Source organism: Henckelia pumila, chromosome 4 (genome assembly GCF_033568475.1).
Source record: "Henckelia pumila isolate YLH828 chromosome 4, ASM3356847v2, whole genome shotgun sequence".
In the NCBI taxonomy this organism is placed as follows: Eukaryota; Viridiplantae; Streptophyta; class Magnoliopsida; order Lamiales; family Gesneriaceae; genus Henckelia; species Henckelia pumila.
In genome coordinates, this window is record NC_133123.1 from 195,145,473 (window position 1) to 195,217,561 (window position 72,089).

The window sequence follows — 72,089 nt, forward strand, 5'->3', positions numbered from 1 at the left end:
TTAAATTTTTAATAAGAATAATAGTAATAATTTCATAATACAAATTTAATTAAGGGCTAGGCGCCATGCAAGTGTCACGTGTGAATGTGAGTGGTTTGATTCAATTTTGAAGCACCTATCAGTCAACACATTCTATTGGGTTTAAGTAAGCAAGTAAGTTCAGGCTGGACCATATCTATATAATAATATTATAATGTACGAAAGTGTTAGAGTAATCGTTTTTGTCATTTTAATGGTTGTACCAAATTATCCCTATTATTATTGATATCATATCACTATCCCACTTTCTCACATTTTTCTTCATGTTCTTTTCTTAACTACCTTTTTTGTAATAGTGAGAAATAAACAACGTTAATATATATATATATATATGTGAATACATATGATTTATATATTATATCATACACGCAAAGTGTGTGCGTGGATGTTAGTACTAATAATATTTTACCAAATATTAACTAACATATAATCAAAAGCTTTGGCCAAAAAAAAACGTGACAAGTTGATAGGAAAATTTGCGCCATAATTTCCGTGCATTTATTGATTCAATTACTTGCAAATTAGTTAAAATAAAATTCTTTTTAAGCATAACAATTTTTCAATTTCACTTCGTTTAACTTTCATCGTTGACGTAGTGTTTGGAATTCCTTCCAAAAATTTATTATGAGATTTCCCATTTAAAAATTGTTTAGGGCATAAAATAAATTATTTTCTTAGCCCAAAATAGAATAATCAGTTCATCGGCCCTGCTCCTGAAGCCTTGCAGTCCAATCATTTCGGCCCATCAGAAACAAGCAAAATCATGGTTCGCTAGAAATGAGAAGCAAATGTAAGTTAAAAATTTGGACAAGTAAAAAATAATCATGGGAATCATAAGAAGCCGTGGACGTTGCCCAATGTGAAAGGTGGAAGAGTGGGTCGTTGCACAAAAATCTGAAGCAAAAAACCATCTGCACAGAGGAATCAAGACAATCAACATTCACAACAAAATCCCAAGCTCCAAAAGCTCTGAATTCTTCAGCATATTTTTTTGCAAATTTTCGAACTTCATAATATTTCTGCTTATGTCCAGAAATTCCAGTTCACGTTTCCAGCACTTTTTGTTGGTTTGTAGTACTATCCAGTAGTCTTTGGCTTACTTCTTAATTTGTACGACTTCGTCTTTGGCTCATTAACTTTATTTTGCTACTTGCGTCCAGTACCTCTTCATCTTCAACTTTCAATATTCTTGAATAGCTCTCATGGCGAGCCTCTTTACCTCTGGGGCACCACACTCGTTTCTAGATATATAAGTTCTTTCTTGGAAAAAAAAAATTAAACCAAAACCAAAAAACAAAAAACAAAACAAAAAACTTATAAATACATAGATTATTATATATATAACATCAAGACGATCAATATGATTTTTTTTATAATAAAAAAAAAACCCCAAATTGACACCCTCCCAAACCATAATACGAGGAGATATTGTATCTCAAATTATTTGAGCTATTAAGTTATTAAAACATTATTTACCAATTTCTCCAACACTACCCTTGTATACTCTTCAAACTCAATCTCCAATTTATATAAGAAAAAATAAATTTTTTGGTCCATCAATTTGTTTATTTTTTGATTTTGGTCCACTAACTTTTTAAATTTTGGTTTTGGTACAGTAACTTTTGGTTTTCTGTTCTTAATTGGTCCAATTGTTGATGTGAAGCACGGAAATATTTATGTGACATCGAAAAATGATGATGTGGCATCGAAAAATGTTGACATGTCAAGTTGTCACGTCGAAAATTAGGCCAAAATAACTGAAAATTAAAATTTAGTATACCAAAACTAAAGTTGGGATCAAAACCAACAAATAAACAAGTTAATGGACCAAAAAACTTATTTTTCCTTTATATAATATATAAGATTCGTATTATATCATGAATAATATTGTAAAAATAATAATATATAATTTTTTATATAACTAAATGTATATAACCAAAATTTAAAGTTATAAAATCATAAAATTTATGAAATAAAAAATTAACTTGAGTACAATGTAATAATAATGAAATAAAATTTTAAATTTTTTAAAACAAAAAATTTTACAAAAATAAATAATTTGGAAAAATGTAAAATTATCATTTTAAAATGTCGGAAGGAAAAACTAAATGGAAGAAATGAAGAGAAATTAAGCTCAATGAAATAATTTTATTTCATATAATTGTTTTTTTATATATAAAAATATTTTTTTATAAAAAAATTCAGCTACCCTTAATTGGCTGCATCACATAATGACATAAATTTTTCGTGGCGCATCTAATCAGTTACCTAAGAACTAAATGAATAATGATAAAAATACAACTAATATATAGTACAACGATATTTACAATAATTATGTCGTTATATTTTGATATTATCTCGTGAGATTTTGGATTTAATATATCGTGAGATTTGATAAAGTAAATTTTTGTATTGAATTTTTTATGATATAAAATTTTTTATACAAATTTCGTTGTACATGTAAAATTATTCTAAATAAATTGTGAAACAAATATTCTCCCCTGGTTAACTTTCCCCAACCTTTGTTGTGTCACCAAATGATCCAAAATAAAAGGAAAAAATTGTTTTTTGGTCCTGTATGTTTTTTTATTTTGCGATTTCGGTCCTTTATATTTTCAGATTTCAGTTTTAGTATGCTATCTTTATTTTTTTGACAATTTTAGTCATTTTTCGATGTGGCGCTAATGTGACACCAATACAATGCTGAGGAAAAGGGGACGTACTGTACAGCGCCACGTAAGTATATTCGAAGAAAAAAGATCGAAATTGTCAAAATCGAAACATGGAGGATTAAAACTGAAATATGATAATATAGAGAACCAAAATCGCAAAAATTCTAAAAAATACAAGACCAAAATTATAATTTTTCCAAATAAAAGGCTAGAAAACATCGCCCATTATTCGATATTTTTAGCAACGTCGAGCACATCGCATGTAGGGGTGGTTCGGTACGGTATATCGCATACCGTACCGAAAATTTCGATACCGAAATTTCCGATACCGATACCGTACCGAAAATTTCGTCGGTATACCAAAATTTCGATATGGCATAAATCCATATTCGGTACGGTATCGATATGATACCGTGTATACCGATTTTTTAAACTATTTTTTTTAAAAAAAATATCGGTATAAGCGGCATCATACCGATACCGTGTATACCGATTTTTTTTTCGGTATACCGAAATACCGAAAATTTGAAAATCTTATACTGATATCGAAATTTCGGTACGGTATGAAATTTTCGATATATACGGTTTTTTTCGGTACGGTAAAGACGGTATGACGACATTTCGGTATTTTTTCGTCAGCCTATTCACATGCACGCAGTTAAATTATTACATTTGTTTCGCGATGTGCGTTGCAAAAGATCATAATTCATGTAGGCTAGCTAGAAATTATATATACATTATATTTGTTTCAAGTTATGGAATAATATAATTAATTGTTAAAATCACAAGTTACATGACGCTCAATAACCGCGTAAAACGACGGCGTTTACAACATATGTTTACCTTAAAGTTAATTATTTGAATTTTAAAGTTTTTTTAATTTTAATGTTATGTCTTAGATGCTTGCAGAGAGAATGAAAAGCTTAATCTCATATATAATAACATCATTTCCTCAATGCTTTAAGAAAAATTTTAGTTAAACGATATAAAAATATTGTTGGAGGTTAAAGGAGAAGAAATTAATAAACTTGTTGGAAATAAAAAATTTAATTAATTTGCATAATTTAAAAATCAGTTCAAAAAGATTAGATCTTAACTCTTAAGTTAATTATTAAATTAACTATCAAATTTATAATATCTAATTTTATAGTTAACATCCATTTGTTGGTGTACAAGTTTGTGTCTCACATCGGTTGACTAAATAACCTAGGAGCCCTTTATATGAACAAGAGCAAACCTTTCCTCTTGAGCTAGCTTTTGAGGTGAGTTAGGTCCAAGTTAATTTCTAATATGGTATCAGAGACCAGGCCCTCCGCGTGTGTTGGAACGCCCATAATTGGGATGCCTATAGTTAGGCCACCCGTTAATATCTTCATGCTCCAAATGTTCATTTCTGGAGGTGTGTTAAAATATTGTCCAAATATTATCCCACATCGCTAGGATAGAGTTGTCCAAGTTAATTTCTAATACAATTATCATATTTACATATTTGTATTCAATCAAATGTAATTTATGTATCACTTGATAAGTAACCATGTAATTAATTAATGTTTATTCCCGAAGTCTTTTCCAGCGTAAGTCGCCCAAAAGATGACTTTCAGAAAGATGGGACCTTTCGCGTAATTTTTGCATGTGAATACAACAAATTAGTTCAACTTTAAATAATTAATTAACAAAAGAATTATAAAATATCACCTTAAAAAATATTAAATTTTTACCTGCCCGAAGACTATTTAAAAGTCTCCCAAGTACTAAAAGTATAAATATACAACTTGTTTTAGACTAAAACAAGTTGTATATTTATAATATAATATATTAAATAAATATAATATAATATAATATCATAAATAATAATATAAATAATATGTATGTATCTGTATATGTATATGTATATGTGTGTGTGAGAAAGAGATCTGATATATAACTATTTTAAACATTACTTTCGCAAATAATTCAACTGGTCTTGTAAAGTTGTATATATAGATAGCATATATGTGTGTGTGTGTGTGTGATATATGAGATGATGATACATAACTAATCTAAACATTACTTTCGCAAATAATTCAATCACTCGTGCCTGTAGGTTTCAGCAAATTTTCCCAGTCATATTGCAGTACACTTGACGGAACCAAAAATTAATTTCAAATCTATCAATATATATATCTACCTCTATTTATGTTGAATGAGAGACAAGTAAGATTAATATTTAAAGGAAATTATAAAATTGTTCCAAAAATAATAATTTATATAGATTAATACTGAAATTTTAATTGGGAAAAATTAGGTCATAGTAAAATAAATATTTTCTGTGTGTATATTTAATCTAATTTTCACTGGAGTATATATGTTGCAAATGTCAGCAAATGATGCATCAAGTCGGCAATAATAGCAAAAATATTTACGCTAAATGTGAAGGGAAAAAACATACACACACTTTGATGCTTATTGGATAAAAAATTTAGAATTTCCCTTATATTTTTGGTGTGTAATTAAAGAAATTGGATCGTGACTTAAATATTTATATAAAATTTTAGAATATTTATATACGTACGTAACTAATCATTAAAAAAAATTGCAAAGTTAAAAGTTGCGAAAGTGCTTTATCTTTTTAATTGATAATGACATGAGACGACAGCGGTACACTGCACTTCGTCTCAAAGACAAAACAATTAGAAACATTAAAAATTATCAAAGGTCTTAGAATTGAATTTTAAAATATAACCTTAAATTTACATGTTTTACTATTTGAATGGATAATTGGATGGTAGTATATTTTAATTTTAAAATAAGGTGGTGTTATTTGAATTTTATTTTTCACTACGTACTTACATTTAATTATTTTATGAAAAAATAAAAATAATTGTACTCATAAATTAAAATATATATGACAAAAATTGGAATTCAAATAATATCAAAAATTCTTTTATATATTTTCAACAAATAACAATTGAGAAGAAGAAGATGTACAATATGTTATCGATATCCAACTTCTTATTGACAATTCAACTTGCACACGTAAACAAATATGATCTATCCCTTTATTCTTTAAGTTTCCAAACAAATTGAAAATTACATCAAAGATTCCGTAACAGTGATATTGCTAGCTGCACATGCACAATGCAATAAATCAACACAATTATTCAACATTGTAGACTCTATGGTGAAATATATATATATATAATTAATTAATTAATTAATTGACGCCTCTAGCTCGTGATTTGTATTAATCCACCTTGTGAATTTCTTGATTAAGATTCATGATCAACGGTAGCCGTATGCGGAGGAGGGCTGCCCGTGCATAGGTCCGCCGCCTCCACTGATCTCTTCGGGCTCACATGGAACGGCGGCGGCGGCTGCTGGAGCCATTATAGGCTTTTTCTTTTTCTTGGCTAAGCAAAAGAGGCCAGCTGCGAGGAACGCGAGGAAGAATAAGCCACCCAAGGAGACACAGACAGCGATCACGGTGGTGTGGTCTTTGCCGCCGCCGCCTGGTGTGGGTGGGGTTATAAGACTAGTTGAGGGTGGTGAAAATGGAGTGAGGGGGTTGGGGGGTGTTGGAAAATTGAATGGCGACGGAGCAATGGGTGGATAGTTGTAGTAGGGTGGGTACGCCGGAGCACCTGGCTTTGATGGTGTGTATGGATAATATGGTGGATAGTACGGCGATGTTTTGGGCGGTGAGACGGGGCCTCCGGTGGGTGTTTCCGGCTTGGGTGGCTTTTCAGGGACACTGGGTTTGGGTGTTGGCGGATAATAAGGCGATTCTGGCGGCGAAGCAGGTGGATACGATGGTGTCTCCGGCTTTGGTGGCTTTTCAGGGACACTGGGTTTGGGGGATTCGGACGGCGGAGTTTTGGGTGGGTATGCCGGTGTCAAAGGCTTTACGGGAACACCTGGTGTGTCACATGGTGGTCCCGAAGGTGTTTTTGGTGGAAGTGCTGGTGGCGTGGAGGGTCCATGAGCAGGTGGATGATGATGGTATCCGCAATGTTCTTTGTCGACACAAGGCGGAGGCGGAGACGGAGGCGGAGGAGGAGGTGATACAGGTGGTGTGTCACATGGTGGAGGAGGTGGCGGGCTACATGGAACTGGTGGAGGTGGTGGGGGTGGTGAAGGTGGCGGGCTACACGGAACTTGTGGAGGAGGAGGAGGTGGTGGTGGTGGTGGCGGCGGGGGCGGAGGAGGAGGAGGTGGATTGCATGGAACACCTGGTGGAGGCGGCGAAGGTGGTGGTGGAGAATAGTAGGGATAAGCAAACTTGATGCTTTTGATAGAAGGCATTTTTATTTGATGTTTTAATGCCTTTGAAAACCAGCTTGTAGTAGCTGTAGGACTTGATGTTGGATAATGAATGATGCGAGGATATATATATATACACGCATCTAAATCCAAGGTGCATGGTCCGAAGTGACTAAAAATAAGCAATTTAAAATTCTTAAATACATATTTTAAACATTTTTAAATTGAGGACCCATGCACGTAAATAATCTTTTACACGTTTGTCATTGAACCTCATAATAAAAATTTAACTTACACAAGAATTTTTTTATCACATCTCACAATGTATTGAAAATAATATTCGCATCACATTATTTATGTTTGGTATTAACTAATAGTGCGAGACACGACAAATTCAAATTTTAATATTTGGAGAAGTTTTGACGCCAATATGCGGTGTCGGAGTTATCAATTTCTGACATGGATTATTAGTTTTGCTCCACATTTGTGATACATACATTATTTTTTCTAAACTTTTATATTTGAGTAAAACAATCCATCTTTCATTTTTTATTTTTTTTTTAAAATAATGTTTTCTTGTTTTATGTCACAATGTAATGATATATATATATATATATATATATATATATATATATATATATATATTCTACGAGAGTCCCTAGTTATTTTACTTACTTTCCCATTTTGGCCTGGAAAGATGAATTCACATTAACTCAAGTGGAGCTTATTCAATTAAATTCGAGATTCGGTGATTAAAACCTAGTAATTTGCCGACAGCGTTAATTCATTGACCAAAATTAATATATATATGTATATATATTCTGTTGGCATCTAATTAAGCTTCTTCTTTTTTTTTAAGTCCTCCACTCTTGAATCAAATCGTAATAATTAATCAATGGCGGCTAAATCACGTAAAATATAATAATAATTATTATTACATTATCAAATATGAGGATATTTAAATTTTTAACAAGAATAATAGTAATAATTTCATCATACAAATTCAAGGGCTAGGCGCCATGCCAGTGTCACGTGTGTGAATGTGAGTAGTTGGATTCAATTTTGAAGCACCTATCAGTCCACTCATTCTATGGGATTTAAGTAAGTCCAGGCTGGACCATATACTTATAATAATATTTTACCAAATAAACTTTGGCCAAAAAAAAAAAAGTGACAAGTTGATAGGAAAATTTTCACCATAATTTCCGTGCATTAATTGATTCAATTACTTGCAAATCAATTAAAATTAAATACTTAATTTTTAAGCAATGATCTTTCAATTTTCACTTCGTTTAACTTCATCACTAATGTAGTATTTGGAATTGTTTCCAAAGAGTGATTATGAGCTTTCTCCTCTCAAAATAAAACTTTGTAAAGAAAAACTGATAAATATTTTTTGGATGCAATCACAAATAGTACCTAATTCATACCAAATTTATTCTTGCAACATGTTAACGATTGAGTTCATCTGAACCCCAAAATATTGGTCACAAGGTATTTCGACAGGATTAGAGATTTCATCGCCGAAAATATATAGCAACCGATCGAGTTGAATACGTCCCATATTTCATTACCAGAAAAATAACGACGGAATTCATGAATATATCGCTAATTATTTTAGTATTTTGGTGGACGCGTTGCGTGTTCGTACAATCTATTTTTTACGAGGAAAAAAAAAATTAATGGTAAGATTTAAAAAAGAAATGCAAAAAAAAATGTTTTCCTAAACAAGTAAGTACATAATTTGACAAATGTAGATTATATTTTTGTATATAAACACATTACATGATACAAAGTGAGTGTCACCTTCATAAATATAAAAAAAACATTAAATGGTTAAAAAAAGAGGAGGCATATATAATGACTAATTTACCCAATAATTTTGGTTTGTTAGAAATTAAATACTTAGAATAATAATTTTAAATTTATCTCAAACTTCATCAATGAATTGAAAAATGTTAATTATAAAATAAATCATATTATTATTATATAATAACACAGTAACAGTCTGTGGTTTTTTTTTTTTATTATTCTAGAGTACTAATGAACAAGGGCCGGGATGAATGAACTCGATGTATTAAGGGCTAGTGTTCTTTCTAAGTGAATGAGATGAATTTTATATATATATATATATATATATATATATATATATTTATATAATGCCTACTTCGAGGAAGGGGAGGGGGGGGGGGGGGGTGTTTGTGTGGGAGGGGCTACGTACGTAGATTTTGAATTGATGGTGGCCAATTCGTCAAAATGGGTGGGTCTATTATTTTAGACTTTACTTAATCGCAGACAATGAATATAAACACTACTTTTTCATGCTCCACTTGCTGCTAGCCGAAACCTTGTTTTGTCCTAAATATTTTGTCCCACACGTAAAATACATAAATCTTGAACACAAGGAAAAATATGAGTGGTTCAAAAAAATAAAAAATCAAAATGTCCCTTGATATATATTTTATTTTAACATTATATTTTACGCGATCAAACAATTTTATTTTTTAATAAACTATTTTTTTTTTTAAAAAAATACTTTTAGTATATGTCTAACAACAAATGTTGAATATGACATGCCCGTACCATGGCAGCATTAATTGCATAGAAGCAAAATTGTGAAAAAAATGAACGTGTTGTCCTAATTATAAAATCAAAATAGATCAATTTATAAGTCGATATTTGAATTTTCCCTGTGAACCCGATCGCCTATATATCCCAGCTCCTCTATAATATTATCAAATTTGATCTTTGGATTCTCAACAAATGAAGTGGGTAAAAATAAATAAATCCACGAAAATCCAATAAGTTGGAATGAGGGACATTAATATGTAGGCTGTCTTAATTACAATTAACTTCATACGTAGACTAACCTAATTGTCAGGTGTGGTCCAAAGAAAAATGAGGCCCGGGGCGAAGATTAGAGAAAGAGTTTCTTACATTAATTTTTTTAAAAAAAATTGATATTTGCACTCCATTTTTTGTTATTTGTACTGCATTTGTAAATATTTGCACTTCATTCTACACATGAATTTGAGTGTAGGTAACACAAAATAGAGTGTAAATATCAAATTCCATTTAAAATAATCAAATATAATCGAGCTATACGAAATTATCATCATATTTTGTGAATATAATTATGATCCCGGAAAAAAAAATCACATTGAACTATTAAAACTCACAATTTTAGTGCTAATTTAATTTAAAATCAGTTAATTTAGTCATTAAAGATAAATTAAATAAAAGCCCCAATTTTCAAAATTAAGTTTCAAAATTTGTACCTTCAATCCATAATTATCAACCACGACATGAAATTAACTATAAATATTAAAATATAACATTAAATTAAAAATAAATTGAACGATTCATAAGTCAAATTTTAACGCACACAAAGATCAAAAAAAAATTGGTCGAACATCAAACTATAAAAATCAATGCCAAGAACGTGAAAAGTGATGATCGACGACAAACAACGTCAAATTAAGAGGTGATGAACGAAGCGACAATTGAACATATTAATTTGGGTGATAGTTTTGTTGTTGACGATATATAAATATTCTTCGATTTTTTAATAGCTACTATAATATAATAAAAATTAATTGAAATACATTAATACATAATATTTATAATATATATCTATAATAATTTTTTTAAAAATTTTGGGGCCCTGGGCATGCGGGCGGGCAGGGCCGCCCCTGCTAATTGTACTTCAATTAATCAAAGCTAGGTTTGATCTTACTATATTATTAAGTAGAGACCCTTTAATTAATTAATTTTTAATTAATTGGTGAAACTTGAGATGAAATTACGAATATATTCTTACTTAATTACCGCCAAAACCAAAATTATTAGACAAATTTGTCATTTTATACAATCTCTTTTTTTTTAGCCATTAGAAATAATCTTATTTACCAAAATAACACTCGCTATCTTTGTTTGTATTTTTTAATTTTTAGATTAGATAGTTTTTTTTTTGAAAGATTTAGATTAGATATTAATTATCAGTCTTAAAGTTTTGAATATCTAATTCATTACGTGAGTTCTAAAAACAACATGAAAATTAATCACATAAAAAGTTATATATGCACGTATCGCATGTAAGACACGCTTATACCATTTGAATTAACAATTAGGGGTGACATCGTGTATTAATATCTGTAAATATTATAAATGATATCACGTTCTCTCAGACACCGTTCTGTTCACCATATTAATAATATATGTATAACTCATCTCATCTCACGTTATTCTCATCAAATTATTTATCCATATATTAACTACTTATTTTACATCAATCAAATCATTAATATTTATTTATCTCACATCAATCAAATCATCGAATTTAAATTATTATATTACCTCTTATAAATAATATATAATTTTTATTTTATTTATTGTTAAAAAGAAAAAATAGTCATTTAACATTTTTATATAAAATTAATCAATCAAATCAAATATAATCTATCAATCAAATATAGGCATGTCAATTCGGGCCGGACCGCCCCAACCCGCCTTGGCCCGCCATCAGGCGGGGCGAGATGGGGCGGGCTGACCCGAATTGATGGCGGGTTGGGAATATCCCAGCCCAACCCAACCCATCATGGGTTGTGGCTTGGACGGGCCAATCCGCCAAAAAATTCAAAAAATATTTTAAAAAATAAAAATAAATTTAAAAAATCATACATAAACAATTATAAATGATATACATATTTAAAAACTCATTCAAAATAAATAAATCATTATAAATAATATAAATTTTAAAATTAATCAATTAAATATAAATTATATAAGTCATTTAGAACTTATAATCATATATAAAACATTTCAAACAATATAAATTTTTCGAAACTTATCAATCATATATAAAATATTTAAAATAGTAATTATAATATAAATTTAAAAAAATAAAAAAATTGGCGGGCCTGCCCTGGCCCATGGCCTAAACGTGCCAACCCGTTTTGGCCCGCCCTAAACGGGCTGTCAATTCTTCAATCCAACCCGTCATTAAAAAATGACGGGTTGGCCCGACGGGTTCAATTGACATTTCTAATCAAATTCAATATTATCTTAACTATTATTTCTTATTTATTTTTATTATATTATATTACTTATTTATATATTACTTATACCATACCTCAAACCAAACGATATCTAATTTGATATATGGAGAAAAATATTTCAGTAAATTTTTGCATCCTATTCAATTATTATCATGATGATCAAAAAAGTGGAGCATTAATACATTAAATAGACATGACTCCCCACCATTCACATCATTAAATTCTCTCATTAATACTGTGAGATATGGAATTTTTTTTTTCTTTTTGAAAGAATGAGATATGGAAATTTAGATAAATGACAAAAGGTATTATCCTTTTCTATATCGTAAAATAAAAATCAAATAATTTCATGCCCACAATCATCACCTTCAGAAAGCCGCCTTGTTTTTTCGATTTTCGACGCGTCAGCAGCACGAAATTGGCCACGAAGGATTTTGAAATATTAGTATTTCGCCACGAAGGATTTTGAGCATGAACTCGAGACATGTTTGGTTTAGTGGTCAAAACTGAGGCTCTAAGACCAAGAGGTCTCAGGTTCGATCCCCGCTGACTGCGGGTTAATTTTCTAATTTATTTAGATTGATTTAGTTAGTTTCTTTGCTCGAGACAAACACGTCTCGAGTCCATGCTCAAGTCCCGTCGGTTGTGTGCGGGCAATTTCATTCTTTAGTATTACAATTTGTTGTAATTCGATATTCGTTGTACTTGTACTCAAAAAAAATATTAGTATTTTGCTGCACGCATTGGGTGTTCGTACAGTTTGTTTTTTTTTTTTAAAAAAAAATAAAAAATAAAAATAAATCGTAACTGAAAAATTTTAAAAATACAAAAAAATATAGTGTTTTTCTAAATAAATATTCACAAAAACAAAATAAATATATCAATTTTATAAAATGGGTGATATTTTTAATTTGTAAATAAAAAAACATCAATAGACGCAAACGGATTGTCATTTTGATATATAAGAAAAAATCTAATGACTAAAAATATAAAACCATAAAAAATGAATAATTTGTCTAATAATTTTGATTTATTAAAAAATAATTTAAATATAATGATAATTTCAAATCAAGTTTCACAATATAATTGAAAAGGTTAATTAGATGATCTATATTATAATAATATAGTAAGATATAATATATTTTCAAAAATAAAGAAATACATATATATATATATATATAATATTATATATTCACACACATAATTGATTGAATAGTTTTCGAAATTTCCGAGCAAATTTACTTTTTTAAAATAATATTTTTATATTTTTTAAAAATAAAATCCAGAAAAATTCATTTTGTGGACTGAACTAGTACTTCTTTTAATTATTCAATTCAAAAATATAAATATAATAAATACCATGTATGTTAATATCTATCGATATATTTACACGTTAATTTTCAATAAGAAGGTGATTATATAAAATCATTTTAATTTAGAACAATAAAAAAAATTAATTATATAAAAATAGGATCATAGGATAACATGCCTGTGCTTTCAATATTTCATCCAAAGCCGAATATCTTCAATCTTTCAGCACTATATTCACTACTTCCAATCCTTCATTGTGCTGAGATTGATCGAGGATTAACAGGACTACAAGGGCAATGTGTCTCATGTTGGATGCCCCTTATATTTTTAATGATGTTTGTGATGCACTCTTTGGCATGTCATCATGGAAAACATCGTGTCCTGACGGTTTTCACGCGGGATTTGTAAGAAATATGTATTAGAAAAAACGTGAATATGGAAAAAGTGTTGAAGTATGCTTCTATCAGATTGAATAAGAATAGAGAAGAGATCAGATCAAAGAGTACAAATCAGATGAATTCAGTGATCAGATGAGTTCATGGTCAGATCGAATATTGGGATCAGATCGAAGTTGATGGTCAGATGAGTCTTCAGATGAGTTCGGGCAGATCGATTGCTCGAGTACTGGGACTTGGTTAGAAGTCAGATGAATTGTCCGTAAAGCTGAAAGCTTGAAGGCAGATCAAAGTACAAGAGCAGATCAGATGGAAGCGAGAAGACTTATCGGGTTGGACCATGTTGACTTTACAATTGGGCCGTAAGTTATTATTGACCTAAAGCCCAAAGATAAAAGTCGATGTAATTCTCTATGTAAGTAGATGAAAGCTGGCCGCAACGAACATAACATAAAATCAAAATCTTCAGAATATATTGAGAGAAGAAAAGAGAGATTTCGGAGGAGAAAACTTGGGTGCAGATTGTGACGGAAAGATTCAAGGATAAAAAGCTTGAATCGTGTCTGTATCTAGCATTAATAGTTTTCTGGTATATCTCTGTAATAAGCTCTGATTATTGAGCTTGGATTTGTTCTGTTGGTGATTATTGAGCTTGGTTGTGTTGCTCTCCCGTGGACGTAGGCAAATCTTTGCCAAACCACGTAAACACTTGTGTTGTTTATTTGTTTTCGCGTAAGTTGGTGTGTGATCTGAGTTGTATGTTCTTATCTGTTTGTTTGGGATTGTGTTCTTGTTTGTCTAGTAATTCTCGAAATATCAAAACTCTTTTGTTTTACATCTAACAAGTGGCATCATCCGTGGGAAACTAAGCAAAGATGGTGTGATCAATGAAGTTTGATATTGAGAAGTTTACGGGAAAGAACGATTTCTCGCTCTGGAGAATTAAGATGCGGGCAATCCTGATACAACAAGGATTGGTGGAAGCTCTTAAGAAGAACGAGGAGATGTCTGATGATATAAAGAACAAGGATGAATTACTCGAGAAAGCACACAGTGCAATTATTTTCTGTCTGGGTGATAGACCTCTTCGGGAGGTGACCAGAGAAGAATCTGCAGCGGTGGTGTGGCTTAAACTTGAGAATTTATACATGACGAAAACTCTGGCTAACCGTCTGTACATGAAACCGAGGTTGTATTCCTTTGTGATAAAAGATGAGAAGAACCTTGAAGACCAAATCGAAGAATTCACCAAGATATTGGATGACTTGGAGAATATTGAAGTAAAGTTTGAGGATGAAGATCGGGCTTTGATACTTCTGAATGCACTTCCTAAAGCATATGAAAATTTAAGGGATGCTTTGCTCTATGGAAGGGAACAAACAATAACATTGGAAGAAGTTATGTCTGCTATTCAATCCAAGGAACTTCAGAGAAAGTCAAACACAAACACTGAATCACATGGAGAAGGTCTTACGGCGAGGGGCAAAAGTGATAAGAGGGCATTCAATGGAAAATACATGCCAAAATCCAGATCGAAGAGTCAAGAAATATACCAGAATAGAAATTTGGGTAATATGAAGTGCTATGCATGTCAGAAGGTTGGACATCTAAGAAGAGATTGTCCAGAAAGGAAAGAGAAGCAACATGAAAAACCCAAGGAAGATGGTACTCTGGCCGTAGCTTCAGATGGATGACTCTGCAGAAGTATTGATGGTTTCTAAAGGTGATCAAAACCACGAATGGATACTGGATTCAAGATGCTCCTTTCACATGTGTCCTATAAGATCTTTGTTTGAAAAGTTGGAGGAATCAGATCAGGGCATGGTACTGTTGGGTAATAATCAATCATGCAGAATTAAGGGCTCTAGAAATATCAGAATAAGATGCATGATGAGATCGACAGAGTACTCACTAAGGTGAGATATGTGCCCGAGTTGAAGAAAAACTTGATATCATTGGGAACACTTGATGCTCAGGAATATTCATTCAAATTAGAAGCAGGGAGTATGTCAGTGTCAAAAGGATCTCTGGTTGTTATGAAGGCTGTCAAAAGGAACCTCCTGTATGTACTACAAGGTGAAACTATTATTGGGAGTACAACAAGTATTCAGGAACAGCAGGACAAAACCAAACTATGACATCTGAGGCTTGGACATGTAAGTGAGAAGGAATTACATGAGCTATCTAAACATGGTCTGTTAGGTGGAGATAAGATCGAATCACTAGAGTTGTGTGATAACTGTGCTCTTGAAAAATCAAAAAGAGTATCGTTTGGTCAAGAAAGTCACACAACTGAGCAACCATTGGCCTACATTCATTCAGATCTATGGGGTCCATCTCAGACAGAAACTCATGGTGAAGGCAGATACTTCATGTATTTGATAGATGATTACTCAAGGAGAGTATGGATATTCATCTTAAAGATTAAGGATGAAGCTTATGACAAGTTCAGAGAATGGCTGCTGGCAGTTGAGAACAAGAGTGATCGAAGAGTTAAACACCTAAGATCAGATAATGGGCTGAAATACTTATCAGATAAGTTTGTGAAGCTATGCAAGGAGAAAGACATTACCAGACACAGAACAGTGGCCGGAACACCACAGCAGAATGACCTAGAAGAAAGAATGAACAAAACTCTTCTGGAAAGGGTCAGATGTATGTTGATCAATGCTTCTCTTCCTAAGTCCTTATAGGGAGAAACATTATCTACTGTGTGCTATTTGGTCAATAGGTGTCCATCCAGTGCAATTGGTTTCAAGACACCAATGGAAAAGTGGAGTGGAACACCTGCAGACTATTCAAACTTGAGGGTATTCGGATGCCTTGCATATGCTCATCTGAAACAGTACAAGTTGGAAGCAAGAGCAGTCATATGTATATTCATTGGGAATCCGAATGGTGTGAAGGGTTATAAGGTCTGGAATCTGGAGTCAAGAGGTCCAAAGTGCTTCAACACCATGAAAGAGTGGGTGCCCGGTTAGCCAACTTGTGGCTAAGGGCTTTTATAACTCTATGTAAAACAATATTTTGTTTAATATAATTTAAACTTTTATAATGGTATTGACTTTATCTTTCTTCATATTGTTATATTATGATATAATATTGTTGTTTTTGATAAAGACCTTGAATATACTATAGTGTATGTACGATGTGGTAGCACATGGGGATGGCTATCATGAAACACATCTTATAGTCACTGTATATTCTAAACTGTTCCTAGTCAATTGAGCCGTCCGCAAAAAAGGGATAAGGATCGCTCGAGATTGAGACTAGCATTTGCGATGCCGAGTACCACGTTTCATTGGTATGGAACATAGAGATGTTCAAAGCATGCAAATGGATATTCATATGATGAATGATCGAACTACCCTATTCGGACTTTCCAAGTGGTTATCACTTATCGAGTGGATAAAGTCCGCGGTTTTGGTTGTACACCATTAGTCCTTATTACTTGAAACATCATTGAGACTCTATATGCTAGTACTGTACTTTGACTCGTTTACCGACTCTATTGGGGTCATCAGGTGTCGGGATTGAATACAGTTATGACACATATAGGAGTCGATGCTTTGTTGTCAAGGATTCACCACATACTTGTGAGTGTGGATATCCTATGCGATCTGAGGAGATATTAGTGTGATGAATATCTGGCCAGAGTACATGATGTGTTTTAGGTTAATGGGTTATCCTAGTAACACATGCGATGTCACTAATAGATCTTCAAGATGTTATGCATAGTTATCGAATCTCGAACGACTCTCGATATACCAATGGTTGTTGATTCGATCGGGATATATGGTTGAAGGGATCGTACTGTATGCTAACCAAAATCTACTGGTTCTTGCAGGCACTATCAGTAATACCTAGGGAATCATGGGGCGATGTTGCTAGGTGGTCTTACCATGATTCGATGGGTAAGTCGGAAATTGTTGTTCCGAGTCACAAGGAGTTGTGAGCCCACGGCTAGCTGTATTCCTGAACCATTGAGGGTTACACAAGTAATGGATTTCTAAAACCCCGTAGAGATAGTTAAATTTAAAGAGTTAAATTTAATGAAAGAAAAGTTGGACTTCTTAACTAAAGGGAGTGAGATTTCCTAAAATGACATAGGGATGGGCATTTTTGGAAATCACTGAATTCGGATTCAGAAAAATTATCTTGACTCTAAAAGATGCAGAAATGGTTTCTGTGCACATTGGTGAAATCAGTTTATCAATCGGAGTCACGATGAATTTTATATTAATTTCTATAACAACGGGCTTGGCTTGTTGGGCTTAAGTTATGGATTGTGGGTTTTAAGAAGTTAGAGTCCTGATACAATTATAACTAGAAATTATCTATAAATAGAGGTGTTGGGTTCGAAAATCAACTACATTGTGTCTTATAATTTTCGAAATTACACTCTAAATATTTGAAGGGGATTTTCGAAATCCTCTGTCCCTTTCGGAGAAAATTCGGCTTGTGATTTTTATGAAAAATTACAATCTGAATTAACAGATCATATCTGTTTATTCTCTACGCAAACTTCTGATTGATTTCTAGTGCAGTCAATCAGAGGGTTTTGTTTTCTATTCGTGGACCTGATTGAAGAAACGTTCGTTCATCAGTTCCGGGAATATACAACAAGAGCAGATTAAATTCTGTTAGTGTCCATAATCTCGCTTCGAGATTTTAAGGTAAAATATTTAATTGTGATTATTTATTTTACTTACACAATTTAATCGTAAAAGTTTTGATACCCAGATATGGAATCGTTCCATATTAATAAAAATAAATTTTTTAAACTTCCGCTGCACCGGGTATCAATTCTAATTGATCTGAACACCGTTTTCCAACAGTGGTATCAGAGCCAGGTTGCTCAGATCAAACGATTAAATTAATCGATTGTACAAAATTTTTAAGCCTCGTTTTTGAAACAAAACAAATTTTTTAAAAATCAAAATTTTGACGGGCAAAACACGGGCAGCGACGGGCTGCCCAGCCCGAGCCCCGGTCGGGGCACGGGCTGCCCGGGATTGTCCCGGGCAGCCCGAGAAAATTAAATTTTTATTTTTTAAAAAATTTTGAATTTTTGAAATTCTAGTGTTTGATCCGATCGAAAATTGTTTTCGATTGGATCACGAGGCATCGGATCGAATTGTTCGAGTCCGAAATTTTTTAAAAATTGATTTTTGGATAAATTTGAATTTTTGGAAAATTTATAAATTTTATCCGTTAAATTGAATTTTATAAAATTAATTATTTTGGTACAATTGATGATAAGATATGATCTTATGGATGGATAAGATAAAATATGATTTTATCTTTTAAATTATGATGCCATTGCATGTTTATCCAATTATTTTAATTATTGAATTAATTATTGGATAAAAGGATGATCGATTGCCATGACCAATATTTTAGGTGTATGTTAGGTGATTTACATTTGTCTTATTGTTGTTGGTGTTTATTAATGGGCTTGGTTTATAGCCCAATATGATTGTCATATGTAATAAAAGTGGGCCTGATTTATGGCCCGTTCCCACCCCTAAAATGTATCCCATTTTTGTCATCGAAATTTATTGTAAATTTATTAGACTTAGTGGGAGATAATGTTTTTAAGAAATGGTGGGCCCAGCAGACAATGAAGACGAAGAAATGTAAATTGGAAGCTCAATGTAATAGGATTGCATTGCATACTTGCATATCACCTAGGATTGGACTTAGACTCGTGATTGGCAACCACGGGTCGATTAGTAAATGAGATCGATCATCCTTAAATAATATATGATATAATTGATGTATGAATGTTTAGACATAAATTGTATGAATCCCGCAAGCATACATAAATTGCATGATGAGACAAATTTTCAAAATAAAATCCCTCATTTTAAATATGATTTAAAATTGATATCAAGATAAATAAAAGGGAATTTTAAATATTGTTTAAATATTTCTACCTTCCATCAACGATCAATGTATGTGATGCTACCCGCGGATATGGTCCGGCTCATATTATTGGGGGGGCCCGTTCGTCGGAAAGCTGTAGATTGGATCGACACATGTTGTAAGTTGGGTGGAACTCCCATGGGATTGGCTCATATTATTGGGGATCCACATGGCGACCGTCCATCACAACTTAATATTGATGGGTCATCTTGACATGTCACAATAAACGGCGTCATATTATTGGGCCCTTATTGGATATGAGGTAAAAACATGGAGGTTGCTTTGGAAGCAATTGGGCTCTACCTTTTGAAAATTATAGTTGGCTGATATTATTCGGGACTATAGTTTGTCAATTGGACTCCATGTTCCCACTAAAGAAAATGTTTCTCGTTTTCACTAGAGGGTAGTGAAATCGTCAAAATAGTGGGAGTGTAATTCATAAAATGAAATCTCGCCATATTTTATGTCTTAGTAAATTAATTAAACAATCATCGATAATTGTCTGTTTCATCTCAGTATATCATTATGATGAATCTTCGTAATCCACATGTTTCAATTCTCGAACAAAACAAACTTACTGGCGCAAACAATACGGAATGATTCCATAAGTTAAGATTTTCCTAAGTTCGGAAAAGATTTTCTAAGTGTTAGAAAAGGCTTCTCCGAAAACAGCCCCGGCTGATGTAACTGCCGAAAGGTTGGCCGAACTAGAGAAATGGTTGGACCATGATATCAAGGCCAAATGTTACATGCAAAATTGGACAAGTCTAAACAAGTTTGCCATCACTGCAAGAAACCCGGTTATTGGAAACGTAACTGCAAGGAATACCTCGAGCAGTTGCGAACTGCAAAGGATATGTTTTACATTGAAATAAATATTTTTCTTAATACTACTTCTTGGGTATTGGATACCAGATGTAGATCTCACATTTGCAATGAGTTGCAAATGATGACAAGAAGTAATAGGCTAAGGATGGGTGAGACCCAGTCAAGGCTCGGGAATGGTTCCAGAGTTAAATCCATAGCTATGGGAAATATTTGTTTAATTTTGCAAACCAATTTTAAGTTGTATTATGAGAAAGATATTTTTATTTGTGCCAAAGATTTCATTAAAACATTATTTCTATTTCTATGCTTGATAGAGATGAGTTTTCTTGTAATTTTGTGAATGTGATTTGCAATATTTACAAGAATGAATGTTTGATTTGAAGTGGACAATTTAAAAACAATCTATATAACTTAAAATTAAAAGACGTTCCAATTAATTATGTTGATAAACCGGTAACAACAAATAAAAGGAAAAAATGATAGTCAAAACCCGGCAAACCTTTGGCATGCTAAACTAGGTCATATTTCCTCAAGGAGGATGAACAAGCTAGTGGGAGAGGGCATGTTTGATATGTCTGATATTAACTCTCTACCTACTTGTGAGTCCTGTCTAAAGGGAAAAATGAATAAATCTCATTTCAAAGGAAAACCTGAGCGTAGTCAAAATCTGTTGGATTTGATCCATACAGATGTTTGCGGTCCATTTAGGATTGGTACTAAATGTGGCAACACCTACTTCATTACCTGATCATTCTAGGTATGGATATTTATATTTAATGAAATATAAGTCTGAAGCATTTGAAAGGTTCAAAGAATTCAAGGCTGAAGTAGAAAACAAACTAGGTAAAAGTATTAAGGCACTTCGATCGGATCGAGGTGGAGAATACTTAAGTACCGAGTTTTTGGACTATCTAAAAGAGAATGAGATTCTCTCTCAGTGGACTCCTCCTATGACACCTCAGCTTAATGGTGTTTCGGAGCGTCGCAATCGAACTTTGTTGGACATGGTTCGATCCATGATGAGCTTCACTGAGCTCCCACCTTCGTTTTGGGGCTACGCGCTTGAAACAACGCTATTGTTGTTAAACAACGTCCACACTAAAGCAGTAAATAAAACACCATACGAGTTATGGAATGGCAAAGCTCCTAAGTATTCGTACTTGAGGATTTGGGGATGTTCTGCTTACGTGAAGCAGACAGTGGGAGATAAGTTGGATAGTTGATCCTCCTTATGTTATTTTGTGGGGCATCCGAAGAATTCAATCGGATATTATTTCTATCATCCTAATGAAACAAAAGTGTTTGTTTCAAGGAATGCCACCTTCTTGGAGAAGGAGTTCTTATTGGATAAGAAAGGGAAGATGATGGAACTCGAAGAAATTCGAGAAGAACCCGAGATACAAAATAGCGATCCTACTCCTCAAGAATCATCACAAGACACGCCTACTACTAGAAGATCCGAGAGGACTTCTAGGCCTCCTATTAGATATGGTCTTCTTCTTGAAGGGGATCAAAGTGAACCCGACATTGGATATGATCCAAGAAACTTCAAGGAAGCAATTTCTGATGCGGATTCAAATTTATGGCTTGAAGCTATGCAATCGGAAATAGATTCGATGCATTCTAACCAAGTTTGGTCTTTAGTAGATCCTCCCGATGGAATTGTTCCAATTGGGTGCAAATGGATCTACAAGAAAAAGCTTGGGCCTGATGGAAAGGTATTGACTTACAAGGCACGATTGGTGGCAAAAGGTTATACTCAAAGACAAGGAGTTGACTATGATGAAACCTTTTCACCAGTCGCAATGTTCAAGTCCATAAGAATCCTTATTGCCATAGCAGCATGGTATGACTATGAGATATAACAAATGGATGTAAAGACTGCATTTCTTAATGGAAACATTAAGGAAGAGATCTATATGACGCAGCCTGAAGGATACATATCCATGGGAAGCAAGCATAAGGTATGCAAGCTTCAGAGATCAATCTATGGTCTCAAACAAGCATCAAGAAGTTGGAACCAGAAATTTGATGAAACAATAAAGGATTTTGGTTTCATCAAAAACCCGGAGGAACCATGTGTGTACAAGAAAGTAGTTAAGGATGCGGTAACATTCTTAATACTTTATGTTGATGACATTCTACTCATGGGGAATGACGTAGGGATGTTGCAGTCAACAAATATATGGTTATCAAGTAGATTCTCGATGAAGGATTTGGGTGAGGCCTCCTATATTCTTGGGATACAGATCTATAGAGATAGATCTAAGAGAATGATAGGACTTACTCAATCAACCTACATCGAAACCATATTGAAAAGGTTTTCAATGGATGGGTCCAAGAGAGGACATCTACCTATGTGTCATGGAGTTTCTTTATCCAAGTCTATGTGTCCCAAGACTGACAAAGAGATAGAGAAGATGACACACATACCATATGCGTCAGCCATTGGTAGTATCATGTATGGGATGATATCTACCAGACCGGATGTGGCCTATGCTCTGAGCGTCACGAGCAGATATCAAGCCAATCCCGGTCAAATGCTTTGGAAAGCCGTGAAGGATATTCTTAAGTACTTGCGAAGGACTAAGAATGTGTTCATGGTTTATGGAGGAAGAGAATTGAAGTTGGAAGGCTACACCGACTCTAGCTTCCAATGTGACGTGGATGACTCGAAATCAACCTCTGGATTTGTATTCGTGCTCAATGGCGGTGCTGTCTCTTGGAAGAGTTCCAAGCAAGACACCACAGCGGATTCCACCACTGAGTCAGAATACATTGCAGCATCAGCTGCTGCTAAAGAGGCGGTTTGGATAAGGAAATTCATCCAAGAGTTGGGTGTAATTCCTGAAGCTGTTGGTCCAGTCCCGGTGTACTGTGACAACACGGGTGCCGTTGCTCAGGCAAAGGAGCCAAGGTCTCATCAGAAGTCCAAACACGTACTGAGGAAATACCACATCATCCGGGAGATTGTGGAAAGAGGAGACATCAGTGTCGAGAGAGTGGCCTCTACAGACAATATCGCTGATCCGCTTACTAAGCCCTTGCCAGGACCATTGTTTGACAAACATCGCAAAGCAATGGGATTACGTAGTATGACTAGTTGGCTTTAGGGCAAGTGGGAGATTGAAAGAGTGGGTGCCCGATTAGCCAACTTGTGGCTAAGGGCTTTTATGACTCTATGTAAAACAATCTTTTGTTTAATATTTACACTTTTATAATGGTATTGACTTTATCTTTCTTCATATTGTTATATTATGATATAATATTGTTGTTTTTGATAAAGACCTTGAATATACTATAGTGTATGTACGATGTGGTAGCACATGGGGATGGCTATCATGCAACACATCTTATAGTCACTGTATATTCTAAACTGTTCCTAGTCAATTGAGCCGTCCGCAAAAAAGGGATAAGGATCGCTCGAGATTGAGACTAGCATTTGCGATGCCGAGTACCACGTTTCATTGGTATGGAACATAGAGATGTTCAAAGCATGCAAATGGATATTCATATGATGAATGATCGAACTACCCTATTCGGACTTTCCAAGTGGTTATCACTTATCGAGTGGATAAAGTCCGCGGTTTTGGTTGTACACCATTAGTCCTCATTACTTGAAACATCATTGAGACTCTATATGCTAGTACTGTACTTTGACTCGTTTACCGACTCTATTGGGGTCATCAGGTGTCGGGATTGGGTACAGTTACGACACATATAGGAGTCGATGCTTTGTTGTCAAGGATTCACCACATACTTGTGAGTGTGGATATCCTATGCGATCTGAGGAGATATTAGTATGACGAATCTCTGGCCAGAGTACATGATGTGTTTTAGGTTAATGGGTTATCCTAGTAACACATGCGATGTCACTAATAGATCTCCAAGATGTTATGCATAGTTATCGAATCTCGAACGACTCTTGATATACCAATGGTTGTTGATTCGATCGGGATATATGGTTGAAGGGATCGTACTGTATGCTAACCAAAATCTACTGGTTCTTGCAGGCACTATCAGTAATACCTAGGGAATCATGGGGCGATGTTGCTAGGCACTCTTACCATGATTCGATGGGTAAGTCGGAAATTGTTGTTCCGAGTCACAAGGAGTTGTGAGCCCACGGCTAGCTGTATTCCTGAACCATTGAGGGTTACACAAGTAATGGATTACTAAAACCCCGTAGAGATAGTTAAATTTAAAGAGTTAAATTTAATGAAAGAGAAGTTGGACTTCTTAACTAAAGAGAGTGAGATTTCCTAAAATGACATAGGGATGGACATTTTTGGAAATCACTGAATTCGGATTCAGAAAAATTAGCTTGACTCTAAAAGATGCAGAAATGGTTTCTGTGCACATTGGTGAAATCAGTTTATCAATAGGAGTCACGATGAATTTTATATTAATTTCTATAACAACGGGCTTGGCTTGTTGGGCTTAAGTTATGGATTGTGGGCTTTAAGGAGTTAGAGTCGTGATACAATTATAACTAGAAATTATCTATAAATAGAGGTGTTGGGTTCGAAAATCAACTACATTGTGTCTTATAATTTTCGAAATTACACTCTAAATATTTGAAGGGAATTTTCGAAATCCTCTGTCCCTTTCGGAGAAAATTCGGCTTGTGATTTTTATGAAAAATTACAATCTGAATTAACAGATCATATCTGTTTATTCTCTACGCAAACTTCTGATTGATTTCTAGTGCAGTCAATCAGAGGGTTTTGTTTTCTATTCGTGGACCTGATTGAAGAAACGTTCGTTCATCAGTTCCGGGGATATACAACAAGAGCAGATTAAATTCTGTTGGTGTCCATAATCTCGCTTCGAGATTTTAAGGTAAAATATTTAATTGTGATTATTTATTTTACTTACACAATTTAATCGTAAAAATTTTGATACCCAGATATGGAATCGTTCCATATTAATAAAAATAAATTTTTTAAACTTCCGCTGCACCGGGTATCAATTCTAATTGATATGAACACCGTTTTTCAACACACCAGGGATGTGAAGTTTGATGAATTAAAACTAGGATATAAAATGAATACAGATGGAAAGGAAAGTCAGATCAGTAAGAATGTTGAACTACCATTTGAGGTAGAGTCTTCTGTACCAGATACAGGGGCAGATGAGACGCATGATGAGAATGTGACAGCGAGTGATCCAAAAGAGGACCTAAGTACTTACAATCTTGCAAGAGATAGAACCAGAAGGGAGATCAGAGCTCCTAAGAGGTTTGGTGAAGCTGATCTGGCTTGGTATGCACTTACAGTAGCTGAGGAGGTGGAGTATTCAGAGCCAAATACATATGATGAAGCTATGACGAGTAAACATAAAAACAAGTGGATTGAATCTATGAATGAAAAGATGAACTCACTTGAGAAAAATCAAACCTGGACGTTAGTAGACAGACCGAAGCATCAGAAGACGTTTGGATGCAAGTGGATCTATAAACAGAAGGAAAGAACTCCTTGTACGTATCAGATCAAGTATAAAGCCAGATTGGTTGCAAAGGGTTTTGGCCAAGTAGAAGGAATATATTTTAATGAATTCTAATCTCCAGTGGTCAAACATTGTTCCATCCGGATTATGTTAGTATTGGTGAACCAGCTGGAGTTGAAGCTTGAGCAGATGGATGTGAAAAACTGTGTTTCTACACGATGACTTGGAAAAAACTATATATATGGAACAACCTAAGGGTTTCTGTAAAGGATTGGGCCTCTCCGGCCCAATTGCTCTTCTCATGGCCTTCTCCCCCCTGGTGGGGAGTTTCATGCCTAGCTCAATAGTACCAGGATTGAGAGAACTTTGTACTTGAGCCTGGAAGTCTAAGTTCGAGTCCTAAGGAGGGCATGAAACTCCCCATCAGGGGGAGAAGACCATGAGAATAGTGATTGGGCTTTGTAAAGGATTGGGCCTCTCTAGCCCAATCACTATTCTCATGGCCTTCTCCCCCTGGTGGGGAGTTTCATGCCCTCCCCAGGACTCAAACTTAGACTTCCAGGCTCAAGTACAAAGTTCTCTCAATCCTGGTACCATTGAGCTCAATGGTACCAGGATTGAGAGAACTTTGTACTTGAGCCTGGAAGTCTAAGTTCGAGTCCTGGAGAGGGCATGAAACTCTCCACCAGGGGAAAAAAGACTATGAGTAAAAAAATGGCTGGGCAGCAGAGAGGCCCAGTCCATTACAGTTTCATACATCAGAAAATACAAAACAAGGTCTGCTTACTGTATGGGCTGAAGCAAAGTCCGAGGCAGTGGAACATGATGTTTGATGAGTTCATGATTGATATTGGTTTTGTGAGAAGCCAATATGATAGATGTGTCTATCTGAAGAAGGATGAATGTCAGATTATCTTGTACCTACTGATTTACGTTGATGATATTTTGATTGCAAGTAAAAGTAGGGCAGAGATATCATCTTTGAAGCAACAGCTCAACTCAGAGTTTGAGATGAAAGATCTGGGAGAAACTAAGAGAATTTTGGGCATGGACATAGTGAGAAAGAGGAAAAGGCAGGAGATTCATCTAAGTCAGAAGAACTATTTGAAAAAGGTTGTTCTGAGGTATAACATGAATCAAACAAAATCTGTCTTGACCCCTCTGAAACAACATTTGAAGCTATCTGCTAGTCAGTCACCTGAAAGTGAGGAAGAAAAGATGAATATGACTGGTATTCCATATGCTAGTGGAGTGGGGAGTCTCATATATAGAATGATGTGTAGTAGACCTGATCTGGCATACGCAATCAGTGTTGTGTCAAGATTTATGACAAATCCAGGTACATATCATTTGGAAGCTCTGAAGTGGATTCTCCGATATCTCATAAACATAACTGGGTTGGGGTTGAAGTTTGAGAAACATCAAGATGGGATTGATCCGGTAGTTGGATATGTGGATTCAAATTTTGCTGAAAACTTAGACACGAGAAAGTCATTGACTGGATATGTGTTCACCTTTTATGACACAACGATCACCTGAAAGTATAATCTACAGTCAGTGGTTGCCCTTTCTACCACTGAGGCAGAATTCATAGCTGTTACCGAGACCATAAAAGAAGGATTGTGGCTAAAGGGAATGGTAGCGGAGCTTGGTGTGAAACAAGATCAAGCTGTAGTACAATGTGACAACAAAATTGAAATACACTTGACAAAACACCAAGTCTATCATGAGAGATCGAAACACATAGATGTGAAGATGCACTTCGTCAGAGATGTAGTCGGAAAAGGAGATGTGATTCTTGTGTAAATATCATAAGAAAAAAACCTGCAGATGCTATGACAAAGTCATTGTCGTATTCTAAGTTCAAGAAATGTTTGGACTTAGTTAATGCAGTGATTGGAAATTAGCTATGGAGGCTAGGATGGAGAGCAACATTCAACCTGAAAGAATCAAGGTGGAGACTGTTGAAGTATGCTTCTATCAAATTGAATAAGAATAGAAAAGAGATCAGATCAAAGAGTACAGATCAGATGAATTCAGTGATCAGATGAGATCAGACGAGTTCATGGTCAGATCGATTGCTCGAGTACTGAGACTTGGTTAGAAGTCAGATGAATTGTCCGTAAAGCTGGAAGCTTGAAGGCAGATCAAAGTACAAGAGCAGATCAGATGGAAGTGAGAAGACTTATCGGGTTGGACCATGTTGAATTTACAATTGGGCCGTAAGTTATTGTTGACCTAAAGCCCAAAGATGAAACTCGGTGTAATTCTCTATATAAATAGATGGAAGCTGGCCGCAACGAACATAACAGAAAATCAAAATCTTCAGAATATATTGAGAGAAGAAAAGAGAGATTTCGGAGGACAAAACTTGGGTGCAGATTGTGACGGAAAGATTCAAGGATAAAAAAGTTTTAATCGTGTCTGTATCTAGCATTAATAGTTTTTTGGTCTATTTATGTAATAAGCTCTGATTATTGAGATTGAATTTGTTATGTTGGTGATTAATAAAGTGATTGTGTTGCTCTCCCGTGGACGTAGACAAATCTTTTTCGAACCACGTAAACACTTGTGTTGTTTATTTACTTTCGCGTGAGTTGGTGTGTGATCTGAGTTGTGTGTTCTTATCTGTTGGGATTGTGTTCTTGTTTGTCTGGTAATTCTCGGAATATCAAAACTCTTCTGATTTACACCTAACAAAAAGAAATAAAAATAAATTCAACAGTTGAGTCTCATGTTGAACACAATTTCTTTAAGATTTTGACCTTCTCTTGATGCTTTCGGCGTTTGACAATCTTCTCCCAAGATATAACAACTTCTACTTGTGATTATAACACTGTAAATCACAAGTTCCTTAACAAGAAAATAAGTAAACTCTCTTTTGTAAAAAGAAGAATACGATGATGAAGCAAGACGTATGCAAAATGCTTTGAAAAATCTAAGAATCTATATTTAAAATGATGTCTGATTCTCATATTTAAGATGTTTGTTTGCAGGGACAAAATGTTTCATCATGTAGTGTGTCTTTTGGTTCAAAACTGACTAGGACCTCCAAGGGATACCATTTGGATGCAGAAAACTCGAAAATACATCACATCTTTTCGTGTAACAGAGCCCAAGGCGCCCTCGCGATGCATGCTTTGTATGGAAGAATTCTGGACAGTAGCATTAGCGCAGGGGTGCCCAAAAAGGGCGTCCCTGTGCTGCCTGCACTACCTGGGATTCTTAGGCAGCCATATACGGCGCATAGGCGCCCTTGCGCTATCCCTACTGCATGGAAATTTCAGGCAGATCTTTGCAACCAAGTTCTTCTTTCTTTTATTCTTCCGAGTTTTTCAAGTCCATTTGCTTAATTTCAATTCATTAAGCCTCTAAAAATTCCAACAATTTCTCACATGAATAAAATTAACACATAAATGCACATGATGTCGAAAGAGAGTTTACACAAAATGATATTGCATCAGCATAGATAGCTCATGACTTTGAACCTTTTTTAGTAAAATATTATCGGATTTACTAGGCCACGAAGTGAACATGATGTCTTGAACTTCTTGGCGATTTGTGTACCCACACAACAAATTCCCTTCATTTTTATTTGGTTTTCCGATTTTGTCCATTTTGTCCATGGAACGCCTTTTGGCTTCATAAGTATTTCTTTGAGGCAGTTTGTTACTCACACTTATATAGATGATCTTCTACTAAGAGTATCCTACCGACTCCGCCTTTTCCAAGCAAGGAACCATTAAAAGTTCAAACTTAACCTTACTACATTGGTAGACTATAACACTCTTCGTACTAGAAATGAGTTTGAAAAAATTCCTAATTTAGTTGTCCCACTGAATCAAGATTTTGGGATCTCCAATCATGAATCAACAAGGTTGGATTACCACTATGAGAGCTTTATTTTGAATACTTTTAGCTCATTCCTCTTGACAAGCTGTACATTTTATCTCTATTCAATGCTTTAGTAAGCGGATCCGCCAAGTTATCCTTTGATTTAATATAATCAATAGTGATAACTCCATTAGAGATCAATTACCTTACAATATTATTTCTTCGACGAATATGTCGAGACTTTCCATTATATATATACTATTTTGTGCCCTTGAAATTGTCGATTGACTGTCACAGTGTATCATAATTACAGACAATAGTTTTGACCAACAAGGAGTATCTTCCAAAAAATTTCTAAGTCATTCTTCTTCTTTTACGGTTTTGTCAAGTTCGATGAATTCAAATTCCATTGTGGATCAAGTGATACAAGTTTGTTTTGATGACTTCCAAGATACTGTGCCACCACCAATGCTAAAGACATAGCCATTGGTGGATTTAGAGTCTTTGGGTCAGAAATCCAATTTCCATAGTTGCATCTCTCAAGCACCGTAGGATATCTTGTGTGTTGAGGATCGATTTCAGACTGCTTTTTTAGAAAAACGTAAAGCAGTTTAAGATGAAAAACTTCGAATGTGAGCTCAGTTGTTGTTAGACTCCGAACTCTTATCTTTCTCATGTGTCGATGTTAATTGACCAACAAATATATGTGCGGAAACATTCCAACTATCAGATTGAAAAAGTATATAATAGATGAGCTGGTATATAAATAACACAAATATGTTTATGGATGTTCGGAGACTTCAACTACTCCTACGCCATCTCTTCTTCCACGAGAGAAGGATCCACTAGAAGATTTTGACTTATATAACGTCTTGTATACAATCCACTCCAATTGTAGGACTTATCCTTGCCTAGATCAAAACTCCTAGCATACACCCAAGTTAAGACACTGCGTCCTAACAGTAAAATACAATAGTGAATGAATCCTTATATTCAAACAATCAACTTCTCGTAAACAATTAGACAATTGAGAGTTGATTCTTGCTCCTTGATGACCCTTGGAGATATGATATGTCAATATGAGTGGGCGAGATGAGAAATAAAAAATATTTATCTCTTCTGTACTTGAAGAATGCTTTGACAAATTATGTATTTCTCTCATAGTGAATGAGAGTTATTCTTGCCCCTTTACTATTATTATTATTATTATTATTATTATTATTATTATGATATCATCATCATCATCGTGGTAAAAAGATTTCGGCTTTACATCCATTGAATCTTATCAAATTTCTTAAATGGATTTATTTGACATGTCATTATGATTGATCACACAACTCATTTTGTTTCAAATTTCTTGATAGATACTTAACTTTATTGAAAATTGCAAAAATTTTTGTGACACGGTCTCTCACATGTCAATTTTATGACACAAATATATTATTTGAGTTATCCATAAAAACACAAAAAACCTACACATTAAAAATTACATTATTCGTGATAGATGCCAAAACCTCGAGTGCTCAATCGACATAAATGTAATTCATTAGGAACGAAAAAAATATTTGTTCTAAAGTTTAAGGGTTTTGTTGCTATTTGTCCCAAAACGTCAAGATGTATGCATAACCAGATCGCATACCTGTTCAAAGGCAGTGCATCACCAAAGTGATTTACTCTGCGATTTGTTCCGAGCTTTCCCCTTCCTCTTTCTTCAACCCTGAAATCATTTTCAGATTGTCTGATTTTGGTACATTTTTTTGGAGCTTAGCCTCCCGGCATTGTTATCATCGTTTTTCGTGTCTTCCGAGGTCGGGTTCACTTTCCTTATTTTTTTGGAGTTTAATTCTTGGTTTAGCTTATATCTGTCATTTGAATGTCGAGTTCGGAATTTCCTGGTTTTTTCATGTATTTGCTGGATTAAATGATGTTTTACGATGTTCTTTGGCATTTAGTTATTTGAGGTGTTGATGGAATGATGGAGTGTTTTTTGGTTGGATGTGTGCGATCACCAGCTGAGGCTGGGATACGGTATTTCGCTATCCATTTCTGTAATTTGTTGGTGTTTGTAATTGTGTCTGCAAATTTTTTTTTGAGAATTTCCTCAAGGATAATTTAAGAAATAATAATTGTCGCAGGGTTTTGTAACTGATTTTCTACTGGAACGATAACAATGTTTCGTACTTTGGTACGAAGAAGAAAAGAATGATAAAATTGCGTGGAATATGTTTTTGTTTTTTTAGTGATAATCGAGCCAACACAATATTTTTCGTGTCACTATGCTTTCTTATGATTATGCAGAAATTTTTAAATAATTTCTACTTTTAGAATCATTTAAATATATGATCTCCTGCATAAATATATTTTTCCTTGTCTGAGGTATGTATATAAACAATTCTAATAATGAGGTCATTTTAAAAACTGTCCCCCTACTTGTGTTATGTGCTGGTTAGTAATATGCTGCAAGTCGATCTTTACTTGTTATCTCATGGTTATGTGCGTTTTCATTAAGCCAGGGGAGATTTCCATGATCAAGATCACTTGCTATTGGATATTGTTGATGTTAAACTAATATTTTAATAGATATTTGACATCTTGTTTTTTATTTATCAAGTTGCGGTATAATAAATAAGCTGTAAAAATATGTGTAAATTGATTGTAAGCATACGCAAAAGCAGGGTTGGTTGCAGTTCTTTCTGAATTAACATATCAAGATATTCATGGTTTAAGTAGGATTTTTTTTTGAAAGGGTTTAAGTAGGATTCCATTATTAAGTACACAGTAGATTTTGCTGAGAAAACATAAATGATTGATGTTCATAAATGGATGTTCTTATATGGGCGGAAAAAAATATTCTGAACCTTGTCTGCTATTTATGTGTGCTGTTCTCATTACCTCATTTGGATTTAATTATAACTTCAACATTTTGGACTAAAAAAATTTGGGCTTCTGGCGACGCATTTTAATGGGTTTTTCAGTTGTCGAAATTGTATAGATTTTGAAATTTGCTGTCTGAGTAATGGGTAGTCTTAGGCTGTGGCTGTGGCTGTGTAGCAGCTCAAACACCATATTTGGATTGCTCTTTCAGATGAGGTTATTGTTGCTTCTCGAGAATCTCCTCCCAATAACCACACCAACATTTAATTCCCGTGAATCGAACATGTAGTCTTGGTTTGATACCAATTGTAAGATGGTCTTTTGTTTCAAATGTTTTACATCAGACGACATGTCAAACGTCGCATTTGGACAGCCTCTGAACAGGGGCTGTTATTGTTCCCCATGTTCTGAATTGTACTCAAATTTCCTGATTCAACTCATACGTCCATACAAGTAGTTGTAGCTTCTCGACTCTTATTGAGCCATTGTCGTGAAGCTTCGAAACTTATTGCTTTGTTTTGGAGTTTCATATCATGGCAATGTTAGGTTCCCATGTTTGTTGTCCACCAGAATCATAGGATAGTGCCCACTGAATTTCAAAGTCGATTAAATTCATTCTGATTAGTGATCTCTTTGTCGGTTTTTATGCTGATGTATACTTTCCAACTTCTCATGTATTAATCCAACTTAGATGAAAGAGACTAAAGATGCGACAAGGACTCGTAGAATGTCAGAATCTCCATCAACCGACACTACTCCACTCATCCTAGACATTGATGACTTCAAGGTAACGCCTCAAACAATTGTTTGTGCGCAACTGCCTCTTATTGAGAAATGTGTCTGCTAGCTACTAATGGTTGATATGACCTTCCTGTATCATGTAGGGTGACTTTTCATTTGACTCTCTATTTGGGAACTTAGTCAATGAGCTGCTTCCTTCTTATTTTGAAGAAGAAACTGATACTTTGGATGGACACGGAAATGACACTATAGCAATTGGTCATTTGCGAACGCCATCTGATGCGGTAAAATTTGCTCCAGGTTTATCGAGCCCCCTGTTTCCAGAAGTTGATGCTCTCCTATCTCTGTTTGAGAATTCGTGTACCCAGTTGATTGATCTTAGAAAACAGGTAACTTATTAGGTTATGTCATATTATTTTTGCTCATATGTTACAAAAATTTCACTCTTCTAGTGTTCATGTACACTTTTAAGATTGATGGAAAACTCAACAATCTCAAAAAGGAAGTTTCTACCCAAGATTCTAAACATCGCAAGACACTTTCTGAGGTTAGTTAATCCTGGCTATGTAGATATGTTATTATTCCATCAGAATGATTCTGCATGTGATTTATGATTACAATTATAACTCGCTGATTGCATTGTTTCCCCCCTGTTAACATACAGCTGGAAAAAGGAGTTGATGGGTTATTTGACAGTTTTGCAAGGTTGGATTCCCGCATATCAAGTGTTGGACAAACTGCTGCTAAGATAGGAGACCATCTCCAGGTAAACTGCTGCTTCTGTTTTCCTTTTGATGTATTTCATTTCTGATCGCTCATTGATTAATTTTGCATATGACTTAATATTTAGTTTTCGGGTTTCTTGATTTCTAGAGTGCGGATGCTCAGCGAGAAACTGCCAGTCAGACTATTGATCTCATTAAGGTGCACATTTGAAGATATGTGTCAAAAAAATCTTGCTAGTTTCTACTGACTTCTAAGGATTAACTAAGTGTACCACTTGAGCAACTTTAAATAAAAGTCATCTTGCAGTATTTGATGGAGTTCAACAGCAGCCCAGGTGACTTAATGGAACTTTCACCTCTGTTTTCTGATGATAGCCGGGTAGCTGAGGCAGCATCTATTGCACAGAAATTGAGTAAGCATTTCAGAATTTTAACTTCTTTGTACATCTTACTTATGAATATATGTATTTATATCGTGTACAAAAATTTATCATCTAAAATCTCACTTTTTACCAGCTGAGAATGGAAATCAAGATCACAATTTTAAGCTTGGCGGCTGTAGAATTTTCTCAAGTTCTTGTGCAAAACAATATTAGGACATCCTGTGAAAAACAGGATGTCTAGATCATATAATGGACTTTTAACATCTTATTGATGAGATGTAACTTATTGTTATTGCCTTTCTCTTTTCGACCAAACTTATTGTTATTTCTTTGATAGCAATTGTATGGAAATCCACTAAGAATCTTGACATTAGGATCATTTGCTGAAGAAGATATTGGCAGACAAGGCATGTCTGTCTCAACAGTTGTGGGGAATGCAACAGCAAGCAGAGGATTGGAAGTTGCAGTGGCTAACCTTCAAGAATATTGCAATGGTACTATATAACAATTTGCCATAATTATTGCTTTTTCATTCAAATTTTCATCCACAGCTGTATTTTGGTGCTTTGATCTTATGTGAATAAGTGTGACACCATTTTGAGATTTTGATCTTTTTTCAATCTTGTTTTTGCTATTATGAGCTTTTTAAGGTACTGTGATTAATTATTGTATATTAAGCAATCTGGAAATATTCTCGTGAGAAGCACTAAACACATTTTTCTCTTGTTGTTTGAAGGAATTTCATTTGGAGATGAGTTTCTACTAGTGTTCCACTTTATTGTACATGTTCTTGATTCAATCTGATAATCTTGTTTGTTTGTTTAAATAACAATTTCTTTTGTTTCAATTGCATGAGCAGAACTGGAAAACAGATTGTTGGTTAGATTTGATGCAGCATCGCAAAGAAGGGAATTGTCTGCAATGGCAGAATGTGCAAAAATATTGTCACAGGTATTTGTTTTTATTAATAATTTCCCTGTCATCCCTTGATAGAGATTCTTATTCCTTTTTATTCGAGTTTGCCCCACCCCACCTATTATATTATTTTGTCATTATATCAAATAGGGTTTGTGCCTAATTGAGCAGTTTTTTGACAGATTACTTATTATTTAAAACATATTGGTTTATATGCAAATGAATGAAATCATTAGAAATGTTAGTTGTAGGCTTAAGATTTCTCCTTCTCTTCTTTCACACATTAGTTTTGTCATCCAGTTCAATAGAGGTACTAGTGCCATGCAACACTATGTGGGATTACGCCCAATGTTTGATGTAGAGGTAATGAATGAAGATGCCAAAATGGTTCTTGGTGACTCTGGTTCTCAACCTAGTCCTAGCAATGCCGCTCGTGGGCTCTCTTCATTGTACAAAGAAATTACAGGTTTGTTTGCTCCCGTCCCCCAGGTCTGATGAAAGATTCATCGTTTGAATTTTGAATTTGATTTAGTATGGCATGACATTCAGATACTGTGCGGAAAGAAGCAGCGACGATAACAGCAGTGTTTCCTTCCCCAAAAGATGTTATGTCAATTTTGGTTCAGGTATTCCACCTTAACTGTTTATTCTTGCATTTGATGGGCATCTGCTTTCCTGAGGTGCTTGAATAGGATGTGTAAAGAAGGCTGGGGATTGTTTCCTGTGGAACAATCTTTTTTATTGATGGAAATCTGATGTAGTAAGAGATTATAAGATATTTAAAAATTGTCCTGCCAAGATAACAAGCAGGCGAACCCCAGAAGATGTGACAGGAATAGGCAACCTGGCATTTCTGTACTGCAGAAGAGAAACCTGAGAATCCCCCTAAAACCTTCAAGGACTCTAGAAAATCTATTTTATAGAAGAAACCTGAGAATCTTTAAAGCTTTCAAGGGCTTTATGAACTCTCACCATTGTGTCCTTGAACTTTCGTAAATTTTTGTTTCAATCCTTCTGTGTGATGAGAGACTTCTGATATATGTGGACTCTTATTCTCTTCATGTCCACTTCTGCTTTTTTTTTTGTGGAAAAAAAAAAAGAGAAAAGACCTGGAAATTCAATGCCTATGAAACCTTCCATTGGACAAGGTTTGAACAAATTAAATAGATTTATGCTCCACCCCTAACAAAAATAGAACTCTGAAGCACTGGAAAGCATTATTCTTGACTGGAAACGGGGACATCAAAATGTTTGTTTTGAGAAGTTTTGACAAATTATTAAACATTCTTTGTAATATGCTACCATGCCTCTATTTTGGACTATGTACTGATGTCCCAGTAAATTATGCTTATGCCGATGATAAGTAAGACACATTGCTTAGGGACTATCAAATAAATCAGATATTTCCAAAAAGAAACATAATGCTGTTAGCTAACTGATTAACCACGTCATCAATACTAATTAAAAACATGCATACTTCATAGATATTTAAAACTCCAAATTACCCTAGCATTTGCATCACCATGTGCTTTGTTTAGGTCAAAGGATATAATGGTCTTTGACTTTGTACAACATAGTGATTGTGGAACTTTTATTTTTTCCTGTAGCGTGTGTTGGAAGACCGAGTTCCTAAACTTCTTGAGAAGTTGTTGGTGAAACCATCTCTTACTAACCCTCCTCCCATGGAAGAAGGGGGACTTATATTAGTGAGTTCCATCTGTGGCTTGTAGATAATATTAAGAATTTTCAACATCGAGTGCTATTGACTTTTGTTTCATGTATTACCCTCAGTATCTTAGAATGTTAGCAGTGGCATATGAGAAGACACAGGACCTTTCCAGAGATTTACGCAGCGTGGGTTGCGGTGACTTGGATGTTGAAGGTGCACTCTGCAGAACTTGTTGAGCTTCTTTAGGTCGCATATCACCACCCATTGATTCAGCCTTACATTTTGACTGTGATGGCACTTCCTATACTAAGTCTGCAAATCGAGATTATCTGCTTGGAATTTGAATTTAAGAGTCATATGGTTTTTCTATTCCCTTTATCTATACTGTATACAGTACTTGAGCCATAATATAGACAAAATAGTGTATTGGTGTAATTTTTAGAAGCTCCAAATTCCCATCTTTCCTTTTTAGCCCCCATCTTTCTTTTATTTTTTTGCATGAAAAATTCAAAATACAAAATATATATATATATATATATTTTTAAATTTTAATTTCATTTTTTTAAAACAAGAGTACTTGTATAAAAAGTCGCTGGACATCCACTCGTGCACGGTGGCTAGTTTTGATAAATGCTAGGTGAGTCCATACACATTACCGTGTGAAACCATAATTATTGTGTTGACCTCTACACAATACCCTTTCTGAGATTCCAGTTGAAATTTATTGGTAAAAAGAAATCCGGAAGCATACATTCAAAATATAAAACGTCCTCGTACCTTTTACAAGTAAAGAAAACAAGACAACATGCGCGTGTGGCTTCACAAGGCTTGTCAATTTTCTGAATACTATGATTTGTCGAATTTCAAGTATGTTCAATATATGAAATCTATATACAGACAGGGACAGCTATGAATATTGTTCTTCCCTGTTGTGAAGGCTTAATGGAGTCCCTATTTCTTCCGCACCAAGATGTATACATAGAGTATGAGCAGGCATCCCTTAGGCAACTGTATAAAGCAAAGGTATGCTCTAATTTGTCGAGCTCCGTTGCCCTTCATGTTTTCTTATTTTTTCCCCCCCTCCAAATCAAACATTATATGTGATTTAGATGGAGGAATTGCGGATTGAAAGCCAGCAGTCTTCTGAATCAACGGGGACCATTGGACGCTCTAAAGGAGCTTCCATAGCATCTTCGCAGCAGCAGATATCAGTTGCTGTTGTGACCGAGTTTGTACGTTGGAATGAAGAAGCTACATCCAGGTGTACTTTGTTTTCATCACAGGTATATATGTGGTTTCTATGCTTAGAAGCTAGAATTGATGCAGTTTAAACTTGGGTTTGACCAATCAATTCAGGTTGGATTGAAAGAGACTCAAGCGCATGCCATTCTTTCCAGATTTCTATGTCTGAATTGCTTGTCATAATGTGTTGGCCTTGGGTGGAATGCAGTTTTGGCTGTACTGGTACTCTAGGTGCTCAGGTCACCTTGTTTAGGCTTTAGTTAATTGAGTCTGTTTCTTCTTTATTATTTTGGTATTTTCGGATCTTGAGGAATATGGTCGACCTTTGTTTGGGACTACTTATTCTTCTGTTTATTTTTCCCTGCAAGTATGAAAGCAGGTATATGTTCTGTTTGGGATCCACCTTAGTGATTATTGCTTTTAGCTATACCAGTCACCGTAACACTTCTCTTGCTACCTCAAAATGATTGCTTTACACACCATAAATTCTATGGTCAAATTCAAAAGTTAGTTGAAATTTGGTATTTCTCCCTAGTTGGCATGTGTAATAACTTTTCACAAGTAAAAAGTTATTCATTATCTTCTTCATTGGCAGCCTGCTACACTCGCGGCTAACGTGCGGGCTGTTTTCACATGCCTTTTAGACCAGGTGAGTACATTAGTTTCTTTTCAATTCTCATAACTTTTTATGCTTCTCTGAAATAAGCATTTAATTTTCCAGATTTTCTTTACGCATTCAGGTCAGTATGTATATAACAGATGGACTTGAAAGAGCTCGAGATAGCCTGACCGAAGCTGCAGCACTGAGGGAACGGTTTGTTCTGGGAACTAGTGTTAGTCGAAGAGTTGCTGCTGCTGCTGCTTCTGCTGTAATAATTTGATCTTTTTTCTCCTTCAAATTACTTATGGTCTGCTAGACAAAATCAAGCAAGACAAGCTGCTTCAGTTTGGAAGATGTTGATATGGTTCAATATGAGACCTTAGCTTGTAATATGCAGGCAGAAGCTGCAGCTGCAGCTGGCGAAAGTAGTTTCAAGTCTTTCATGGTTTCTGTACAACGGTGTGGCAGTAGCGTGGCTATTGTTCAGCAGGTATGTCAATCCTTTTAGTTGTATTTTCTGATGTCATCATCAAACTTGTTATATATTTCGTTAGGACTAAAGTATTATTCAACAGTACTTTGCGAATTCTATTTCTCGATTTTTGCTACCCGTGGATGGTGCACATGCTACATCCTGTGATGAAATGGCCACAGCAATGTCCAGTGCGGAAGGTGCTGCATATAAGGGGCTTCAGCAGTGCATTGAAACAGTGATGGCTGAGGTTTGGGATTGCTCCTTCTTAGACTTGTGTCATTGGCATGACGTTTGCATTTACTTTTGCTATTTTTTTTAGTGGTTCATCCTTGAAATTCTTTTAGGTTGAACGGTTGCTATCTGCTGAACAAAAAGCTACAGATTATCGTTCTCCTGATGATAACATTGTTCCTGATCATCGCCCAACAAATTCCTGTTCTAGGTGTGAAATTATTTCATGCAGATCTATATCTTACTTTGAAATTCTTAAAGTTTGTTAGTAAATCAAAATTTCATTCTATGGAATGGTCTATCATCGCATTCTTTAAGTTGCATTTTTTGTAATTATATAGTTTACGCATCTATCTTCGATGCAGGGTAGTTGCTTATCTTTCCCGGGTGCTTGAGTCTGCTTTTACTGCCCTGGAAGGTCTCAATAAACAAGCATTCCTGACTGAGCTGGTATGGCTATTTTCTTCTTTCCAGTAGAGATTTCTTTTGAATCCGACGGTTTTCGGTAGCCACAAATTATAGTCCAGATACATTATGTTTAGCATTTTCCTTGTGTGAATTTGAGACATCCAAAATCTGAGATGTTGAACTGGTAACACTTGTTGGTGCAGGGAAATCGTTTGCACAAGGGGCTGGTTAATCACTGGCAGAAGTTTACTTTCAATCCTAGGTAACATCTTGATTTGTGTTTTGATTGTTTACTTACTGTTTTATGGGAGACATAAAGTATATGTGCTTGATGTTGTGCTCTTCTTGCTCTGTTTAGTGTGTTAGTTTTGTTCATTTACTTGACCATCATATTTACTGTATAACATGTGAATCTATGCTGCACAGCATGTTGTGATTTCTATGCACCAACTTACTGTATTTCCCTCCTATCTATCTGCTGAACATCCATTTTGATTCTGTCAAACCACTCTGTGCGTTCAATTTTTACTCCCAAGATTCAAGCTAAAGGATGCAAGATGCTATGCGATTGCATTAGCTTATGCCACGAGGAATGAGGATTGGGATCCCATAAATAATTTTCTTATGTTTTTCTATGGAAAGATTATCCTAAGTTTAGGAAGGTGAGTGCATCTAAAGGGGCCTGTATTTTATCACTATTGTCCCATTGTTATTTTCTGTCTCACGCCCAGGTTCTCTCTTTGGCTTTACTCACCCGTGATGCTTTCTAGACTATGTTCAACAAACAAAGAAGAGAAATTGTAACAGTGAATCTTCTTTTATGTATTAGCCTCACAAATTAGTGTGACGAAACCAACCCACTCAAAAGATTATCATGTAAGCTCATCAAGCATGAAGAAACCTAATGTTCCTGTTTGGTTCTGTCTCCTCCCCTTACCTGCATGTTACTGCTTTAAAATAAACTCTTCTATATTCTTTGGTTGTGACTTCTGCAGTGGAGGACTGAGGCTCAAGCGTGATATTACAGAGTATGGAGAGTTTGTTCGCAGTTTTAATGCGCCTACAGTGGATGAAAAGTTCGAGTTGCTGGGCATGTAAGTAATTTTGCTTTGTAGAACTTATTGAGTTAGAATTATAGAAATGAAATTGAAAGCTGCATATTTCTCTCGACTCATCCACTCCAGCATGGCCAATGTCTTCATCGTTGCTCCTGAAAGTCTATCATCACTATTCGAGGGAACTCCAAGCATTCGGAAAGATGCACAAAGGTATGAAATTCTAATGCTTAAATATGCAATGCATTCTGGTATGTACCATGTGTCTTATGTAATATTACTACTCATTGGTGAAGATTTGGGGTTTGGATCCTGCAGGTGAAATAAGATAGTCAGTGTCTTGATTCTTAAATAAAAAATCTTACAATTTTTGCAAACCCCCTCCTAAAACATGTTTGTGCAAGTATTAAGCCGTGTTTTTTTGATAAAAATATGAGCATGACACAGATGAATATATTTGCACTAAATTATTTGGTGTAGTTACTTTTGTAATTTTCATGACATGTTTTTCTATAGGAGTTCTCTCTCCCACAGTCGTTATTTCTTGAAATAAATGTGTCGATTTGGCTGTAAAAAACTCAGGTTTATTCAGCTCAGAGATGACTACAAGAGTGCAAAGCTGGCATCGAAACTCGGCTCTTTGTGGGGCAGTTCTACATGATGCAGAAGTGGCCTTGTGAAATGAATATGGTGCTTACCGGAAGGTATGCTCATCTATTGTCGAAATATTGTTTCAATACATGTCTCATGCAATTCAAAATCTTTTGGTGTCACACGTCTAATACCCATATAAATCACCATGCTTTGCAGTTTTTTTTTTCCTATGCAGGAGCCTGAAACAGCATTTTGTGTTACAAATTAGAGAATTCTATGCCCGTGGGTGAATTTTTTTTTAATTTATTATTATTGTTATTATTATTTTTAGTTTCTTTTTCCTTGTTCCTTCATATTATTTTCTGGGTCATTTCCTAAAATTTTGTACTAGTCTAGCATGAAAGAACTAGCTTGTAATATATCTAAGGCATGCTCTAAGTGATCAACTCCCCACTTATTTGGACGTTATAATACATTTGTTAAAGCTTATATTTAAATGTATATATGTGTGCAAAACCAAATGTGAATAGGTGCATGGACTGAAAAATCATAAAAATTTTTTTACTGGTTTTTCCAGTAAAATATAAGTTTCTCGACCTTTAATTAGTTTTAAATTTCTATTTTTGCGTGTTTTTCAAAAAATTCATTATATTATTTCATTTTTTTGCCACAATTTTATATGACCGTAGCATTTATATTTTAGTTTTTTTATTTTATTTTATTTTTAAGTGTTTATGTTATAAGTAAAAATTCACCCAACAAATATTTTTGGAAGAAACATCAGAACTCAAGTAAATGATTTTGCTTTTTAAAAATAAACAAATCTTTTGTATTTGGATAGGCACAAAATGTATTAATTTTTGTCACGTGCCAGTCCCCATCATCGACGCATGTTGCCACATCTAACCTAACAAATTAAATGGTACATGTTGTGGTGGTTGGTTTCTACTTTCTATATTAATTAATATTACAAAACGGATTCATAAGCATTTACAGTGATTGCAAGAGTTATTTGGAAGAGTTTTGTAAAAATTATAGATGCATTGATCACCCCAACTCCTTGTATTCTCAAAAACATGATGTTATTCTTTTTGAAAAAAAAAAGATGTTATTTGTACGCTACTTTATGTCAAATGAATTTTATTTTATGAATAAATTTCATACATCAAGTAGAATATAAATAATGTTTTGTCTTAATTGTATTTTGCTTTCTTCCTCCATGTGGACATCATATTAAATTTTCTGCAACATTCTCAATAGTCTATTGTGATCTTTACAGTTCACTTGGACACCCAATGAAATCTCTTTACTTTTCTTTTAAGTAGAGTTGCTTCAATATGCAGCAAATCTTAGATTCCAACCACATGCTTTCAAGCTAAGGTTTGAAAGTAATACATAATGTTTACTTTCACCATGAAACCTCAATAAAAATAACACATCCTAACTCCAATAAAGAAAACCACATTTTCAAGCAACCTGGGGAAAGAAACAATGAACATTGACCCCACATTTCGAGCAATTTCGCAAGCAAGAAAAAGAACACAGATTTGACAGACTGCAACTTACTTTAAACTGCACGATACTAAGTTTAAATCACACTACGACTGAACAAGAATTGCACAATGACAATACAGTCAACTGTTTACTTATATACAGCTAATTAGTGAGGAAAAAATAAAAAATACCAAATTTCCTACTATATTGGATAACTGGAGTACAAGATTCAGAAACCGTTTGCAAGGAAAAATGCCAAACGGGTAGCCAAAGATTAGTCGTTAGGTTGTTTCTTGATACCTCGAATGCTGCCTCCACTTGGTCAAAAGGTCAGTGTTGTGTTAGCTTTACGAGTGGACTGTCAAATAAGATCAGTTCTACGAGTCTAGTCAAGCTGGTGTTACATGGTTATGCTGTAGTATATGTGTTCTTAAACTACCGTCTTTAACCTGATATATTCAATTAAAATGGAAATGATCAGCACATGATGTAGAAGGAAGAGTTGAAAGGGTGGGAATTTTATGTATACCTGCATATCTGCTAACAAGGAAATAAAATCTGTGCACTGTTCAAGCAAAGCTCGCTCTTTACCCGTCACTTTCGCAAGTTCAGTTGCTAACGAATTTACGTTCTGTACCTGAAAAGGAATATGGCTTTTATTCATTTTTTCTGCATTGTAATGCCCATATTAAAAGAATAGCATGACATAAACCAGAAGAGATGAGAATACCTTTGGCTGCAGCGAACGTATAGAGGATGTCACTGCATGAATAACTTCCACTGCTGAACCAATAGCATCCTTCAAGCTTTGGATATCAGCCTGTTGAAATAGAAAATATTGTCAACTAAGTCAATTCACAGGTGGTAATTTTTTTATTTTTAACACTGCTACGAACTTACGGTTGCGCCTCCGGTGGCTGGCAGGCGTAGGGTGCTAGCCTTCAGAGCTTCAATAGCTCCAACCAAAGAAAATGAGTGGTCTTTATCCATAGAGGCCCAATCTTCTAACGAGGACATCTACATGAAAAAGATCATTTGTATTAAAAACGCAAAATCTGAGATAACCTCTTCGCGAATGCACACAGGCACACGAGATCAAACATAGAAGACACAGCAAGTTACAAAAAAACATGGAAAAACAAATATCTCGCAAATCGACTATATAGCCCATTATGGTCGTTGGAATGCCAAACTCATGATATCGTAGCACCATGTTATACAAAGAGAAATCAAGTAGGGTACAGAGCTTACATGTCCTTTAAGAATGAACGCTAGTTTCAACTTTCGTTTTAGCAACTGCAGTCTGTGTCTTTTTTTGGTTACTGTATCACGTAGATCTGAGATTGTTATCCATGCATTCCAAAGATTCTTCTGGCAAAAAAATCAATGATTGAGTTTAAGAAATCAAAAAGGGCAGGAAGATCAGATTAGAGAAAGGAGTACTTTTTTGAATTCTAGGTAAAATTGTATACCATCATCATACAAAAAAGATCACAAAACAAAATGCTGGGCGCAACTCATGTATGCAGTAAGATCTAGCTTCATAAGCTTAGGTGTTGCCCACTAATTTCTTAAGAACCTCTAATTTAGCAGTAAGGTCCATCATTTTTAAAAAAAACACTATTCATCACCACCGTTCGACTTAATTCACCCTTCGTTACATAAATGTTCCGGTAAAAAGTGTTTCATCAGATAATTAGGTTCACCAATTGACATTTTCCTCAGTTATGTAAGAATTTATAAGTTATTCGTCTGGATATATATGTATGCACATAGTACTCCACTTAAACCAATATGATGAAGGTTAGTGAATAAATAAGATCGACACATTTTGCATCTCTATACAATATCTTTCTCTCTAAGTTTCATGTTAGTTGAATTCGTTTTACATGGAAAACCTCGAAAATGCTATGATTCTGATGCATTGGAAGAAATCATACTCGGTAGGTTGTGAAGTGGTCCTCGATATCACTTCAAGCAAGAAGCCATATAAACACTCATTTGTAGTATCCAGAGAAACAAAATTTGCATCCATATGCTCAAAGAAATATAGAACTTCTCACCTCTGAATTGCGTTTCTGCACCAACAGGACTGCTTCAGTCCTAGCATTTACAGAACGCCACTGCAGGTGCCGGTTGTACAAAAGTCTCAATAAATGTGCATCAAGAATTTGATTTTCACCGACTTTCCCCCTCCGAATGTCAACAGCAAAACTAAGAACTGATGGTGTCTCCACAAAATTGTTGCAGATGGTGCTAACAGCATTTCGGATCCGAGAGGGACTATGCCCCCAGGAGGGAGATGATCCTACAGGTGACATAAGCTTGCTAGGTGATGCAGCTCTAATACTTCCACTTGCATACTTTTTCAATTTCGGTGGCGCAATGATTCTAGAACCAGTACTGTTTGACAATGGAGAACCTGGATCCTGCAACCTCCTCAACCGATTGTTCATTTCTTGCCAAAACTGAGCCAAATCAACAATCCCACTAGAACCATTATGCCCCTGGGACGCCCCACCACTTTCTTGAACTCCTGAAGTACTATCGGAAGATACACTGTCTGAATCAGATGTGATGAGGTCAGATGGCAATGATGACTCTTCAAAAACGGAATTTCCATCAGGAGCCCGTTGAACAGCATTTAAAATTTTAGAGCTACCCAAATCAAGATTCAACCTACCATCAAGAGAAGGCCTCCTTTCATCAGTAACTGATTGACGTAATGCTTGAATTCCATCACCGGATCCGATTAGCTCACACGTCTCTTCACCAATGCCACAGTTCAAACTTCTGCTCAACAAAGGATTCCCAGCGGCCCACCTATGCTGGTCAACAAACTTAGAAATATCTATCTGATCTCCTCCATTGCCACCCTTTCCTCCCAAAGGAATGTCAGTCCTCCTCCTCTCCTGGGTTCCCTTCCTCACACTACTCAAATTAGGCTGAGGAGTCACCTTAGTCTTACTAACAGGCAGTGAAAAGCCTTCCCCTTGAAACGAAACCGACAACCTCCGAGTAGAGGTCACAAGAAGCTTTTTGGAAGCCGAAACATCCGTTGCATTGACAGTCTTGAAATCAAGCTCGGGAGTTAAAGTCCTAGCGGCCGTGGGCCGTCTCTTGTCAACAGAAGCAGACCTCTTCGGCCCAAAAGAAAGCTCATTTGACAATGGAGTCGAGTTTCTAGAAACCAAAGGAGAGGGAGACCTTCCGGGAGCAGTTAAAGATGAGGAATCTGAGGATAATTTTGGGGCAGAAGTTGAACCAATCGAAGGGGACATGTATCTAGAAGAGACGGTTCTTGATTTGGCTTTTTTTTGCTTATTTGATGTCACATTACGGTTAGCTTTCTCAGAAGTTAAAAATGGACTGCAGGTGATATTGGGGTTCTGAGAATCATCCGTCGAAGCTGTCTCAGAAATAGCAGCAGCCACCATCATCACAACCAAGAACACAGGCACACACGCACATACATACACACTCTACACGTGAAACTTCAACTCACGTTGCCCAAAAAAAAAAAGGAAAAAGAAAATTCCCTTGCGGCCACCAACATTGAACCTGCGAGAAAGGAAGATCAAGAAACCCAACTGTAGCTCAACAAGCCATAACGGGTCTTGGAAAGATTCCACATTTTTTCCCCCAAGAACTTCTTTCCAATGAGCGTGATTCAGCTTCTTCTGAATTCAGTGCTCGAAATCTGCCGAAAACAATGGCTAAGAATTTGGAGTCGGTGTTTCTTGAGAGAGAGTTGGTGCAGGGATTTGGAGACAACATTGTTTTCGTACATTCAGTTGGGGATTGGCTTTTTGTGAGACTTTGGGGCGACGCAACGTTAACCATTAACACTTAACAGGTGTTTACTCCTAATTTCTTAATTAATTCACAATTACCTTTTTCTCTAAACCTATTAATAACTATCACATCATTAATTAATTAATTAATTATTATACAGCTCCCACGGAAAGTTTGCACGGCATTTAGAATCGTAGTTGTAACTTTTAAAAATAAATAATTATAAATTTTTGACGAGTTTATTGAACAGAATTTGTTATAAGATTTACGTGGACTTGATTGTTGGTTACATTGTTATAAAAAGAAGTTTTTTTTTCTTTCTAAATTATATCAAGTTTTCACAGCCTTAGTTTTGGATGATGTGATATATAGGCAACATCATAAACAAATAAACATAATATTGTATTTATGTATGAACTAAGAAGACCTTGTCTATGCTACATCAGAAATGTCACTTTAGCATGGTTTTATACAAAAAACATCTTACATAAAAACAAAAAATATGAAGTTCATCGATACTTTCTGTTTCAGTTCAGATGTTCATATGATAATGTTGTATAAACTATAAACTTTACTACATACGTTAATCACGGTGTAACATAGACAAAGCCGATAAAGACTATGATATAGTAAGAGATAAATACAGTGACTTAGAGAATCTATGATATAACCCACCATTTTTAAGGGACGTCAAATGAGCTCGATTGGAAAAGAAAAAGGAAAAAGGTGGTTGGGAATTTTCCAGCCGTGTGACTTAAAAGTACATTCTCGATTGGTGTAATTGTGTCTTAACTAATTCACAAGCAGAATGTTGATAGTGCTGGAGTTGTGTATGTTTGATATTATTCAAAGTAATCAACCACCACTTTGCCAACTCCAAAGTCCAATAATGTCACCTTTTTAAGTCTGTGTTCTACTTTAAACTATAGCATTACTCTTTTTGAGAACATGTTAGCTTTCACCGTTTTTTCATTTTAAAAATTTCTTCAAACCCTTTTTAAACACTCCTAAAAAAGCATACCCGCGAGCGATTAACTGGGGATCAACGATAGGACGACCATTGTCGGAGGACATATAGTCTCGGGATCAACGATAGGACGACCATTGTCGGAGGCCATATAGTCGTCGACCAAAATTATGATGGAAAAATTTGTTTTGTTATGGAAAAACATGGATAAACACATAGGGACGGATTTAAGCAACGTTGTTGAATATCAGCAACATCGTTAGATATAAAGCTATTTTTGAGAATGCTAATCCGTTACATGCTACCCACCTCCGGTACCCACTTCCATGCCCACCTATGAGGTGACACTCATCCAATGGATGAGATGAACCATATACAAATGATTCATCCAATTGATGAGTGCCACCTCATAGGTGAGCATGGAAGTGGACACCAAAGATGAGCAGCATATCAAAACTTTTATATATATATATATATATATATATATATATATATATATATATATCTTGTATCTGACTTTTTATTTTATTACATTTTTGCCGATGGAAACTGAAGCTCTGGGAAGGAGTATCTCGGGAACAAATTAGATACCTTTTAGGAACAAATTATATAAATTTAAAATAACTAATCAGTTATTCGTAGAAGCGTGTACTTGTAATAACTAATTAAAATTATTATTTAAATTTGCTTTTTTTTAAAAAAAACAAAAATGCATGGGATATTAAAATATAATCATCAAAAGGGTAAATAGAGCTTGGAAACACTCATTATTTCAATTTTCAAAGATCAACCCACAAATTATGATGTCCTGACGATTGACAAAATCTCAAGTTATCGAATGTCATAACTCATAACAGCTGAAACAAAATGTTTTTACCAGAATTCAGTGTTTACCAGAATTCTGAATTCAGTGGCTATCATATATGCTGCACCAGACGACAATTTCGAATCCACACCCTCGAATGGGATCGGACCCCGGAAAACCATCGATACAATCCACACCCTTGGATGGAATCGCGCCCCAGTAATTTTGGATGGACTCTACATCATCCAAGGGTGGAAACGGGTGCAGCATAACATTTTCCTATGGACCATCATCCCCTTTATTCTTAGTAGGTAATCGAATAAATACGTGTTAAATTGAAGGCAAAAAATAAGATGCAACTATCCAAACCTTGAAATAGACTAGACCAACAAAATCTTGTAGCCAGATAGAATAATAGCATTCACTCTAGTTAGGAAATAAACAACAAAACATGTCTGTTCAGACACCAGCATAAAGTTTTTTCATTAGCCATGAACTAGAATAATCATTTTGATCAAAAAGTTAACAAAGGGGAACCACTTCAGTTTTCAAAGACACACACCCTCCATTACATGATAATCCTTTTGCAGAATTGCAATAGCCATAGCATGGCTGGTTCAACGATACTGAAAACAAAAACAAAAAAGCAGTAAATCAAATGTTAGATTCTGTAGTCGTGCCAATTGTAGCAACTAATAAGTAAACTGAATAGTAAACAAGTCGGCCCCATAGATACTAGTAATTACCTTAATAAAGCCAATTTCCTTGGCGTTGCTGCGAAAGCACTGTCTGCAGCACATCAGCCCATATTTTCTAATTATACCATGCGGGTTCCCACAGACACGGCTGCCGAAATCAGATAATATCAATCTTCAACTCCAAAAGATTAATTAACAAGAGAAATTTGGCAGGATAAATAAAAAACGGGGTCACTAGTCACTACTACTAAGCAACAATTATGAAGAGAAATACCATAATTTCAGTTGTAAGCAATTACATTTTGCAATCAACTTCTAGCTAAGCAATAGTACAGGTTTCAGTTTTGAAGGTATCATAGTTTCAGAAAAAAACTATATAATTTGAGTCTAGCTTAATAAAAAAAAAAATAGCAAGACAACTTTCTACCATAAAACAAGACTAGTTCCACTTCACAGAAACTCACAAGAGAAATAAGTTTTCCCAACTTACAAACCAGTCATTGTCTCAAAAACTCAATTACTAACAAAATCAATTGCTCCATCCCGCATTCAAACTACAAGCTCGTGGCTAAACAAAACTTTATGCAAGTCTAATGATCTAATCCATGAGCCATAGCTCACAGCCATCAACAGATGCAACAATGTAGTCTCAAAAAGCTTGAGAATAACCAACAAAAACAATGCCAGTCACCAAGATCAGGACCAGGGACAATCTCTTTTTAAAACCCAGTAGGAAAACCACAAATCCACAACGAACAATCGATTAACAACTAATTCAACTCATAAAATGCCATTCAATGCGCACAGAAAAGTCACAAAGGCTATACATAATCGGAAATTTATTCCTCCCAAATCCCATCAGTGAAAGCAAGCGTCGATCACGAATTGAAAATTCACACGCATCTCATCAACTGATCATCCATAGACGTGCACATTTGCACGAGTTCGACAATATAAACCAATTTCTGAGACACCAACCAGTTCTAACGACCACGAAACTTCCATTCCGTCGTTGCTGCGGTACTCTGCCTTAAATTCGAATTGAATGCATAAAAAATTAATCTTTCACGAAATTAAAAAGACATAAGATCCAAAATCTTCAAGGAAATTTCACTACATTGAAACGACATCATATCCTTCCACGGAATTAGCAACATCAGAACCACAACCGGAATACGAAAACGAAAATTGAGAGGAGGAGGTACCAAGTACGAGATCCGGGGCCGTAGGTTTTCGGGTGAGAATTCCAGACATTGGAGTGTCCCATTTTCTCTCGATCAAAAGCTGCGGCCGCTCAATTGCAGTGGATGGTAGAAGAGTCGAGGATCGAAGCTGTATATTTATATATGTCTGGATTCAAAACCCTAGGTTTCCCATGTTATATATGTTTAAAAAAAAAATAAAAAAAATAAAAAAAATAAAATTGTTTCTAAAAAAAATTATTAAAAAAAACTCTTCGATATATGAAAAATTATTATTTTTTTATGTTAAAGTTTTTATTTTTTGTTGTATTACATGTTATATGAATTAGATCGACATTCTTACAGAATCTCTACTCAAAAATTTATTACTAAGTTCAGATATATTTGATCTCACAAACTCCTATAAAGTTTTAAGAGGTGTCCAAATTAATTGAGTAGTTGAGCGATTGACCAGATGTTAGAAGTTTAATTTTCTTTGTCAACACCTTCTTGGAATAGCCTACCGCACAAAGCTTGCCTAGTGCGGTTTACCTGATTAGCGTAGTTTGCAGACCATTGTGTTAGTATGGAGTTTTACTCAGTGCGCATCAAAAAATAGCAGTTGCGGGTTCTTACGTCATTAAACAAAAACTCATATGAGATTGTGTCACAAAATAGTTTTATGAGATTAATCTCCTACCTGTAGTAACCTTAATCTCGTTTTAAGTGATTAAATTAGCTAAACATGTTAAAAATATTAAAAACATGATTAATAGGTTTAATATGATAAAATCGAGTGAAAAATTGAATCCAAAATATCGGAAAATGGTCCGTAGGAGAAAGTGGCTCGAGATACAGTCACCTTTTAGTCAAATGACTAGGTCTTTGTGACTTTTATTGAGCAATTATGTAGCGATCCGTTCAAGGATCACCTACCTATTAAACTAAAGCATGCAATTTATCCTAAGCTAACCAAAATTAATTAAACCAGTGAAAATTTAATCATACAGTAAAACAACCGGCAGAATACTGTGATAAACCCAAGTGATAAAGTGTTATACAACCATATCGAAAATAATATGAAATACCCTCAACTAAACCAGGAAAATAATTGTGATACTTCGAACAACTGCAACCCTCAGCTTAGCGACCACTCCTATTGGGTCCATCCATCCTAAGCTATGTCTCGTGGAATGGAGTGTCCAAAAGAAAACCGAAGACGTGAGCGATAACAACGCTCATCACGAAAGTATGAGTATACACATGTTGTGAGTGTGTGAATACAAATGAACAAGGTACCAAAAACCTATTACAGTAGAAATCTGCTTAGTCTGGAAGGCTCCGTTAAATGTAACACTCTGGGTCATCGCATAAAGAGGTGGCTCACACACCCGAAGGAAATATGTGGATATAGGTGACCTTACTCTGTACTAACGGGTCCAACCATCCACTAAAGAAATATGGGTTGAGCGACCTCATTACAGGCTAGAACAAGGTATAAGCTCAACATGAAAATGCATACAGCATAATAATCATGACATAATATATATGCACATAAAACATGTCATATAAACATGCATACTCAACCAAGGTATCTCGAATAGTACGTTCGTACCTCTAAACAACAATTCTAGCAATCTGGCTCACAAGTCCAAGCCTATAATCAAATAAGTATCATATCACTTATTGCTTACTAGAAGCTTTAATTAGACTAATAGTTACTCCCAAAAACTATTAAGATTATAGACTTATACCTGCGTCCGTCGTCAGCTATTTGAATTTGAAGGCCCCTCTTGGACATAGCTCTGCCGCTACTCCGAAAGCACCCCCATTAGTGCCCGGCCCTCGCACCGATGACTAAGAACCCCATTATTAAGAACCCCATAATACTCACAAGAACACCCTAAATACTAGAGAGGAGTGATATAAATAAGCAAGGAATTGTGAACTCGGATGACCTATTTATAGGCGATGATCGGAAGCTCCGATCCCTACATGGAAGCCTTGTTCCAACCTGGCATCTTCGGAAGCTCCGATCTCTACTCCGGATCTTCTGATCTCATTCATGCAACGACGTGTCTAAAGCTTCTTGACACCTAAGTGGTTACCTATTTTGGACTTTCTGAACTCTCACGTGTCAGTGTGTATTCGACACCTCAAAATATGCATAGCCTAACACACTTCGGACATTCCGATCCTAGTTCGAATCTTCTGAACTCTACCCTTAACTCCAATCTAGCCTGTAGTGACCCAACCGGGATCCACTAACTAATCAAAGTTATAAATGAAGCGCATTCAAAATACTTTAAAGCGTACGGAGCGAATAATAAAATACAACAAATCCGATCGACAGAATACAACCGACGATAGCACAAGTGTATAAATACCATTATACAACCAAATCGAAGGTTCAGGGTAAACAAATCCCTACCCTCTAACACCTCACGCTCGCAGATCCTCAACCCTGCTGAGAGCCGCCCGGACCGTCCAGCCTCAAACCTGCCCCGCCACAAGGTACACCACAATACCCAAACACAGGGGAGTGAGCGACAACGCTCAATACGAAAGCAATGATATAAATACAAATATGCGCACACAAATGATTTAAAATCCCAGGTAAAACACTTGCTCACGGCGCCAGGAATATACAGTACCGGCTAGAGAGCTACTCCGCGGGGTACTCGTATATTCTATATCAGGGCTGAGCCAACCCCATCCTGACCCGAATCCAAAACATGATACAAGTCCCATATGAAAACTGTCATGCCTGACTCGAGTCCAAAATGAGATCATTGTTCTCTATGAAGACTGTCAATAACTCACATCTCTCAGGATGCAGTCACACATAAAATCATGTATGTGCTAAGACGGTAAAACATGCTAAAACATGATAAAACATATAGCACATACTCATGCAACATACATGCAAATATATCATGCCAGCTATCTCGGTTAGTACTTATGTACCTCTAACACTGCTTGGTCAAAACCTAGCTTCGCTGGTCTAAACTCCAAGCCTACTAATCCAGTCTACTGCTACTACAATGCAATTACCCATGCAACAATAATTAAGCTCTAAAAGCCTTAACTAAGAAAAAACATACTCCTAAATATTTTTAGGATGCCAAAGTTATACCTACGTCCGTCGATAGCCCTTTGCTGTAGATAGCCTCAAAACTAGGCCACAGCTTCGCTATGATGCCTAGACTGCTATGCCACTTCCGGATTTCCCGTAGGATGCCTAGATCTTCCTAGATATGAGTTAGAAGGCTTAGGAATTGAGAGAGAAGAGAGGAATTGGTGCATCTCAAATGAACTCTCGGCCCTCATATTTATAGGCATGGAACGTTGCTTCCGTTCGGGTTCGTTGCGTCCGTTCTCCCTGACGAACGTTGCGTCCGTTCCTCTTCGTTGCTTCCGATGTCCCATAAAGTGCGTAAGCAATGACGTAATATTGCTGACATCATGGATGACATCAGCTTTCAGAACGTTGCTTCCGTTCTGGGTCACCCTCCGGACCATTTCCGATCATTCTGAATCCATTTCTGAAGTCTGTTAGTCCAACAAAAACTTCCTTAATCATGTTTTACTTAATCTAAACATGATCATATGATTAATATACTCATTAATCATTAATTACGGATACGGGTCACTACATTCTCCCCCACTTAAGAAATTTCATCCTCGAAATTTAAGTCTTAGAGGAAAATATGAATAGTCAACCAAATGATCTTTATTACAACTGAACAAGTACAAACTTGATACAATGAAATACCAAATCTCAAAATAACTTGGGGTGCTCGGCTAACATCCGACTCTCCAACTCCCAAGTAACTTCCTCTGTACCTCTGCGTTGCCACTGTACCAACACTAATGGTATGCGCTTGTTACGAAGTACCTTGTCCTTCCTGTCCAAAATCCGCAGGGGTTTCTCCACATACGATAGATCCTGATCTACCTTTACCTCGGTCGGATGAAAAATATGCGACTCGTCCGCCACGTACTGCCTCAACAAGGACACGTGAAACACATCGTGGATCTCCGAAAGATCGGGTGGCAAGGCCAGACGATAAGCCACATCCCCAACCTTTTCGAGAATCTCGAAAGGACCAATAAATCTCGGTGTCAGCTTACCCTTGCGACCAAACCTCATCACCTTTCGGAAAGGTGACACACGCAAGAATACATTCTCTCCCACCTCGAAGTGCAAGGGCCTCCGGTGAGTGTTCGCATAACTAGCCTGTCGATCCTGAGCCGCCTTAATCCTGCATCGGATCAACTCCAATGCATCAGTCATCTGCTGAATCATCTTAGGACCCTCAACGTGACGCTCGCCAACCTCGTCCCAAAACAAAGGCGTACGACAACGACGTCCATAAAGAGCCTCAAATGGTGCCATGCCATTGCTGCGATGGAAACTATTGTTGTAAGCGAACTCTACCAACGGTAATTGATCATGCCACGCTGGACCAAAATCCATTACTGCCGCACAAAGCATATCCTCTAAAGTGCGAATAGTACGCTCGGATTGTCCATCCGTCTCTGGATGATAAGCCGTACTCAGGCTCAAAGTAGTACCTGTTGGATAACGTGTTCAGATCAATTAAGAATTGATACCCGGTGCAGCGGAAGTTTAAAAAATTTTATTTTTATATATGAAACGATTCCATATCATGGGTATCAAAACTTTACGATTAAATTATGCAAGTAAAATAATAATAATCACAATTAATAATATTTTACCTATTCAAGCAACGGCTTGATTATGGACACCAACAGAATTTAATCTGCTCTTCTTGTATATCCCGGGAATCGATGGCTTCACGATCAATCTCCGGAATAAGGTCCACGAACAGAAAATAGAAACCCTCTGATTGATTGCACTAGAAATCAATAAGATGTTTATCGAAGAGAATAAACAGATTTGACCTGTTAATTCGGAATGTAATTTTTCACAAAAATCACAGACCGAATTTTCTCTAAAGGGATAGAGGAATTTTCAAAAATTCCCCTTTAAAATATATGTGTGATTTCGAAAATTGCAAGAGAGGAATGCTTATGATTTTCGAACACTACTCATATATTTATAGATAATTTTTAGACTAGATTAAGTTATGATTATATTAGGACTCTAACTCCTTAGGGCCCATAATCCATAACTTAAGCCCAACAAGCCAAGCCTGTTATTATAGAAATTAATATAAATTCATCGTGACTCTTATTGATAAACTGATTTTACCAATGTACATAGAAACCATTTCTGCATCTTTTAAAGTCAAGATAATTTTTCTGAATCCGAATTCAGTGATTTCCAAAAATTCCCATCCCTATGTCATTTTAGGAAATTTCACTCCCTTTTAGTTAAGAAGTCCAACTTCTCTTTCATTAAATTTAACTCTTTAAATTTAACTATCTCAACGGGGTTTAGTAATCCATTACTTGTGTGATCAATGGTTCAGGGATACAGCTAGCCGTGGGCTCACAACTCCTTGTGACTCGGAACAACAATTTTCGACTTGCCCAACGAATCATGGTAAGAGCGTCTAGCAACATCGCCCCATGATTCCCTAGGTATCACTGATAGTGCCTGCAAGAACCAGTAGATTTTGGTTAGCGTACAGTACGGTCCCTTCATCCATATATCCCGATCGAATCAACAACCATTGGTGCATCGAGAGTCGTTCGAGATTCGATAACTATGCATTACATCTTGGAGATCAAATAGTGACATCGCATGTGTTACTAGAAAAACCGAGTAACCTAAAACACATCATGTACTCTGGCCAGAGATTCGTCACACTAATATCTCCTCAGATCGCATAGGATATCCACACTCGCAAGTATGTGGTGAATCCTTGACAACAAAGCATCGACTCCTATATGTGTCATAACTGTACCCAATCCCGACACCTGATGACCCCAATAGAGTCGGTAAACGAGTCAAAGTACAGTACTAGCATATAGAGTCTCAATGATGTTTCAAGTAGTAAGGACTAATGGTGTACAACCAAAATCGCGGACTTTATCCACTCGATAAATGATAACCACTTGGAAAGTCCGAATAGGATAGTTCGATCATTCATCATATGAATATCCATTTGCATGCTTTGAACATCTCCATGTCCATTACCAATGAAATGTGGTAATTAGCATCACAAATGCTAGTCTCAATCTCGAGCGATCCTTATCCTTATTAGCGGACGGCTCAATTGACTAGGAACTGTTTAGAATATACAGTGACTATAAGATGTGTTTCATAATAGTAATCTCTCTTTATTCACTATCTCATCTTATTTAAACTATAGTATATTCAATGTAACGCCCAGAAATTCGTCACGTAAATTCGCATGCATAACTAGGAGATTTAATAATTTTAAAATAATGTGAAAATGTGTTAAATTAATTTTATATGTTATTATGTGAATTATGTGATTTATTGGCATGTTTTAAATATTGTTTCGGCATTTAAATCGGTATGATGTTATTTATGAATTTATTTGAGAAAGTTTATTTTATGATCGCGTAGGCGGGACCGTGGACGGACGAGATGTTAGTTTTCACCCAAAATATTTTATGTGATTTTTAGGAGCCTTAAAATATTATTTTAAGGTAATATTTTAAGAAAATTATGGTATTTATATATATGTATATTTATATGTCCGTTTTTATTCAAAATAAGTCATTTTAATGACTTTTATTAAGCTTTAAAAATCCCATTAATAATAATTTCGGGATTTACTTAGTTTTATCAAATTAGAATGTATTTTAAATTTTAAAATTAGAGTATTTAATTATCCTAATTATCTATTAATTATTTAACCTAGATTATCCTAAATATTATACCCTAAATCCCTCCCAAACCCACGCCTCACCTCTTAGCCGCCTCCATCACCCTCTTCTCCACCATTTTCACGTTCCATCAGAGTTTTCCCATCCTCATAGCCGATCTTTGAAGGTTTTTGGATTATTTAGAAGATCCGTTCGTCCCGGCGATCCCGATACGCGTCGTTTACGCCGTTTCGTCTAAATAATTATCAAGGCACGTCTCGAATCCATTCTTGGCCACCATTTAAATCATATAAACTGTTTTTAAGCATGATTGATCTGTTTATGCATGCGTTTTTCAGATTTGAAGGAGATTTTTCATTGTGCATGCATGTTTCACGATTTTGAGTTAGATACCCCAAGTTTGATGTGATTTCTGTTCATGGCTTGTTTGAGTCTGCTGCCAATCGATTCTTGGTTCTAGGAGGGTCCCTTAGGGTCGTTTTGGGATGATGGTTAGGTCCTAGGAGTGGCTGGTCGTGGCTAGAACCCCTGCTGTTGCATGGGTGACGGGCTGCACATTGTTTGAGTAAGATGGGATCGGGTGCAGCATCAGGTAGTTTATGGCTGAGCCAAGCCGGGTCCTATGGTTGTATTGGGACCCTCGGGTGGTTTAGGTGTCGGAGCTCCGTCCATTGGTGGCCGGAGCTGGTCGAAAAGTGCATGAGTTCAGGGGCTGCTCATGGGGGAGGGTTGCGCAGGTTGGAAGGGGGAAAAACCAGCCATGGCCGAGCCATGCACTTCATGGTTCGAACCATGGATGGACCAGGAAGGACCCACAGGACCATGGGGTGGTCCTGTGGGCGGGGCTCCGGCCAAGGGCGGTCTAAGGCTAAAGTGAGGAGCTGCCGCATGGGGTTGGGGATTAGTGTAGGATCGGCAGTTTCGGGATTCCCGAATCGTGTGTCGCTAGGGCGGTGTAGGGATCGGTTCAAGGAGAAGCTTGGCTCGTTGGAACCGCCCAGACGTGGGTTACGTTTGGGCGGTGGAGTTTTGGTCATTCGGCGGCCGGAGCTGGCCGGCAGCAGGCCATAAAGCCTGCTGCTACATGACCGAGAACTTAGGGGGGGAAGTCTGTACGTTGGTTGGGAAATTGGGTTTATGTTTTTTTTTAATTATTATTTCGGGTTATGGGTTTTTAGGTGGGTCGGGCTTGGGGCTTGGGTCTAGGGTCCGGGTTCGGGTCCGGGTCCGGTTCGGGTCACGTCACGTCTTGATGGGTCAAAATATTTTTAGTCCGGGTCTAGATTTTATTATTTGGGCTTAAGTCTCTTATTTTAATTAATTAATTAAGAGTTCAAATTAATAAATTATGGGTTGGGCTTGATTAATTAATTGGACTAAATTAAATGGACCATGTGATCCATGAGAATTATTGGGTCAAGTTGAGTCGGGTTAATAATTTTATCGGTCTAATTTATAGTAATGGTTAGTTAATAATTTTATTAATTTAAATTTAAATTAATAAGTTGATGGGCCTAAATTATGTTTTAAGTGAGCCCATTAGTTTCTCATGGGCCTGGGGGCCCATGAAGCTAATTGGGCCAGGTCAGATTGGGCTTTTGGGTTTTTGGGTCAGTCTATGAATTTTTGAGTTTAAGTCTAGTGGTCAGCAGCTCGAACAAGTCCTTGGAAAAATAAATGTCCGTAAATATATATTTAATTCATGCATGCATTTTTATTAGATATATAAGTATGATTTTTAAGAAAATAAATTAAATATATATTTACGGACAAATTTTCATGAAATAAAGAAATAAATGAGATTTTTTTAAGTTCATGCATCATGTAAGAATTTTTATGTTAAGTTTAAATGTATGTTAAGAAAATTATATTTTTTTATGGAAGTTGAAGTGAAGGTGAAAAGTGATGTGGTTGGAGGCCGGGATACCTGGGCCCGGTGATCTTCCTAATGATGTATAAGTATGATGAGCTTATGGATCCAACTGAGAGGGCTGGTGAAGTGGCAGCACAGAGGTAGAAACCCCACCGCCGCGTACGTTGGTTTATAGATTGATCAATCGCTCAGTATGATGCCACCGACATGGATACGACCTGTTGAGAACTAAGAAATCATGATATGTTATTTTTAAGAAAATTATAAAGTATGATGAATTATGTTATAGCATGATGATTTAGAAGTATGATTATTTATTTATGTTTATATGCATATAATTTTAAGATCATGCACGTATAATTATTATTCACGTATTTTATATGATGTGTGCTTGTGTGTGGTTTCATTTTGTTATGTAAGGATAGAACGTGCTGAGCCTCTAGGCTCACTAGATTTAAATGGTGTAGGTGAGCAAAATGTCAATAAAGATAATGTGTTTCCGACTGGCGGCGAGGGCGTATGAGTATCCAGGCAGCTAGAACCCGTGACCATTGCTCTAAGATGAATTTTATGTTGAGACTAGAACGTTTATTTCCGCATATGTTTTATTCTTATATATTTTCAGTATATGCATGGAATTTAGGAATTTTATTATGGAATATTTATAAATGATTATTTAGTAATTAATTTTATGTATTTAATTGAATATGTGTACTTTTATTGTATTTATTGTGTTTATGTATTTTAAATTAAGTAAAGTTATTTTTATGTATGATATATATATGTATGGACATATATATATTTATATTCATTATTTTATTATCAGAGAGTTTTGTTAAAAAAAAAAATTCAATAAGAGTTTTAGGATGTTTTATTTGGTATCAGAGCCATAGTCCTTGGAGGGTAACTAGCGTGCAACACGGAGCTCAGAAGCCATACTGCCAGTCTGTAAGTTTTAAATGTTTAAAATTATGTTTTATGCATGGGACAAATGATTTTTGTTTTAATGATTTATGAAAATGAGAATTTTAAGTTATTACAGTATTAAAGTTAAAAATACTTAGTTATGCAATGCGGTTACGTAGAGAATTTATGGAAATTAGAGTATGCCTTTGAGACGCATTACACACCAGGATGACTAGAATGATATATGTTTAGAAAATTAAGTTTGATAATTTATGAGACGTAAGTTTGACATTTAGATTTGTAGATTAAGTTATGATTTTAGATTTAAGTTTGACAAGTTAATTTTTTTTTTGAGATTTAAGTTGAATTTTAGATATATAAATTAAGTTATGTTTTTGCGATTTAAGTTTGAAAATTAGTTTTGAAAAATTTTAGTCACGTGTTATTAGACGACTAAGTTAAATCAAATTTCGAGGACGAAATTTTATTTAAGGGGGAGAGAATTGTAACGCCCAGAAATTCGTCACGTAAATTCGCATGCATAACTAGAAGATTTAATAATTTTAAAATAATGTGAAAATGTGTTAAATTAATTTTATATGTTATTATGTGAATTATGTGATTTATTGGCATGTTTTAAATATTTTTTCGGCATTTAAATCGCTATGATGTTATTTATGAATTTATTTGAAAAAATTTATTTTATGATCGCGTAGGCGGGACCGTGGACTGACGAGATGTTAGTTTTTACCCAAAATATTTTATGAGATTTTTAGGAGCCTTAAAATATTATTTTAAGGTAATATTTTAAGAAAATTATGGTATTTATATATATGTATATTTATATGTCCGTTTTTATCCAAAATAAGTCATTTTAATGACTTTTATTAAGCTTTAAAAATCTCATTAATAATAATTTCGGGATTTACTTAGTTTTATCAAATTAGAATGTATTTTAAATTTTAAAATTAGAGTATTTAATTATCCTAATTATCTATTAATTAATTAACCTAGATTATCCTAAATATTATACCCTAAATCCCTCCCAAACCCACGCCTCACCTCTTAGCCGCCTCCATCACCTTCTTCTCCACCATTTTCACGTTCCATCAGAGTTTTCTCAGCCTCATAGCCGATCTTTTAAGGTTTTTGGATTATTTAGAAGATCCGTTCGTCCCGGCGAGCCCGATACGCGTCGTTTACATCGTTTCATCTAAATAATTATCAAGGCACGTCTCAAATCCATTCTTGGCCACCATTTAAATCATATAAACTGCTTTTAAGCATGATTGATCTGTTTATGCATGCGTTTTTCAGATTTGAAGGAGATTTTTCATTGTGCATGCATGTTTCACGATTTTGAGTTAGATACCCCAAGTTTGATGTGATTTTTGTTCATGGCTTGTTCGAGTCTGCTGCCAATCGATTCTTGGTTCTAGGAGGGTCCCTTAAAGTCTTTTTGGGATGATGGTTAGGTCCTAGGAGTGGCTGGTCGTGGCTAGAACCCCTGCTGTTGCATGGGTGATGGGCTGCACATTGTTTGAGTAAGATGGGATCGGGTGCAGCATCAGGGAGTTTATGGCTGAGCCAAGCTGGGTCCTATGGTTGTATTGGGACCCTGGGGTGGTTCAGGTGTCGGAGCTCCGTCCATTGGTGGCCGGAGCTGGTCGAAAAGTGCATGAGTTCAGGGGCTGCTCATGAGGGAGGGTTGCGCAGGTTGGAAGGGGGGAAAAACCAGCCATGGCCGAGCCATGCACTTCATGGTTCGAACCATGGATGGACCAGGAAGGACCCACAAGACCATGGGGTGGTCCTGTGGGCGGGGCTCCGGCCAAGGGCGGTCTAAGGCTAAAGTGAGGAGCTGCCGCATGGGGTTGGGGATTAGTGTAGGATCGGCAGTTTCGGGATTCCCGAATCGTGTGTCGCTAGGGCGGTGTAGGGATCGGTTCAAGGCGAGGCTTGGCTCGTTGGAACCACCCAGACGTGGGTTACGTTTGGGCGGTGGATTTTTGGTCATTCGGCGGCCGGAGCTGGCCGGCAGCAGGCCATAAAGCCTGCGGCTACATGACCGAGAACTTAGGGGGGGGGGGAAGTCTGTACGTGGGTTGGGAAATTGGGTTTATGTTTTTTTTAATTATTATTTCGGGTTATGGGTTTTTAGGTGGGTCGGGCTTGGGGCTTGGGTCTAGGGTCCGGGTTCGGGTCCGGGTCCGGATCGGGTCACGTCACGTCTTGATGGGTCAAAATATTTTTAGTCCGGGTCTAGATTTTATTATTTGGGCTTAAGTCTCTTATTTTAATTAATTAATTAAGAGTTCAAGTTAATAAATTATGGGTTGAGCTTGATTAATTAATTGGACTAAATTAATGGGCTTTAATAATTATTGAGGTGAGCCCACTAATTTGTCATGGGCCATGTGATCCATGAGAATTATTGGGTCAAGTTGAGTCGGGTTAATAATTTTATCGGTTTAATTTATAGCAATGGTTAGTTAATAATTTTATTAATTTAACTTTAAATTAATAAGTTGATGAGCCTAAATTATGTTTTAAGTGAGCCCATTAGTTTCTCATGGGCCTGGGGGCCCATGAAGCTAATTGGGCCAGGTCAGATAGGGCTTTTGGGTTTTTGGGTCAGTCTATGAATTTTTGAGTTTAAGTCTAGTGGTCAGCAGCTCGAACAAGTCCTTGGAAAAATAAATGTCCGTAAATATATATTTAATTCATGCATGCATTTTTATTAGATATATAAGTATGATTTTTAAGAAAATAAATTAAATATATATTTACGGACAAATTTTCATGAAATAAAGAAATAAATGAGATTTTTTTTAAGTTCATGCATCATGTAAGAATTTTTATGATAAGTTTAAATGTATGTTAAGAAAAATATATTTTTTTATGGAAGTTGAAGTGAAGGTGGAAAGTGATGTGGTTGGAGGCCGGGATACCTGGGCCCGGTGACCTTCCTAATGATGTATAAGTATGATGAGCTTATGGATCCAGCTGAGAGGGCTGGTGAAGTGGCAGCACAGAGGTGGAAACCCCACCGCCGCGTACGTTGGTTTATAGATTAATCAATCGCTCAGTATGATGCCACCGACATGGATACGACCTGTTGAGAACTAAAAAAATCATGATATGTTATTTTTACGAAAATTATAAAGTATGATGAATTATGTTATAGCATGATGATTTAGAAGTATGATTATTTATTTATGTTTATATGCATATAATTTTAAGATCATTCACGTATAATTATTATTCACGTATTTTATATGATGTGTGCTTGTGTGTGGTTTCATTTTGTTATGTAAGGATAGAACGTGCTGAGCCTCTAGGCTCACTAGATTTAAATGGTGCAGGTGAGCAAAATGTCAATAAGGATAATGTGTTTCCGACTGGCGGCGAGGGCGTATGAGTATCCAGACAGCTAGAACCCGTGACCATTGCTCTAAGATGAATTTTATGTTGAGACTAGAACGTTTATTTCCGCATATGTTTTATTCTTATAGATTTTCAGTATATGCATGGAATTTAGGAATTTTATTATAAAATATTTATAAATGATTATTTAATAATTAATTTTAAGTATTTAATTGAATATGTGTACTTTTATTGTATTTATTGTGTTTATGTATTTTAAATTAAGTAAAGTTATTTTTATGTATGATATATATATGTATGGGCATATATATATATTTATATTCATTATTTTATTATCAGAGAGTTTTGTTAAAAAAAAAAAATTCAGTAGGAGTTTTAGGATGTTTCATTCAAGGTCTTTATCAAAACATCAATAGTATATCACAATATAACAATATGAAGAAAGACAAAGAAAATGCCATTAATGAATGTAAATTATATTAAACAAAGATTGTTTATACATAGAGTCACAAAAGCCCTTAGCCACAAGTTGGCTAACCGGGCACCCACTCTTTCAATCTCCCACTTGCCCTAAAGCCAACTAGTCACACTACGCAATCTCATTGCTTCGCGATGTTTGTCAAACAATGGTCCTGGCAAGGGCTTAGTAAGTGGATCAGCGATATTGTCTGTAGAGGCCACTCTCTCGATAGTGATGTCTCCTCTTTCCATAATCTCCCGGATGATGTGGTATTTCCTCAGTACGTGTTTGGATCTTTGATGATACCTTGGTTCCTTTGCCTGAGCAACGGCACCAGTGTTGTCGCAGTACACCGGAACTGAACCAACAACTTCAGGAATTATGCCCAACTCTTGGACGAAATTCCTCATCCAAACGGCCTCTTTAGCAGCAGCTGATGCTGCAATGTATTCTGTCTCAGTGGTGGAATCCGCTGTGGTGTCTTGCTTGGAACTCTTCCAAGAGACAGCACCACCATTGAGCATGAATACAATCCAGAGGTTGACTTCGAGTCATCCACGTCGTTTTGGAAGCTAGAGTCGGTATAGCCTTCTAATTTCAATTCTCTTCCTACATAAACCATTAATATATTCTTAGTCCTTCTCAAGTACTTAAGAATATCCTTCACGGCTTTCCAATGCATTTGATCGGGGTTGGCCTAATATCTGCTCGTGACACTCAGAGCAAAGGCTACATCCGGTCTGGTAGATATCATCCCATACATAATACTACCTATGGCTGACACATATGGTATGTGTGTCATTTTCTCTATCTCTTCGTCAGTCTTGGGGCACATAGACTTGGATAGAGAAACTCCATGACACATAGGTAGATGTCCTCTCTTGGATTCATGCATAGAAAACCTTTTCAATATGGTGTCGATGTAGGTTGCTTGAGTGAGTCCTATAATTCTCTTAGATCTATCTCTATAGATCTGTATCCCTAGAATATAGGATGCCTCACCCAAATCCTTCATCGAGAATCTACCTGATAACTATATCTTTGTTGACTGAAACATCCCTACGTCATTCCCAATGAGTAGGATGTCATCAACATAAAGCATTAAGAACGTCACCGCATCCTTAACTACTTTCTTGTACACGCACGGTTCCTCCGGGTTTTTGATGAAACCAAAGTCCTTTATTGTTTCATCAAATTTCTGGTTCCAACTTCTTGATGCTTGTTTGAGACCATAAATTGATCTCTGAAGCTTGCATACCTTATGCTCGCTTCCCATGGATGTGAATCCCTCGGGCTGCATCATATAGATTTCTTCCTTAATGTTTTCATTAAGAAATGCAGTCTTCACATCCACTTGCCATATCTCATAGTCATACCATGCTGCTATGGCAATAAGGATTCTTATGGACTTGAACATTGCGACTGGTGAAAAGGTTTCATCATAGTCAACTCCTTGTCTTTGAGTATAACCTTTTGCTACCAATCGTGCCTTGTAGGTAAGTACCTTACCATCAGGCCCAAGTTTTCTCTTGTAGATCCATTTACACCCTATTAGAACAATTCCATCGGAAGGATCTACTAAAGACCAAACTTGGTTTGTATGCATTGAGTCTATTTCCGACTGCATAGCATCAAGCCATAAATTTGAATCCGCATCAGAAATTGCTTCCTTGAAGTTTCTTGGATCACATCCAATGTCGGGTTCACTTTGATCCCCTTCAAGAAGAAGACCATATCGAATAGGAGGTCTAGAAGTCCTCTCGGATCTCCTAGATGTAGGCGTGTCCACTGAAGGTTCTTGAGGTATGGGATCGTTATTTTGTATCTCAGGTTCTTCTTGAATTTCTTCGAGTTCCATCATCTTGCCTTTCTTATCTAATAAAAACTCCTTCTCCATGAAGGTGGCATTCCTCGAACAAACACTTTTGTTTCAGTAGAATGATAGAAATAATATCCGATTGAATTCTTTGGATATCCTAAAAAATAACATAAGGTGGATCGACTATCCAACTTATCTCCCACTGTCTGCTTCACGTAAGCAGGACATCCCCAAATCCTCAAGTACGAATACTTAGGAGCTTTGTCATTCCATAACTCGTATGGAGTTTTATTCACTGCTTTGGTGTGAACATTGTTCAACAACAACACCGCCGTTTCAAGTGCATAGCCCCAAAATGAAGGAGGGAGCTCAGTAAAGCTCATCATAGATCGAACCATATCCAACAAAGTTCGATTGCAACGCTCCGAGACACCATTCAGCTGAGGTGTCATAGGAGGAGTCCACTGAGAGAGAATCTCATTCTCTTTTAGATAGCTCAAAAACTCGGTACTTAAGTATTCTCTACCTCGATCCGATCTAAGTGCTTTAATACTTCTACCTTGTTTATTTTCTACTTCAGCCTTGAATTCTTTGAACTTTTCAAATGATTCAGACTTATATTTCATTAAATATAAATACCCATACCTAGAATAATCATCAGTAAAGGTAATGAAGTAGGTGTGACCAAATTTAGTACCGATACTAAATGTTCCGCAAACATCTGTATGGATCAAATTCAACAGATTTTGACTACGCTCAGGCTTCCCTTTGAAAGGAGATTTAGTAATTTTTCCTTTTAGGCAGTACTCACAAGTAGGTAGAGAGTTAATATCAGACATATCAAACATGCCCTCTCCCACTAGCTTGTTCATCCTCCTTGAGGAAATATGACCTAGCCTAGCATGCCAAAGGTTTACCGGTTTTGACTATCGATTTTCTTTTTGTTTGTTGTTACCGGTTTATCAACATAATCAACTGAAACGTCTTTTAATTTTAAGTTATATAGATGGTTTTTAAATTGTCCATTTCAAATCAAACATTCATTCTTGTAAATATTGCAAATCCCATTCGCAAATTTTCAAGAAATATCTTCTCTATCAAAAATAGAAAAAGAAATAATGTTTTAATGAAATCTTGGTACAAATAAAAACATCTCTCTCAAAATATAGCTTAAAATTGTTTTTGCAAAATTAAACAAATGTTTCCCATAGCTTTTGGTGTAACACCCAGTATTTTTAGTACGTAAATTCGCATGCATAATTAAAGATTTTATTTATGTAGAATTTTAGATTATGGGTTAAATAATTATGTGAAATTATGTGTGCATGTTTTAAGTTATTTTTAAGCATTTAACCCATAATTAGTGATTTTTCATGATTTATGGAAATTAATTGTTTTGATCGCGTAGACGGGACCGTGGACGGACGAGATACCAAAATATTTAGCCAAAAATATTTTATGAGTTTTATGAGCCTTAAAATAATATTTTAAGGTATTTTGTCAAGAAAAATTTAGTATTTAGTTATATATTTATTTAAGGGTTTATTTTTAGCCAAAATAAGTCATTTTAATGACTTTTATTAAATTTTAAAAATCCCTTAAATTAATATTTCGGGATTTGGGTTGTGTTATCAGAATTATTAAGTTATTATGGAGTTTTAAATATTTAATTAGGTATGATTTTATTTCTAAATTAGTTAATATCCTATTTTAATTCTATTTATCAAATTTAAAACAAACCTACCCTATCTCTCAACCCTAATCAGCCGACTCCCACCTTCTTCCAAACCCTCTTCATGCCTCCATCTCAGAAAAAATAGTCCTCCATAGCCGATCAACTCGTTCTTTGAAGATTTATCGAGTTTTTGGTCCGTTCGTCGTCCCGGAGCCCTTATACGCATTAACCTACTTCAAACAATTATAAAGGCATGTTTGATTCCTTTTCTTCTACAATATATAAGCTATTAAATCTCTTTTCATCAGAATCACCACGATTTTTACGTTAGAAAATCTGAAAATTTGAAGCATGCATGTTTAGTCATGTTTTTATTCATGTTTTTCTTGTTTTTCATGCTAAAGCTCACGTTTTTGCCATGGGAGACGGGCTGGCTGCTGGTCCGAGGTTCAGAGGGGTGTGTTAGGGTTCTTAGACTTGGGTTGGCTCGGTGTTTAAGGTTGGAAAGGGATGGAACCGAAGCCAGTCCTTCTGATGCGCAGCAGATCGCGCAGATTGAGCGGGGTTGGGAGATTGGCTCGTTCTCGGTCCACAGAGCTTGTTTTAAGGTGATTCTAGTTGGGTTAGAACCTCAAGACATTAGAAAAGGTATTCCAGGTAGTTCTCAGGCCATTAATGGCCGGAGATTGCCAGCCGATCGGCCGGAAGTCCGTGCTTGCGTTCTGCACGTGAGCAGAAACAAGGCCTCTAGTGTTTTGGTTCGTTCTCCTACTACAAGAATTGGTTTGAGGTCAAATTTATTGGGTTAGAACCGTCTTGATGTTGTATAAGTTTGGGCAGTGGTTTCAAGGCCATAGGTGGTCGGAGTAGGCAGCACGAACGTTTTTGGTGAAGCCGCTCAGCTGGGCGCAGGTTTAGAGAAGAAGGAAGATAGAATTCACGGTTAGGGTTATAGATATGGGTTTTCTGGCGGGCCGGGTTGGGTCAGGTCCATCGGGTCATGGGTCAAGTTAGTTGGGTCCGGGTTTGGGTTAAGTGAGTCGGGCTCGGGTATTTTTATTTTTAAGTTTTAAGTTTAATTAAGTGTTAAATGTGCCTAATTAAATCCAAAAATTTAATTGGGTTCCATTTAATTATTTGGGTTAAATTTAATTATTATTGGGCTTAAATAAATTTAATTAAGTTAGTCCAATAATGTTTATGGGCTTGGGGGCCCATGGAAGTTATTGGGCCAGTCTTTGGGCTTTCGGGCCCATTGGGCCAGATTAAGTTGTTATTGGGCCAAGTATGTGCTAATGGGTTTTAATTAATTTATTGGGCTTAGAAATGTGTTAATGGGCTTAAGAATGTTAATGGGCCAGTCTCAGTGTTAATGTGCCAGAATTTAAGAAAATGAGCTTGAGTGTTAGGGCCAGCAGTACAGCACAAACCATGAGAAATTGCATGTGTCCTAAATATATATTTAATTATTTTATGCATGAATGTTATTTTAGTATTTATATGTTAGTATAAAAAATTAAATTAAATATATAGGAAGGACACACATTTTATTTAAGTACATGCATTCATGAAATAATTTTATGGCATGATTTAATGTTTAAGGTTGAGCTAGAAAATAATTTTATGTTGGAAGTTGAAGTAGTGTGACAATTTAAGGGGGACCAGTCCCCACATGTTAAGGGCAGTTTACTATCAATTTAAGGGTAGTTTACTACCAGTAAGAGGTGATTCGTCACCGCCGCGTACGTTGGTTCTAAGAGACTGATCAGTCGAACTTTTAAGTTTAAGGTTACACTACGGATATGACCATGCGATGTTAGAAAAAAATGTTATGCTCAACAATGTTTATGTATGTAATATATGATTATATTTAAGTTCAAGTTCAAGTAAGATTTTAAGTTATAATTCATAATTTTTTTTAAGCATGCTCATTCATGTATATGTTATTTATTAGTATTCCAGTGATTTAAATTATTTTAAACCCTTGTTATGTTAGCATGTTGGGCCTCTAGGCTCACTACACTTATATGGTGCAGTTGAGTACGTAAAGGAAGATGTAGTTCCTACCGGTGGTGAGGACGTATGAGCGGACATGCAGTGATCCCCCGTGACCGCCGACTGAGTCTTGAGAACATTTTTAAGAATTTTTAAACTCTGTTTCTTATTTATTTCTTTTATGTCTTTCCAGTGGTGAATTTTAGAATTATTTTTATTAAATAATTTTTATTGCATGCAAACTTTTAAGTGAATGGTTTGACAGTATTCTATTTAAGTTTGACTCAGTTATTTAAGTAAGAATGTTGCATTTTATTTATGTTATTTTTAAATCTGTTTATTTTGTGCATATATGTATGGGCATGTATGTACATCTATTTTACTAAGTATAATTTTTTTTTAAAAAAAATTCCGCATTTATTAGTAGTAGATGTTTCAATTGGTATCAGAGCCGCGTTCTTGGAGGGGTCATCACTGCTATGCGAGCTCAGAAATCCACGCTACCGGTCTATAAGTTTTAATTGCTTTTAGTATGATTTAGTAGTATCCTGTTTAAGACTTATGCATTTATGTTAGTAGAAAATTTTTAAGTACTTATGCATGACGATTTACGTAAAGAAATATGTGGTGGTGCAGAATGCCTCCGAGACCAGTTAACAGACGCGGGGGACCTCCACCTCCGCAGAATCCGCTTTCGGCATTGGAGCAGGCCAATGCAAACATGATGGCCGGGATTACTGCTCTGTTGGAGCAGCAGGCAGCACGTCCGAGACTGTCTCACGATGAGGACGTGGCAGAGAGGTTCCAGAAGAAGGTATCTAAGGAGTTCGCAGGTGCCACAGATCTACTCATTGCTGAGGGGTGGATCCGTTCTTTGGAGAGCATCTTTGCTTACATGGGGTTGACTGATGCGGACAAGGTGAGATGCGTAGTGTACATGCTGAAGGGTGATGCAGACTTATGGTGGGAGAGTGCATCACGGGGAGTGAATCTGACTACTATGCTATGGGCAGATTTTCGGAGGATGTTTTTCTCCAAGTATTTCACTGAAGACGTGCGCAGTAGGATGATTCGAGATTTCATGAGTCTCCGGCAGGGAGACAAGACAGTTGTGGAGTACATCCGTCAGTTCGAGAGGGGCTGTCACTTGGTGCCATTGATTGCTGACAGTGCCCCTGAGAAGATGAGACAGTTTATCGAGGGACTCAGGGCAGAGATCAAGCATGACGTTCGTATGACAGACGTCCTTACTTATGAGACGGCAGTCAGTAGAGCCTTGCGTTCGGAGGATGGTAGGAGAGAGATCCACAGGGAGCAGCAGGGTAAGAGGCAGTTTCAGTCTGGATATCAGCGACCATCTTCGCAGCCTCCTGCGAAGAAGCAGTATATTGGGCCGTCTAAGGGCCCAAACCAGCAGAAGCCACAGCAGCAGAGACAGCAGCCTAAGGGCGGGGCCCCTAATGTTGGAGGATATCCTACTTTCCCAAAGTGCCAGAAGATGCATCCAGGATCATGTCTTCTAGGAGCGGGCGTCTGTTTTCATTGTAAGGAGCCAAGGCACCAGATGACCAATTGCCCGAGGAAGAAGAACACTATAGGGAGAGTGTTCGTGATGCAGGCTGAGGAGGCAGACCCAGATACCTCCTTGATCACCGGTATATCTTACCCCTAGTATTTTATAATTTCTTCCTTTGGTTAAGAATTTCGATTTTTCTTTGTGGAATAATTTGTTATTTGGGATTTTTCTATCTGCATGTTAGAATAGGAAGCATGTTTTACTTGTGATTAGAATTAAGGGTTATTAGTGACTCATCTTTGGGGGAAAAGTTTAGTAGTGGTATGAAGTTGTTGGGATTCTTCTGCGTGCAGGGAGAATTCTAGTTGGAGGAAACTCCACGTTTGCGTTGCTAGATTCAGGGGCTACGCATTCGTTTATCTCCCTAGAGTTTATCAGACGGATAGGCATCACACCTGATATTGCCGACAGTGGTTATGATGTCACTATGCCATCAGGACAGATTATTTCTACCTCTAGTGTCATTCGAGAGCTGGAGTTGGAGCTACAGGGGCACTCCATTTGCGCAGATGTAGTGGTTTTGCCGTTGAGAGGATTTGATTTGATATTGGGTATGGACTGGTTGACAGTCAATGGAGCTTCGATTGATTTTCGTCGAAGGACAGTGTCAGTGAAACCGCCGGGAGGCGACCCGTTTACTTTTCATGCATCTCAGAGCAGTGATATTCCTCAGGTGATATCTCTTATTCAGGCAAGGAAGCTGTTGAAACGGGGTTGCCGAGGTTTCCTAGCGAGTATTGTCACGGCCTCAGAACCAGCTAGTAGATCATTATCAGAGATAGAGGTGGTTCGTGATTTTCTGGACGTCTTTCCGGAGGAGGTTGCAGGGATTCCACCAGTGAGAGAGGTGGAGTTCAGCATCGATTTATTGCCAGACACGGTGCCTATCTCAAAGGCACCATACAGACTTGCTCCTACCGAGATGAAAGAGTTGAAGGAGCAGATTCAGGAGTTATTAGAAAAAGGCTTTGTTCGTCCTAGCTTTTCTCCATGGGGAGCTCCAGT

General features: G+C 36.2%; 3 protein-coding genes across 8 annotated transcripts; 1 reads left to right on the top strand and 2 right to left on the bottom strand.

Annotated features, from left to right (window-relative positions):
• Nucleotides 1-31,321: 31,321 nt before the first annotated feature.
• On the top strand, nt 31,322-41,998 carry LOC140860053 (exocyst complex component SEC10b-like). Of its 3 annotated transcripts, XM_073262814.1 has the most exons (27): nt 31,322-31,559; nt 31,704-31,779; nt 33,317-33,412; nt 33,510-33,755; nt 33,839-33,913; nt 34,031-34,132; nt 34,240-34,290; nt 34,399-34,504; nt 34,849-34,968; nt 35,334-35,425; nt 35,690-35,855; nt 35,939-36,015; nt 36,997-37,095; nt 37,181-37,271; nt 37,996-38,081; nt 38,168-38,341; nt 38,896-38,949; nt 39,041-39,169; nt 39,299-39,391; nt 39,477-39,623; nt 39,721-39,818; nt 39,973-40,057; nt 40,219-40,277; nt 41,011-41,109; nt 41,200-41,283; nt 41,653-41,774; nt 41,881-41,998. In XM_073262814.1, exons 3-26 carry the CDS (start codon nt 33,317-33,319, stop codon nt 41,729-41,731), a joined length of 2,508 nt encoding a protein of 835 aa, XP_073118915.1. In that variant the 5' UTR covers nt 31,322-31,559; nt 31,704-31,779; the 3' UTR covers nt 41,732-41,774; nt 41,881-41,998. The 3 variants fall into 3 exon arrangements, with proteins under 3 accessions (XP_073118915.1, XP_073118913.1, XP_073118914.1); XM_073262812.1 differs by lacking the exon at nt 31,704-31,779 and having other exon boundaries at nt 31,323-31,559; XM_073262813.1 differs by lacking the exon at nt 31,704-31,779 and having other exon boundaries at nt 31,323-31,559; nt 41,900-41,998.
• A 1,244-nt stretch (nt 41,999-43,242) lies between these two features.
• Nucleotides 43,243-46,937, bottom strand: LOC140865028 (QWRF motif-containing protein 2-like). 4 transcript variants are annotated; one of them, XM_073269516.1, is made up of 7 exons: nt 45,842-46,937; nt 45,222-45,721; nt 44,410-44,529; nt 44,059-44,175; nt 43,889-43,978; nt 43,688-43,795; nt 43,243-43,607 (listed from the first exon to the last, which is right to left on the bottom strand). In XM_073269516.1, the coding sequence occupies exons 1-7, from the start codon at nt 46,596-46,598 to the stop codon at nt 43,548-43,550; spliced, it is 1,752 nt and encodes a 583-aa protein (XP_073125617.1). In that variant the 5' UTR covers nt 46,599-46,937; the 3' UTR covers nt 43,243-43,547. The 4 variants fall into 4 exon arrangements, with proteins under 4 accessions (XP_073125617.1, XP_073125616.1, XP_073125615.1 ...); XM_073269515.1 differs by having other exon boundaries at nt 45,222-45,760; XM_073269514.1 differs by having other exon boundaries at nt 45,222-46,937.
• Nucleotides 46,938-49,074: 2,137 nt separating this feature from the next.
• On the bottom strand, nt 49,075-50,767 carry LOC140865894 (small ribosomal subunit protein uS14z/uS14y/uS14x). Its single transcript, XM_073270724.1, has 3 exons — nt 50,629-50,767; nt 49,472-49,571; nt 49,075-49,351 (listed from the first exon to the last, which is right to left on the bottom strand). The coding sequence occupies exons 1-3, from the start codon at nt 50,688-50,690 to the stop codon at nt 49,343-49,345; spliced, it is 171 nt and encodes a 56-aa protein (XP_073126825.1). The 5' UTR covers nt 50,691-50,767; the 3' UTR covers nt 49,075-49,342.
• Nucleotides 50,768-72,089: the final 21,322 nt, after the last annotated feature.

Coding starts and splice junctions, on each gene's coding strand:
- LOC140860053 (XM_073262814.1), top strand. CDS start 33,317: ATGAAAGAGACTAAAGATGCGACAAGGACTCGTAGAATGTCAGAATCT. Junction 33,413..33,509: donor TAGACATTGATGACTTCAAG/GTAACGCCTCAA, acceptor TGTATCATGTAG/GGTGACTTTTCATTTGACTC. Junction 34,133..34,239: donor AGATAGGAGACCATCTCCAG/GTAAACTGCTGC, acceptor CTTGATTTCTAG/AGTGCGGATGCTCAGCGAGA.
- LOC140865028 (XM_073269514.1), bottom strand. CDS start 46,598: ATGATGGTGGCTGCTGCTATTTCTGAGACAGCTTCGACGGATGATTCT. Junction 44,176..44,409: donor CGTTCATTCTTAAAGGACAT/GTAAGCTCTGTA, acceptor TTTTTCATGTAG/ATGTCCTCGTTAGAAGATTG. Junction 43,796..43,888: donor TACGTTCGCTGCAGCCAAAG/GTATTCTCATCT, acceptor ATTCCTTTTCAG/GTACAGAACGTAAATTCGTT.
- LOC140865894 (XM_073270724.1), bottom strand. CDS start 50,690: ATGGGACACTCCAATGTCTGGAATTCTCACCCGAAAACCTACGGCCCC. Junction 49,572..50,628: donor GGCCCCGGATCTCGTACTTG/GTACCTCCTCCT, acceptor TGATTTCGGCAG/CCGTGTCTGTGGGAACCCGC.